General features: G+C 49.5%; 3 protein-coding genes across 4 annotated transcripts; 2 read left to right on the top strand and 1 right to left on the bottom strand.

Moving 5' to 3' along the window:
* The first annotated feature begins 11,297 nt into the window (after positions 1–11,297).
* Acsf2 (acyl-CoA synthetase family member 2) lies at positions 11,298–53,663 on the top strand. 2 transcript variants are annotated; one of them, XM_076543187.1, is made up of 17 exons: positions 11,298–11,485; positions 38,004–38,199; positions 38,557–38,685; positions 38,923–38,976; positions 39,389–39,507; positions 39,634–39,799; positions 40,358–40,453; positions 40,568–40,725; positions 40,961–41,052; positions 41,540–41,616; positions 47,709–47,816; positions 48,945–49,096; positions 50,763–50,904; positions 51,347–51,457; positions 51,641–51,709; positions 51,987–52,051; positions 52,090–53,663. In XM_076543187.1, the coding sequence occupies exons 1-16, from the start codon at positions 11,358–11,360 to the stop codon at positions 52,035–52,037; spliced, it is 1,848 nt and encodes a 615-aa protein (XP_076399302.1). In that variant the 5' UTR covers positions 11,298–11,357; the 3' UTR covers positions 52,038–52,051; positions 52,090–53,663. The 2 variants fall into 2 exon arrangements, with proteins under 2 accessions (XP_076399302.1, XP_006972011.1); XM_006971949.4 differs by having other exon boundaries at positions 51,987–52,068; positions 52,620–53,663.
* On the bottom strand, positions 41,810–45,706 carry Chad (chondroadherin). The gene is made up of 4 exons (XM_006971948.4): positions 44,842–45,706; positions 42,950–43,113; positions 42,559–42,704; positions 41,810–42,328 (listed from the first exon to the last, which is right to left on the bottom strand). Exons 1-3 carry the CDS (start codon positions 45,610–45,612, stop codon positions 42,563–42,565), a joined length of 1,077 nt encoding a protein of 358 aa, XP_006972010.1. The 5' UTR covers positions 45,613–45,706; the 3' UTR covers positions 41,810–42,328; positions 42,559–42,562.
* Positions 53,664–58,047: 4,384 nt separating the features above from the next.
* On the top strand, positions 58,048–65,037 carry Rsad1 (radical S-adenosyl methionine domain containing 1). The gene is given in 10 exon segments (XM_006971950.4): positions 58,048–58,825; positions 59,200–59,333; positions 59,434–59,638; positions 61,764–61,883; positions 61,885–62,130; positions 62,331–62,394; positions 62,802–62,949; positions 63,226–63,280; positions 63,956–64,059; positions 64,265–65,037. Coding segments are annotated over 10 exon segments (1,329 nt in total). The 5' UTR covers positions 58,048–58,690; the 3' UTR covers positions 64,383–65,037.
* Positions 65,038–69,582: the final 4,545 nt, after the last annotated feature.

Here is a 69,582-nt window from a genome sequence, read left to right as displayed (position 1 = left end):
CAACATCATGGAGAGTCAAAATATTGCTGGTTTAGAGCTGAGCTATCTTATGCTATCTTTTGTTCTTCTAATAAGCATTTGTGGCTGGGCATGATGGCAACCACCTTTAATCTCAGCACTTGGGACCCAGAGGCAGGTGAATCTCTGTGAGTTCTGGGTCAGCCAACGCTACATAGTGAGACCCTGTCTAAGAAACAACCAAACCAAAAACAAACAAACAAACAAAAACAAGCACCAAAAATAAACAAACAAAAACACAAATCATGTTGTTGTCTACCTCTGTGTCTGACCTAACATCCTTTCAACTATTCAGAAAAATCTTTGGAATGTATTACAGACCACTACCTTTCATCTATCCAGAAGTTAGGAATGTTGCCAGAGTATTTCTGAACCCATAGCAGAGTTTCCTCCACTGTGCTGTAACCTGCTCACCTGCTGTTCCCACATGTATGTGGCAATGCCTTAATTTATGGTTTTCTTTTCTTCAGGGTCCTCACTGTGCTGGAACCACCATTCTGCTGTCCCCGCCAATGTCCATGTCAAACACCTTGACTTAGGACCTTTTTCTGTTCTGTAACATGTTATTCTGGTTTGTCTTGGAGATCATATTATGTAGCTTGATAGGTAGCCCAGGCTGGCCTTGAACTCACAGAGATCCATCCACCTGCCTCTGCCTCAAAAGGCATGCACCACTACCGTCAGAAAAATGCTGTTCCAAGCAACCTGAATCCATGTTTCCAGAACACACTTATTCATATTTGGCCCAGAAGAAACTCCCTTTTACTCCCCTTGAGGTGAAAGTGAAGCTTTTACATAAACGGGTTCTAAGGCTTTACAGTTCCAGGTTCTTTTTAAAAACAGGGCTTAATTCACTCTATTTTTTTTTCTCATATAAAAATCTTGTGTGGGCCAGGTGGTGGTGGAGCATGCCTTTAATTGAAGCACCCATGAGGCAGAGGCAGGTGGATCTCTGTGAATTTGAGGCCAGTCTAGTCGAAAGGATCCAGTTCCAGGACAGCCAGGGCCACATAGAGAAACTCTGTCTCAAAAAAAAAAAATTTTTTTTTTTTAAATCTTATATCGTAACCACAGCTGGAGCTTGGGTTCTCTGCAAAAAGACTCTGGTGTGGGTTTAAATGGATAGTAGCTGTTAAATAAAGGATAAATCATGCTTCAATCCACAGACCCAAAGAGGAGAAGTAACAAGGATGGATCTCCCTGGGAAGGGGAAATAGGGATGGGAGGGATCAGGTGGAGGAGGAAGGACAGAGGGAGAGAGTACAGGGAGAGGCGACTGGAATTGGGAGGCATTTAAGGGATGATGTGGAAACCTTGTAGAGTAGAAACTTCCTGGAACCTCTGAGAGTGACCCTAGTGAGGACTCCTAGTAATGAAGGATACACGGAGCCTGAACTGGCCCTCTTCTGTAACCAGGCGAAGCTTCCAGCGGTAGAACTGGGACAACATCTCAGCCACATAACCTTTGCTCTATAACCTGTCCTGCCTGTGTGCTGGGACAATGGTGGTTCAGAGTTTATGGGAGTGGCCGGAAGCTGGATGGCCGGAAAACCAAAAAAAACAAAACAAAACCAAAAAAAACAAGCAATGAAATGATTCCTAACAATATTCAGCTATACTCATAGATCGGTGCCTACCCCAATTATCATCAGAGGCTTCCTCCAGCAGCTGATGGGAGCAAATGCAGAGACCCACAGCCCAACATTAGGAAGAACTTGGGAAACCTCACAGAAGAGGGGGAGAAAAGGATTGTAGGAGCCAGAGAGGTCGGGAACACTAGGAGAACACAGCCCATAGAATCAACTAAGCAGGGCCCTGCTGTGGATATCATTCTATATAAATAAAACACTGATGGCCAGTGGCCAGGCAGGAGGTAGGTGGGACAAGGAGAGAGGAGAATTCTGGGAAGCGGAAGGCTGAGGGAGAGACACTGCAGCCACTGCCAGGACAAGCAACATGTGAAGACTCTGGTAAGCCACCAGCCATGTGGCAAGGTATAGATTTATAAAAATGGGTTAATTTAAGATAAAAGAACAGTTAGCAAGAAGCCTGCCACGGCCATACAGTTTATAAGTGATATAAGCGTCTGAGTGATTATTTTATAAGTGGATTGTGGGACTGCGGGGCTTGGGGAACCTGGAGAGAAGCACTCCAGCTACAAATGGCGCCCAATGGCTCGAGTTTCCACCTTAAACCTGAGAATATTTAATAACCAATTCTAAACAGAGCCAAAACCAGGTTCCTGCTTCTTGTCTCATACAGGCAGCTAGACGCCGCAAAACGCGGGTTTGAACACTGGCGGGTTCCCGGCGTGTGCGTTTGACCGGCAGTATGGCGGAAATGAGGCGTCTGCCAGCAGCACATTAAGCCGTGTGGTAGATTTAGTCTTTACTATTATTTTTTTAAAAAAGGTTTCTGGGCTACATGCTGCTTTGATAAAAGCTTAGACCCACTATTTCTGAGACTTGATGACTCCCAGAGCTGGCGGAAAATGTACCACTGCCGTGTTGGGAAGCTGAAGTGGGCGGAGCCAGCAGCCACAGCACCTTTTCAGTCTTAGAATGGTACAGTTTAAATCAATAGGCTCAAGGTAATATAAAAGATAAGCCACGTAAAGATGGCTACCACACAGAGAATCTGGATTATGTTCTCTTTGATATTCGTAACTCATGAAAAACATTTGATTACAAAAGCTGTTCAGTTATGCCAAAATGTATATTTTAAAGGTACCTTGACTTCAAAATTTGGATTTAAGGATATGTTACTTTGGAAAAGAGGTTCTGCTTTTGTTTTCACAGAAAGCCAGAGGCTGTGGATTTGTTCCAGATTAAGATACATCAGGTTTGACCAGCCAAGAGCCCCTGAAAGGTCTCCGATGACACCATGGCCCAGATGATCTAACATCCAGAGCGGTTTCAAGGCAACTGGTTCACACAATACAGCCTCACGGACTACCCCATAGGCCTAAAATTTTCTTTGCGTCCCCATAAGATACAGCGCCCCCCTCCAGCAGGAAGTAGTAAGAGATGCTACACCCATATTCCCAAATATACCAAGCTGGCTTTGGAGGTGGAATTGGCTCACTCCCCCTCTAAACCCAGACATACTGCTTTAAAAAAAAATGGTTAAGAGATTCTTGTGTCCCAAATCAGAAGAGCCCTCTGGTGTGGGACAGAGAAAAACCAATATTTTTATTTAAAATAGGTTGATTATAAATGTGATCTCTTTCTAAAAAAAAGAAAAGGGGATTTGATATAGATATATAGGAGGATATAGAGATGATAAGATAAAAGGATAGATTAATCAACCTACTTTTAAAGAACAACTTGTTTAAAATGTTTTACATTGGTATAGATTTTAGTTTATTGATACAAACTTAAAGTTAATTTTGTTATACTGTATATATATATATACATATATATATATATATATATATTTCTATTCTTGTTTGAGGTAGTATGTTTATGTAACTCATTTAAAATTGTAATGGATAATTAAAAATAGATTAATAATTAGTCATCTATGATAATCATATTTGTAGCCATGTTAGTTAAGTCTTCTAGGTATACATAGATATATTTCAGATAGATAGGTAATCTTCAAACACTTCATAGACCTAGAGAATATGGCATTTAAATAACTTAGAATTCTGTTGACATGAGACAGAATTGCTCCTGGCTGCACTAATTTGATCCCGAGAGAATGTTGGGCTTCTAAGACATTTCCATTGGGAAGTTTGTCTTCTTGGCACAAAATGGCCTACTGGGCAAAGAACTGCCCTTGCCTTGATGGCTGACAGTACAAATGTAATGCTGTCCTTTCTGGACAAGCGGGACACAAGGAAAGCGACCACTGTACTCTGCCAAGACAGGGTAAGATGGTCTTTCAGAAATCCTGCTTCTGAAAATGGTCTGTAGCCAATTTGAATGCACCAACAATGCTGAGAAACATTAGGTGACTGTCCAGGCTGCCAGCTGTCTTGGTCTACTTTTGCAAGATTCCCGAAAGTTGCTTGCATCCATCTACCATTTCTCAGGTACCATTATGTTCCTTCTCAGGTCTTTGATGTGGTTGAAAACTAGATAGTTGTAATTTCCTCAGTTATGACAAAAGATAAGTTAGATATAAAACCTTAAACTCACAAATATAAGATAGATAGGACATCTTCTTTAATAATGTAACTGTAATTCTTGCTCATAATTGTTTTGTTATATGTAATTTTACCATGTTAAAGTTAAAACCTTACTTTTTAAAAAAAAAGAAAAAAGGGGAAATGCTGTGGATATCATTCTATATAAATAAAACACTGATGGCCAGTGGCCAGGCAGGAAGTAGGTGGGACAAGGAGAGAGGAGAATTCTGGGAAGCGGAAGGCTGAGGGAGAGACACTGCAGCCACTGCCAGGACAAGCAACATGTGAAGACTCTGGTAAGCCACCAGCCATGTGGCAAGGTATAGATTTATAAAAATGGGTTAATTTAAGATAAAAGAACAGTTAGCAAGAAGCCTGCCACGGCCATACAGTTTATAAGTGATATAAGCGTCTGAGTGATTATTTTATAAGTGGATTGTGGGACTGCGGGGCTTGGTGGAGCCTGGAGAGAAGCACTCCAGCTACAGGGCCCGGCTCAAAGAGACTGAAGCAGCAATCATGGAGCTTGCATGTGTCTGCACTGGGTCCTCTGCATATATGTTGTGGTTGTTTAGCTGGGGTTTTCTGAACTCCTAACAGTGGGAGCAGGGGTGTCTCTGACTCTTTTGCCTGCTCTTGGGAGCCTTTTCCTCCTACTGGGTGACTTATTCAGCCTTGATAAAAGGGTTTGTGCCTAAGTCTTATTGCAACTTGTTAAGCTGTGTTTAAATGATATTCCTGGGAGGCCTGAGCTTTTCTGAAAGGAGATAGAAGAGAGGTGGATCTGGGAGGAGGGGAAGGAGGGGAGGCTGGAGTTGGGATGTATTGAGAGAAAAAAAAATCCCATGTGGGCCAGGTGGTGGTGGTGAATACCTTTAATTCCAGCACTCGGGAGGCAGAGAAAGGGAGATCTCTGTGAGTTCGAGGACAGCCTGGTCTACATAGCAAGTTCCACGACAGCCAGAGCGACACAGAGAAACCTTGTCTTGAAAAAAAACCAATAAACAAACAAATAATTAATATCCTATATGGTGGCCACAGCTGGAGCCTGAGTCCTCTACACTCTGGTGTGGGTTTCCATACCATGATTGGTGAGTTCTGGATATGGAGACTTGGTGAACAGGGTCTCTTTCTAGAGGTCAGGGGGTCAGATAGCTGTCAATCTTGGAGATGGCATCAAAGGTTGTCTTGGTGAAGGTGCCCAAGGTGATGTGTAGCAGTTTATCAATACCAGCCAGCAGCAGCTTCCTGGTTGGGCACAGGGGCAAAGACAATACCAGTGCTTCAATTCGGGGAGCAGGAATGAGGCACACCAACACAGAGCCACAGTGGCCTGTAGTTCTGTTTTTTTTTTTTTGTTTTGTTTTGTTTTTTGTTTTGTTTTGTTTTTTTTTTTAACTCTTTGAGAGTTAAAAAGACTTATTCTTACTTATGAATGCCCAGTCTTAGCTTGGCTTGTTTCTAGACAGCTTTTCTAATTTAAATTATCCTATTTCTCTTTAACTGTGTTTTGTCTCTGGGCTTTTTACCTTTCTTTATTCTATATATCTTCCTTTCTTTTTTATTCCATGGCTGACTGGATGGCTTCTGGCATCCTCCTCTCCTCCTTTTCTTGCTCCTCTATCTTCTCTTGAGCCTAGATTTCTCTTCCTATTCATTCTCTCTGCCTGGCAGCCCCACCTATCCTCTCTCCTGCCTTGCTATTGGTTGCTCAGCTCTTTATTAGACCAATCAGGTGTTTTAGGCAGGCAATATAACACAGCTTTACAGAGTTAAACAAATGCAAAAATAAAAGAATGCAACACATCTTTGCATCATTAAACAAATATTCCACTGCATAAATGAATGTAACACATCTTAAACTAATATTCCACAGTCTGTCACCTTTGCAGGGGACATCATTGGAGCTTGCCAATCTCCTTGTCCCAGTTACCTCTCTACAATGGAAAGCTTGGCAAGATAATGGGCCTTTGATGGCAGTGGCTAACTCTTTGGAGCATTTAATATTCAGGACAACGTGACTGTTGTAGTCCACAATGATGTCAAAAGCCTCGAGCCTGGTCTGGGGACAATCCAAGTCTGTTTCTGCAGGTCTTTAGAGGCTCATTCTTAAGGGACAAAACCAGGAAAAATTTCATAACCTCAGACTCCTTGATGGGCAGGAAGAACAGGTGGATTTCCTCCTGGGATTTGATCTTCATGTCTTTAAGCAGGCAACCCGGGGTGGAGATGGGGTCCACTCCTCGTCTTTGGCTTTTCATGCAGTATTCTCCCTTTATGTCCGCCTTGTTTCTGGTAGCAGTTCTCTAGCCCTTTAGAATGTGTCAGAATGTCCTTTCTTTTCTTTTTCTTTTGTTTTCTTCTTTTTTTGAGACAGCATCTCTCTACAGAGATGTCCTGGCTGTCCTGGAACTCACTCTGTAGACCACACTGGCTTCAAACTTACAGAGATTCACCTGCTTCTGCTTCCCAAGTGCCAGGATTAAATGCATGAGCCATTATGCCCAGCCTGTCCTTTCGTTTTAAGACTGAACAATATTGCATATGACTAAGTAGCATATAAATAATAAAATAGCATATGACTATTTCACATTTTGGAAGCTCCTGCCTTTGCTATTGTGAATAATTCTGTGAGGAACCTTAGTGTTAGGATTATATGTATCAGCCACTATTCTTAGCTTCATTTGAACTACTTATTTTTTAAAAATTTATTTTTAGTGTGTGTGTGTGTGTGTGTGTGTGTGTGTGTGTGTGTGTGTGTGTGTTTTCTGTGTGTGAGTAGGGGCATTTGCACTCATGTGGCAGTCAGAGGATAACTTTCAGGAATTGGTCCTCACTTCCCACTTTGTTGAGGTAGGGTCTTGCTCTGGCATTACCATCCGTACTCCAGGCTGGCTGGCTGAGCTTCAGGGAGAGTCCCCTGCCTCCACCTCCTGTCTTGACATAGCAGTGCTGTGGTCACTGGTGTGTGTCACTACATCTTACTCTGTCTAACTCAAGCGGTCAGGCTTGTACTGGACGTCCTTTTCATCTACAGAACTATCTTTTTGACCTCATTAGTAATTTTATTTGAGGCAGGGTCTTACTATGTAGCCCTAGGTGGCCTGAACCTTGCTATGTAGACAATTATGTGGCCTCAAACTCACAGAGGTCCGCCTGCCTCTGCCTTTCCAGAGCTGGGATTAAAGGGGTGCGCCACCAAGCCCAACCCATTTGAACTATTTTAACCAACTCAGTTTTACCTTCTCTGTTTACTTCTAAGCATTTAAATTTTTTTATTCTATTTCTTAGTGGTTTTGTTGTTGTTGTTGTTGTTGTTGTTACATATGGGTTTGTTCCTAGGGAAGTATAAATGCCTACCCTCTCCTTTTAAGGTTCCAATGACAAATTCATGAAGAAGTCCTCCAAAGCTTGCTTGCCCTGGAGTGTTGATAAGTTTATTGAGCTGTCTTACAGGCATGGGTGAAGGGTTGCTTTTGGAAGCATGAGTGACCTCCAGAGCCTAGAAAGTCTCCACTCAGCTTGGACAGAGTTCCCACCAGTTAGCCTCCCTCCTCCCCCATCTATACTGTCTAGCACCTCAGGCGCATGCCTGCATTTGGGACAAAATTCCATACAAATGGTAGGGAGGAGTGGCTGGAATCTAAGGGAGGATCTTATGACCCTCTCTCCTCATTCCTTCTCTTAGGGAAAGTCCAACAACCGTCCTGCTGGGAATGGTCTTCTGCAAGCAGATCCTGCCTATCTGATGAAGATGGAGGCTATTTACTCAGAGGGCTGTGCCCTCCTGTAACACCTGCTAATAATAGCTTCACTTAAAACAAAACCAACACAAACAAAAAACAGAACATAACCAAGTCCTGTGCTCATTGCATGAGTTGGCTGTTTGAAACCTGGAGCTTATGCAGGGACACTTGACTCAGTCTGGGAGGAAGGGACTGGACCTGCCTGTACTGAGTCTACCAGGTTGATCGCAGTCCTGGGGGGGGGGGGGAGGATTTGCCCTGGAGGAGGTGGGAATGGGGGGTGCTGGGGTTAAGGGGAGGGAGTGGGAGGGGGGAGAATAGGGGAACCCATGGCTGATATGTAGAACTGAATGGTATTGTAAAATAAAATAAAAGAAAAAAAGAAAAACAAACAAACAAACAAAAAAAAAAACAACATATTCCTTCCCTTTATGCGCCATCACCCACAGATAGGATTTCTCAACACATTTATTTATTCATTATTTATTTAGAGACAGGGTTTCATTGTGTAGCCCTGGCTAGCTTGAGACTCACTATGTAGACCAGGTTGGCCTGGAACTCACAGAGATCTGTCTTCTTCTGCTTCTTGATGGTGAGATTAAGGATATGTGCCACCACACCCAGCTTTATGTACTCCAGGTTCGCCTGGAACTGGAAGCAGATTCTGCCTGTATGTGTAGCTGACCTTAGCTTATTATATTTTATTTTTTATTATTGTTATTACTGTTGTTGTTTTTTTAATGATCATTATTGTTGCTGTATGTGTGTATGTATGATGCTGAGGAACTAACATGGGGCTTTCAACAAGACAAATACTTCATTATATTTACTTTTTGTCTTTTTCAAGACAGGATTTTTCTGTGTAGACCATGCTGGTCTTGAACTCATAGATCCGCCGGTCCATGGAGTGCTGGAACTAAAGGTGTGTATCACAATGCCCACATTACTTTTCATTTGAGACAGGATCTTTCTAAATTGCCTAGACAGGACTTGACCTTTCATCTTCCTGTCTCAGTCTCCCTAGAGTAGCCCGTATGACATATCTATACCACCAGGCCTGCAAAACGCAATCCATAATGTAAGAATATTGGCCTCCCCCTCCCTCCTTCTCTCCTTTACCATTTCAACTAGGATAATTTCCAAGGCTAGTAGCATTGTATTCTGTTCTTTGTGCTTAAAATCTCTGGACACAGGAAAGCACGTGGGCAGACCTCTAATCCCAATACTTTGGACTAGGAGGCTGGAGGGGCAGGAGTTCAAGACCAGTTACCAGTTACCTAGTAAGTCTGAAACCAGCCTAGGTTGCATGATAACTTGTCTAAAAAAAAAAAAAAAAAAAAAAAAAAAAAGCAACAGTAGCAGCCCAGGACAGGGCTCAGTGGGTAAAGCGCTTCCAGTCAAGCATGGTGACCTGAGTTTGATCCTCTGGACCCACAGAGTGGAAGGAGAGGCCCAATTTCAACAAGTTGTCATCCGATCCCTGTTGTGTACATGCACATGCACAAATCACATCAAGTTGGCTGTGGTGGTGCATGTCTGTAATCCGGAGACAAATAGGGGTATGTTCAAAGTTCAAGTTCATCCTAGGATATAAACCGAATAAGGTCAGCCTGAGCTATAGGAGACCCTGACTCAAAAAAAAAAAAAAAAATGCTACTTGATGTTGACTGGCACCCTTCCTTTTTTTTTTTTTTTTTTTTTTTTTTTGCCTCAAGCTGGCCTCAGAACCCTTTCTGTGTAGTTGAACATGACCTTGAGTTCCTGATCCTCTGCCTCTATCTCCCTGGCTGGGATCACAGGCGGTTGTAAGTCCATTTTTGAAGCAGAGAAGGAAGGGATATTAGCCAGGGGAAGGGAATAAAAGCTTCCCAAGGCTAGCTCACAGTACAAGCAGAATAAGAGAACTCATCTCCTTACCACCACCCCCACCATCACCACCCTCGCCCCCCCCCATCCCTTCAGTTACCCCCCCCCCCAAGCTTCATTCAGAGACTAGTCAGGAAGTGAAAGGGCCCTGGGGACCAGAATGTACCTTCACTATGCTGGGGCAATTATTTATCCAGGAGGAGTCAATGATTGGCCCCGGGTTATCCACCAAGCCTCCAGGTAGGGCTTGGATCCTGCACTTAGGATACCTGTCAGCCCCTCATTCTCTGAGCCTGGCCTCCCGAAGCCGCTGAATAAACTTAATTTGGAGGGTGTGCCCTAGCAAGCTCAGCTCTTCAAAGTCTCCCGTCCTGACTGGTTCTCCACTGGAACACAGATTCCCTCAAAAAGATGCTGGAGAGATCTGTGGTCACTCTGGAGATCAAAGAGGGAGCAGCTGGATTACTCATGACCACAGTTGAACCAGGATTCCCAGAAAAAGGCAAAGGTTCACTAGGACAACCTCCGCCCTCGGCCAACTGTTCCTCCCTGCCCGACTTTCTTCATTTCCAAGTCAGGAGAGGGGAAGCCACCCTGCCAGGACCTGATTCTCTTCTTCCTCTGGAGGAAAGATCCTTCAGGACAACGTAGGACCAGACGCTGTAGGAGTTCCAGTGCTCAGACCCAGAAACAAGCAGTCACCTCTGCTAGGTCTTGTCGCCCATCCTTCTTGGGTTACATGTTAGAATATATCCCAGAGGGCACAGCTAGAGTATTGAGCCTCTCACAAAGTCTCGGTCCTTTGGAGCCTAGGGGAGCAGTTGAGGAAATTATGTTTCAGGACCCCAGTTAGGGCAGAAAGGAGGATAGGATACACCAGACTCCAGTCCCTGATGCCACCAGATCTTGTCTACCGGATACTCTTCTCGGAATGACATGGTATAGAGAAGGAAGGATGCCACGAGAGATGCGGAGTCGAACTAAAGCTGACTCCTGGCCTTGGACCGCGCAAGACCCCCGGTCCTAGAGTACAGGGGGGCTCACCCACCAGACTGGTTGGTCTTGAAGGGCTTTCCTCTTCCCAGAGGCCCTCTGTTCCAGCTGGCAGCACTCAGGGGCGCTCGGGGCGGGGTTCCTTTGGCCTGTAGCTCACTACTCGGGAAGTTCCCACGTGACCCACAATCTACCGGGCACCCTGGACGGACCAGCCTTGAAGTTGCTATCTGGCCCATTATAGACGCCTGATTGGTTTCCCGTTTATGAAACCCCTCGGCTCTCCAATCTTAGCCGGGTGATGATTGCAGGAAGGCCCTGTATTGTGCTGCAGAGCCGGTCTTGGGATCCCCGAAAACAAAAACAAAGAAAAACAAAGGTGGTCCTTCGAGGGCGGGCTTGAGGGCTGCAGTTCCCACGCGAAGGTGGCCACTTCCCGGCCTCTCCTCGCCCCGCCCCGCCCCGCCCCGCGGGGACCCAGTCCTCCTCACCCCATAGGCAGAGCGACCCTCCCGCCTCCCCGCCGGCTTCTTCTTCTTTAGCCCCCGCCTTGTTCACTTTCAAAGTTTACTCGGGGCCGGGACCTGCAGCGGAAGCGAGACATGGCTGTCTACCTCGGGATGCTGCGCCTCGGGAGGCTGTGTACCGCGAGCCTGGGGGCGCAGGGACCCCGGACGCTGCTCTCTCGGCCTTTGCAGAACTTGAAGTTACACTGTGTCCGTGCTCTCAGGTACCCGGAGCAGCTCCCCGAAAAGAGAGGGGGCTGGGCAGTCCCGAGGAGGAGGAGGAGGGAACTTGGGAGTTGTGCAGAGTTTGGCAGGGACTGACCCCACTCTGGGTGGTCCTCACTCACACCACACTACCACTTAGGCAAAGGGAATAGCGGGCCTTCTGGGGCTGCCTCCTGGTAGCCGCAGTAGTCCTAGACAGAGTCCAAATTCTAGATCAGGATTCTGTATGCGTCCCGTGTGGCACACAGAGCCAGGGTGTAGGCTTTTAACAGCATACCCGAGGAACACGGTTGAGTGTGACCGGGACACTCTCAGCTGTATCTGCTTCGGTGAAAAACTTGGGACGGTTTACGGGTCCTCAGGGAACTGGGTATAGCAGTTCCTTCTCTCTGTTTTCTTTTTTTCTTTTTCAACACAGGGTTTCTCTGTGTGGCCCTGACTATCCTGGAACTCTCTCTGTAGACCAGGTTGGCCTCGAACTCACTGAGATCCACCTGCCTCTGCCTCCCGAGTGCTGGGATTAAAGGCTTGCACCACCACCACCACCACCACCACCACCACCACCACCACCACCCGGTTTCTTCCCTCTGTTTTCAACATTGCCACTTACTTTGGGGTCTGATTTAGTCAGTCCTCGGTGCAAGGGCTGGGAAGGGGTTTGGCAGGAGAGGGTTGGTGGAATAAAGCTAATGTGGTCAGGCACTGAAGGGACCGGTGGGAAAAGCCAAGGTTGGGAGAGCTGTCTGTGCAGTAAGGTTGAGTGGTGGTATCTTCTGCCTCCAGCAGGGGGAAGGCCTGCACATGGCTGCTCATGCTCTGCCACACGGTCTGGCAAGCTATTAAGCCTACTGTCCGTATTATGCCGGCTGCCGGCTCGCACAGGAGAAGTGGAAACGCAGTCGAGAGAGGGATATACCTCTGCAAACTGGCTTTAAAGACACCACGAAGGCGGCGAGGGGTGGGGCGTGCCCTTAAGGCTGAGGCAGGCAGATAGATCTCAGTTCCAGGCCAGCCTGGTCTACAGAGTGAGTTCCAGGACAGCCAGGGCTACTACACAAAGAAGCCTTGTCTTGAATTCCCTGCCTCCAATAAAAAGATTTTTCTGAGAAGAAGTTGGACAGATAAGTTGGAAGATGCCTTTTTGACCGGAACTCTCAGATTACCACCTTCTGAAAACTAGGAAGCAAGCAGTAGTGTGTGTATGTGTGTGTGTGTGTGTGTGTGTGTGTGTGTGTGTGTGTGTGTGTGTGAACTCTCAGATTACCACCTTCTGAAAACTAGGAAGCAAGCAGTAATGTGTGTGTGTGTGTGTGTGTGTGTGTGTGTGTGTGTGTGTGTGTGTGTTGCGTGCTGAATAGGCACTCTACCACTGAGGTCCATGCCCAGCCCCTATAAAGCACTTTAGTATCTCTCTGCCTCATTGCCTGAGGAGACCTACGGATCATGGCTGGGTAGTGAAATGGACCCATTAGGGGGTGGAGGGCACTTTTTAAGGGAGGTTCTCCCACGTCTCTCTCCTCTCCATTGTTTCTCTAGGCTAACTTGACCCTACCCCATCCCTAGTTGACCCGTCTCACCTTTGATCTCCTGAGTATCCCTGCAAGCTGTGAGGACTCTGAAGAGAGAAGTTTCTCCCCAAAGTACATATAGTTTTTGATACTGAAGCAGATCCAGCGTTACATAATAGTGCTTTGATTTGCGTGTGTGGTTCATATGGATGTGTGTGTGTGTGTGTGTGTGTGTGTGTGTGTGTAGGTGCACATGTGTGTCTGTGCACCTGTGTTTTAAGTGCATGGGAAGGCAACTGCTCCATGTCGGATGTTCTCCTTGATCTGTCTCCACCTTACTGTTTTGAGCGAGGGTCTTTAACTGAGCCTGGAGCTCACTGATTTGGCTAGGCTGGCTAGCCAATGACTTCTAGGGGTCTTTCCTTTTCGGTCTCCCTCTCCCTAGCACTGAGAGGTTACCGACAGCTGAGCAACTGTGCCCAGCTTTTGTGTGAGTGCTGGGAATCCAAACTCTGTTCCTTATGCCTGCACAGCACTTTACTGACTGAACCATTTCCCTAGCTAGCCCCAACATTCCTGACCTTTGACCTTTTCCTGTGTAAACAAAGCAGGTCACTTACTTGCCTCGGGCCTGTGACCTCTGAGGATTTCAGTGTCAGGCTTCAGAGAAACCGTGTCTAGAAGAGACCTGTTTATCCAGAGAAAAAAGACGGTTCTGAGCATCTGGCTAATCTTCTTCCCATTCCTCTCCTGTGTGCATCCTTCCTTGCTGTCTCTGGGTGCTTTTGTGTGCTTTGTCTCCCCCTGGGCATCTCAAATAGTCAGCACTCTCTGAAGGCATTCCTCCCCTGTGTCTAGCACCTAGGCCATGGCTCTCAAACCCGACCCGGTGGGAGGGTGGAGGAAATGAGGGGAGCAGTAATTGGATGGTGTGCTCCAGGCATGATGGTGTGGGAAGGCTGTTGTCCTCCGTTCTCTCTGATGAGGTTAAAGGCAGGCTTTGCTGCCACCCAGCACAGCAGGTCAGTCACTCCGGGTCCATATTTGGGTTTTGTTTGTGTTTTGGAGGCAGGGTCTTGGTGTGGAACCCTGGCTGACCTGCAACCTGAAGCCATCAATCTTCCTGCCTCGGCTTCTGGAACTGTGAAATTACAGGCGTGTATCATCATGCCCAGCTCGGGTGGCTGGTTTTGCCCGACAGGAAAGAACAAGAATTTGAAGCCAGCCTGTCTTGAGATACAAACCTGGCTCCTAATCTCCGAGCGTGGTTACTTTGTTGCTAATGAATTCTTACCTGCGGGCTTGCTGGAGGAGGAGAGGCAGAAGCTTGCCACTGCGTTTAGCCTTTCCTCTGAGGTGGGGCTGACCCTGCATAGCTAAGATTTAGACTTGATCTGGACCCTTTGCAGTTCCACCAAGGGTCAAGAGTATTGAATCTGTCCCCATCCCTGACTCCACCCCCCACCCCCAACGACGGGGGCTCTGTACAGTGGTCTCAAGGGGGAAGCCTGCAGCATAGGGGCCTGAACCCTAAGTGTTTCAGACTTTAGAAATCTCTCCCATCATTTTTTCTTCCTTCTCCTTTTCTTTCTTTATTAGCAGAACCAGGAATCAAACCCAGAATCTTGTACAGGTTATACAACTGGTATCCTCTGCTCACTTGTTTCGTAGGAAGACTTCGTTAATACTCAACCGACAACTTCGCATGTACTTTCTCTTTGTATCCATAAATGCACATCTACCAGCCGTTCTGTTCAGGATGCTGAAAGTGAGTGTTCTTGCCAATTGAGTATTGCGTTCAAATTCTTTATTGCGGTTCTGACTCCTAAGGAGTTCTTTGTAGTCTGCTTCCTTCATAGGTTGTGGGTTCCTTCAGGGAGGTTATATTGAGTCACCATAGGACTTTATGGTATAATTACATATGGTAAATTGCATAGATCTTAAATGTATTGCTCAGTGAATAAATGGTTTGTTTTCTATTTGCTATAACTGAACGCCAGAGAACAGAGCAATTTGTGAGCCTCCCCTCAGAGATTCACTTAGCTCAGAGTTCTGAAGGATGATGGGAGTCAGTCCAAGAGCACAGTGCCAGCATCTACTTGGCACCGGTGAGAGCCATCCTGCGGGGTCATGACATGGCCCAAGGCATCACGTGGTGAGACCCAGAAAAGATGCCAAGGAGAGTCCTTTCAAAGAAGAGCTACTCCCTCTATAACCATTAATCCACAGAAACATGGATGGATTACCCCATTCCCAAGTGCAGAGGCCTCATGATCCAAAGGTTACATTTTCTCTTTCTCTCTCTCTTTTCGGAGACAGGGTCTCTCTGTGCCTCGGCTGTCCTGGAACTCACTTCGTAGGCCAGGCTGACCTTGAACTCACAGAGATCCCCTGTCTCTGCCTCCAGAGTGCGGGGATTAAAGGCATGCGCTACCATGCGTGGCCAGAAGTTACATTCTAAGAATCATTACCATATGAATTTGAAGATCATTCAAACCATGGCATGTTTACTCATTACCCGGCTTCCCAAGGGACAGAACTTTCTTCTTCTTCTCTCCTTTTCTTCTTTTCCTTCCTTCCTTTCTTGTTTTATTTATTTTATTTAATAATCTTAAAACATTACCTTTCTGCACATGGATGTCTTGCCTGTATTATGTCTGTGCACCACAGGCTTGCCTGGTGTCCCCAGAAGCCAGAAAAGGAAGGGTATCAGGTCCTTTGGAACTGGAATTCAAGATGGCTGTGAGCCACTGTGTGGGTGTTGGGAACTGAACCTGAGTCCTCTGGAAGAGCAGCCAGTGCTTTTTAATTGTTGAGACACCTCTTCAACTCCTTCTTGCTTTATTTTTTGAGATGGGATCTCATGATGTAGAGGTCCAGAGGGGCCTCAGAGTCACAGCAATCGCCCGGTCTCAACCTCCCAATGCTGGAATTACAGCTCTGAGCCTCCACACCCAGCTGTACTTTTTATTTCTTCCTTCTCATTTATATGGGTTCCTTTTCTTTACTTAAATGCTTGAGGAGAACAATTTAAGGAAGATTTATGCTGGCTCTCGGATTGAGGGCAAAGTCCATCGTGGCCGGGAGTACATGATGGCAGGAGTGTCATTTTGTGTCCACAGTCAGGAAAGGAAGAGAAAATGGATGCTGGCACTCAGCTCTCCTCCTTTTGGCACAGTCTGGGATCCCGGCCTGTGGGAGGGTGCTGCTCACATCCGGGTTAGCTCTTCCTCCCTCAGTAAACCTCTTTGGAAACACCCTGGAAGACACTCTCCAGCCCTGTGATTCCAAGTCCAGTCAATTGTACCATGATTAACCACCCACAGTGTGTGTGCACGTGTGAGTGAGTGTGTGCATGAGCTCTGGATTTCAGACCTAGGACCTTGCACACACTCTGTGTTCAAGTGCTCAGCCACTGGGTTGGTTTCAACACCACCCTCAGGTCTTTTAAGTTTTTCTTTTTCTCATGTTTTTATTTACACAGCGTTTTCAACTTGGTCAGAGTTAATTCTTCCCCCTGCTGAGGACCTTGAAACATTTCCAGAAGTATTTATTTACTTGTGTCTATTGGTCCATGCTTGAGAATCTCCTTCCACCACGTGGGGCCTAGGGATTGAACTGGGTCTTCTTCAGGCTTGGCCAAAATGGCCAAAATGACCTTAAACTGCTGAGGACTATCATGGTCGCTGAGGACTCTTTTTAGGGAGAAGTGTTTGTATTTGCTTGTTTGTTTTTTCTATAGCCAAGGTTAGCCTCAAACTCATAATACCTCTCGTGCCTCAGCCTTGGAAATTCTGAATTATAACCATGAGTTACCACACCTGTGGTTTTTTTTTTGGGGGGGGGTAGGGAGTGGCGTACAGGTCAAGGTCTCACTCTGTAGGCAGGCTGGTCTGGAACTCTGTAGACCCAGGTGTCCCAACACTCATGACAGTCATCCTTCCTCACCCTCCTGTGTGGTAGGACTAGACAGTCATCCTTCCTCACCCTCCTGTGTGGTAGGACTATACGTGTACACCACCACACTTGTTCTCTGAGGACCTTTTAAGAATATCAGGTTATTTTGTGCTCTTAGTGGCCACTGTCTAATTGGCCTTGGGTTAAGAAAATGGCCACTTATTAATGCTCTCATTTGGATTTTGTCACAAGTACATGTTGGTTTTCTGGAATAAGAGTTGCAGGTTGTAGCTGGTGTAAGTATATTGTCCTACGTGTAGTAGATAAACATCGGAACTTTCTGGCTGGAGATGTAGCTCAGTGATACAGTGCTCACCAGGCATGCCTGAGGCCCTGCGATCTATCCCCAACACACAATAACAAAACAAAGATTGTGATTTTATTTCAGGATGAGGCGGCCTCTGACATACACTCTGAAATTAGTATGATAAAAAACTATGCACAGGGATACACACCTGCACTTTCAACATGGGGTGTGGAGGCAGGAGGATTATGTAACTCTGGGTTTGCAGGTCCAGTATCCAAGGCTATCCTTCCTGCCAACCAAGGCAACTAGGTGGTCAATCACTATGTCTGTGTCTAAAAATAGAGCAACCCCCCCCCCCGCCCCCGCCCCCCGCCCCGGGTGTTGATGACTGACAGCAGATAGGCTGAGGGAGTGGTGTCTTGGGACAATAAATCTCAGGGTGGTTTGCAAGGGAGATGGGGGGAAAGAGCCTGATTTTGAGTTCCCTTTTTGAGTCAACAAGTCACCTCATCATGTGATATTTTAGATGCCCTAGTGAAGAAAGCATTAACCTCTAGATTTTTTTTTTCTTTTTTTGAGGCAAGATCTGACTAACCCAGGCTGAGCTGGAACTTACTATGCAGCCCAGGTTAGCCTCAAACTCACAGTGGTCCTCCTCCCTTAGCCTGCCGAGTACAGGGATCACAGGCGGGAGCTACTATACGTTCGTTGCTTTATTATTAATATTATTTTAGATTTTATTTATTTGATTTGACTTATATGTACCTGTATGTATTTATGTGAGTGTATGGCACATGTGTGTAGGTGCCCACAGAAGCCAAAAAGAAAGTATTGGATCCCCTGGAGCTGGGGTGGCAGTTGATTGTGAGCCGATTGATGTGGCTGCTGCTGCCAACTGAATTGGGTCCTCTCGAAGAGCAGAAATTGCTCTCAACCACTGAGCCGTCTCTCTAGCCCCTAACATTCCCCCCTCTCTAAGGAGATAGAGTTTTGCTATATTGCGCGGTTTATTCCATAGTCCTGGGTTTTAGTGATCCTCCTACCTCAGCTTCCCAAATAATTAGAACATGAGTATCATCATGTCTGGCAAACTTCTTTCATTTTTTCCCTCTGAATCATATTCAAATAATAAAAGCCACACATGGTGGTATATACCTGTAATTTCAGCACGTGGGATGTGGAGGGAAGATTATCTAATACTAATCTAAGCTACATATTGGGTTTGAGGCTAGCCTGGACTACATAATACAGGGCACTCTGTCTAATACATATAAATTAGGGAAGATTGCTCAGTGGGAGAAGAGCATAAGGCAGCAAGCCTGATGATGGTGACCTTAGTTTAATCCCCAGGACCTACCGTGTAGGTAGAACATGAAGAGAATAAACTTCCAATATTGTCCTCTGACCTCCACACATATGCCATTACATGTTCTGCCCCCACCAAATACACACAAACAAATACATGTAACTAATGTTTTTAATTATTAGGAAAAAGTGAAGTAAAGTTTCAAACTTATGCAAGACATAACATAATACGTGATAGAATAATAAACACCTGTGTCTCTGTCACTCAGAAATACAACTTAGCCATACTTAATTTCAGAAGGGTTATCAGTGGAAGAAATACACCATTACAGATAAAACTGAAGTCACTTCCCCATTTTTAAAGTTTTTTTTTCTAATTTACTTGTTTGTATTTTATGTTCATTGGTGTTTTGCCTGCATGTATGTCTGTGTGAGGGTGTTGAGTACCCTGGAACAGGAGTTACAGACAATTGTGAGTTGCCACGTGGGTACTGGGAATTGAACCCAGATCTTCTGGAAGAGCAGCCAGTGCTCTTAAGTGCTGAGCATCTCTCCAGCCCCATTTTTAAAGTTTTTATTTTATGTGTGTGGCTGTTTTGCCTGCATGTACGTCTGTACAGCATGTACATGCCGTGTGCATGGAGATCAGAAGAGGTCTTTAGATCTCCTGGAACTGGAATTATAGAGGATTTGAGCCAAGGATTGTTGGGTGCTGGGAGTCCAACCCTGGTCCTCTGGAAAAGCAGCAGGGCTCTGAACTGCTGCTGAGCCACACCCCCAGCCCTGATGTCTCCTTTATATCTTTCCTGTCATAAATCTAATTATGTTGTAGCAAAGCATGTCTTATACTTTGTTTCTTTATACCAGGATTGAATTCAGAGCCTTTATATAGCCTAAATGTTCTCTGACACGGAGCTACACCATAACCTGGTTTATACTTTTGATATATCCCTGAGCCAACAGGTGATATATTGTATCATTTAGTGTATACAGTTTACATTTATTTGTTAGACCTGTAAAGCACATGTAGTCATTCCATGTGAATGCTTTTCTTGTTTTTGTGTTTGTATACAGGCTACATATTATACTGTTGTGAACAAAACTAGCCCGTTAGTTCTCTCAAGAGCAGGCATCTGCTCATGCTGATGCCGCGCAATTCAGATTCCCGGCTTTCCCTGCTGCACAGCAGTCCATGGCATGAGTGTCATGTGCAGCAGCAGGGTTGCTGAGCCGGGGAGCTGACACTGCAGCTCTTCAGGGTACTGCCCCGGAAGATCTGTGCTGTTGTGACTCCCAGCAACATCCAAATCTTGCTGTTTCCCTAGATTGCTGTCAGTACTTAGAAGCACTTCCGGGGCCACTCTGCTGTGGTTTTAAGTTTACATGCCCATGGCTATCAGTGCGTTTATTTGTCTCTTGAAATATTTGCTGGCCATCTCTCCTGTGACTCTTCCATTCTTATTATTTGCTTATTTATTGTGGGTAGATTATGTGTCCTTGTTAAAAAGCAGGCTAGGGATTCAGAAGATGGCTCAATGGTTAAGAGCTCTAATATTGCTCTTGTAGAGGATCCTAGTCGGTTTCCAGCGCTCACTTCAGGTGGTTCATGATCGCCTGTAATGCCAACTTCGGAGGGATCGATGCCTTTTGTCTCTGATGGCACCTGCACTCATGTGCACATACCCACATGCACACACACACACACATAACTAAAATTAAAATAAATGGGGTTTTTTGTTCTGTTTTGTTTTTGTTTTGTTTGTTTGTTTTAAAGCAGGCTAGGACTGGGCAGTGGTGGTATATGCCTTTAATCCCAGCACTCAGGAGGCAGAGGCAGGCTGATTTCTGTGAGTTCGAGGCCAACCTGGATTACAAAGCAAGTTCCAGGACAGCCAGAGCTGTTACACAGAGAAACCGTTATCTCAAAAAGCCAAAGCAAAAAAAGGCAGGCTAGGGGCTGGAGAGATGCTCAGAGGTTAAGAACACTTGCTGTTTTTACAGAGGACCCAGGTTTAGTTCCCACACCCACAGGGCAGCTCACAGCTGTAACTCCATTTGTAGGGGATCTAATGCCTTCTTTTGGCCTCCATGGGCACCAAGCATTCACATGGTGCACAGACATATATTCAGGCAAAACACTCATGAGTGTAATAAAATAATAATAAATCAATCTTCTACGAAACAAGCTAGAATGCAATCTTTTGTCTCTTCCATATTAAATAAAATTTGTAAACCCAGGAGGTGTTTGCCTTCTATTGCCAGTGCTATGGGTCGAACCCGGAGCCTCGAAAGTGCTGGGAAAGTGCTCTGTTGTTGAGCCCCATCCCCAGCTCCACTTCTTTATGTATTTCTTTCACTTTGCATCTTTTTTGTTTTCTTCTATAATATTTTTATTATGTTAAAATGTAGAACATCAAGTTGTCATTTTTAGCACATATTAATTATATATAATATGGGTTTCTTTGTGGCATTTTCATACATATGCATAATGTATGAAATCATATACATCCCATACTTTCTCTTATCCTCTTCCTGCTCCCAGGGAGTCGCCTTTCTAGTTTCATGGCACACGTGCGTGCGTGCGTGCGTGCGTGCGTGCGTGCGTGCGTGTGCGTGCGCACGTAAGTGTGTGAGTTACATTAGGGTTGTTTACAGGAGCAGAGGTGTGACTTTTATAGGAGCTTGGACACCTTACCGGTGGCTACACCGCTGAAGAAAATGTCCCCTCCCCCCATTATTTTTGTGTAAATCTCCTGAGGCGGGGTGCTCATGAGCCCCATTTCCTCCCATGACAGGATGCTGATGGACCCAATCTGGCCTCGGTTGTGTTCTGGTAATCACAGCTTCTCAGGAGACATCTCCTCCACCTTCCCTCAGCTCTTAATTCTTTACACCTCTTCATCTGAGATGTTCTCTGAACCTTGGAATGGATGATGTAGATGGCCCAGCTGTGGACAGGCATTCAGCAGTCACCTATTTACTGTACTTTGACCAGTTATAAATCTGACACTCACTACTGACCAAAGCTCCCACCTAAACTGACTACACAGCATCGCTAGTCTGTGGTTATTGAGAAGCCAGTTTTATGTGCACAAGATGTCCTGGATTTTTTTTTTTTCCATTGAGACGGGCTCTCACGTAGCTCAGACTAGCCTCAAAGTCACTGTGTAGTCAAGGATGACCTTGAACTCCAGATCCTTCTGCCTTTACCTCCCAGGTGCTGAGTTTCCAGGTGTGAGCTGTCATGTCTGGCCCACTTGGTGGCCTTAGTCTTATTGATCATTTACATTTTTCTTTTTGATATTTTATTTTTAATTATGCATGATGGGAAGGTTTGCGCATGTGAGTACAGGTTCCCTTTGCAGCCTGAAGAGGATGTTGGATTCCTGGGAGCTGGAATTACAGGCAGTTATGAGCTGTAGGTGGGAACCAAATTCTGTTAAAGCAGTACTCACTCTTAACCAGTGAGCCATTTTCCTAACCATATTTTTTTCTTATTAAAAAAAATCACCTGGCGGTGGTGGCACACGCCTATAATCCCAGCACTCGGGAGGCAGAGGCAGGCGGATCTCTGAGTATGAGGCCAGCCTGGTCTACAGACACTGAGTTTCAGGACAGTCAGGGCTAAACAGAGAAACCCTGTTAAAAACCAACCCCTGTCCCCAAAAATCATATGTATGCTGGTGTGGTGGCACACAGCTTTAATCTTAGCATCTGGAAAGCAGAGGCAGGTGGATCTCCATGAGTTCAAGGTCAGCCTTATCTACATAGAGAGTTCCAGGATAGCCAGGGCTACATAGTATGACCCTGTCTCAAAAAGCCAAAGTAAACAGATTAATTAATTAAATTAATAACTAAAAATAAATAAATTACGTTTATGATGTATGTGCCATGTCATGAATGTGGAGGTCAGAGGACAAGTTGTGGGAGTTGGTTTTATCTGTGTTCAGGGATTGATCTCAAGTCTGGCAGCCAACACCTCTGCCTGCTGGGCTAGCTGGTTCACTGACCCTGCATCAGATACCAGTGAGGGAAGGGGACAAAGGTCAGTGTTAGTTCATGACTTGGGTCTAATTGGCAATTGCTTTCAATTTCATTTCAAAAGCTTTGCTGGTGGCTGGCGTGGTACTTTCATTAGCCGACCCTAGCTTGGGAGATGCTTCTGTGGTTCTGGGCACCTGGCATCCACTCTACCTATCTTTCCTCTCTAGTGGTGTCTGAAAAGATCAAGAGGCCTTGCCCAGGGCCCGGGGCATTTCAAACTCCCAGCAGGGTACACCTGTTGACCTCCGGGTCAACTTCCAAGAATCATAACGATAGGTATGGTTTCAGGAGGCAAAACAAACAGTTCCTCCTCATGGGCCTGTTTGCTCGGCCATTATCAATAGCCCTGCCTCAGTGGCTCCTTGGAGCCTAGCTCTGCTGTGGCTGTGGCTGACGCAGACAAACTAGAGTAATCCTTTGTGTTGGGGGTGATGATTGCTAGCCCTGTCGTTAGCTGCCCACCCTGAAATTGGACAGAATGCCTCAGACGCCACCTGGGATTCCTGGAGCCAGCCACCTGCGTTTTCTGTCCAGGTCTTGTGAGGCTGGTCCTGGCAGGGAGCATGAGACCCTCTGGGTTTGCCTTTCCTGGCAGCTATGGAGACAGAATCCAGTGGTTGGTGCTGGGAGGAGAAAGGTGAGCTGGAACCCTGAGGACTAGAGAGTGAGCTGAGGTAATGAATTAAGTGCCACAAATAGATTATAGAAAGAGTCACGTGTGTGCTTGAGGGCAGACGGGATCCCTATAGGGGAGTACCATGGGAGACTCCTGCTGAGAACTCTTCCCGGAGAGGTTTCCGGAGACCTACCCCTTCAATGGGTTCTGTGGCAAGGCCACTAGGGGAGGCTGTGACCGGGCTGCAGCGGAAAGAACAGTGTGTTCAGAAAGGATCTAGGCTTGCTACCTGCCAGCGCTGGACCTTCGGGAAGCAAAGCTCTTGCTGTTTTTTTTAAAATAGAGTTATTTTAAAAATATGTATATAATTTTGTTATTACATTTCTCCATCTACAAATTTACACATGGATTCCACCGCACCTGTCTGAAGGTCAGAGAACACTGTGAAAGTCACTTCTCTCCTTCTCCATGTGGGTCCCGGGGATCAAACTCAGATCATCAGGCTTAGCAGCAAGCTCCTGCTGAGCCCTCTCACTGACCCCGTGTGTGTGTGTGTGTGTGTGTGTGTGTGTGTGTGTGTGTGTGTGTGTAATATTACACGTATTATATATATTTAAAAGTTTCATGTGCATATGTGTTTTTCCTGCATGTGTATCTGTGTATGATGTGCTTGCCTGGTGTCCAGGAGGCCAGAAGACAGCGTCAGATCTCCAAGGACTGGAGTTACCTACCATATCGTATAGTTGTGAGACACCCTGTTGGTCATCTGGAAGAGCAGCTGGCGCTCTTTATTTAGAGGAGCTCAGAAGGAGAAAGCAACACACGGCAGAGTCCCGGGGTGGGCTTCTCAAAGAAGAGTTACTTTGTTGTAGTTTGAGACTGTGTCTTAGATAGCGTAGGCTGACCTCAGACTCGCTGTGGAGTTGAGGATAGTCTTGAACTCTTAATCTTGGTGTCTCCACTTCTTTTATTTCCAAACAATGTTGCTTTGTGTAGCCCAGGCATGGCCTCAAAAACTTCCTCTTGCCTTCTGGTTGCTGGAGTTACTGGTCTGCAACACCCGATGCAGCTCAGTGCTTCTTGATTGGCAGCTCACCCCCATTCTCGAATTCCCAGGAGCTCTCAGCGCTGGGGCTGAGGACAGCACCTTGGTGAGGGGTGCCAAAGTTCATTTCACAGTCATCACGGCTCCTGCACCCATTGCCATAATAAAAGATAAAGTCATTCTTTTATTAATCTTCTAGTCGGGGAGCTTTGTTTAGGCTTTTTGGGGTTTGTTTCTTTTCTTTTTTTTTTCTTTTCTTTTTTCTTTTTTTTTTTTTTTTGGTTTGTTTGTTTTGTTTTGTTTGAGACAAGGTTTCTCTGTGTTGCCTCAGCTGTCCTGGAACTCGCTCTGTAGACCAGGCCAGACTAGAATTCAGAGATCTGCCTGCCTCTGCCTTCCAAGCACTGGGATTTAAAGGTGTTCATGGAGGCCACTACCACTACCTGGCAGTGCTGTAGAATAATCTTTTTGCACACTGTGAAGATGTGTCTTTGTCAAGGAGCCTTCTGATTGCTTTAATAAAGAGCTGAATGGCCAGTAGCTAGGTAGAAAGAGGTTAGGTGGAATTTCTGGACAGAGGGAGAAGAGGAGGAGATAAATCTAGGTGCAGGAGAGATGCCAGAGGACACAGAGAGGAAACAGGAGGTGCAAGATGGAAGAGAGATAAAAAGCCTCAAGGCAAAACATAGATTAATATAAGTGGATTAATTTAAGTTGTAAGCTCTAGTGGGACAAACCTAAGCTATAGGCCAAGCTTTTGTAATTAAGTCTCTGTTTTTTTTGTGTGTGTGTGTGAGCTGATAACCCAAAGAAAATGCTGTTTACAAACGGCACCCAACATGGGTCACATATATCCACATAAGGCCTGAGAAAGCATAAAAAAAGAGTTCAGAACACAGAGTCAAGGGTGGCTTCCTGGTGACCGTGGTCTCTCCAGCGTACGGAGACACTGCTACTGACCACAGCCTGTGGGAAGGATCGAGCTGCTAACACCATGTGCTGAGCTGAGCTGAGCTGCTGCTGACATGGCAATTTAAGATTTGTCTCACGAGGTCAGAAAAGGCTGCAGATGCTTAGTAAAGCCAAGTCCAGACACACACACACACACACACACACACACACACACACACACACACACACACACACACAAATGTGCTTAGATGCTAAAGAAAGAAAAGAAATGGGAGTAGACAGTCATAGAAAAAAATAGTTTAAAAATAATAAAATAAAGTCTCTAAAGAGAAAATAAAGTAATATAAAAAAAAACCACTTAAGGATGAAGAATATTATAACACAGGGAGTTTGGACCTTTTATGGTGCTTTGTTAATTTTGAATTTTTTTTTAATGCTAGTGAACAGAGAACAGCAGCTGCTGAGAAACATTGGATTATGGAAGGACTGCTAAATTAAATCAGCCTTTATACTTTAGAGATGTCTTGACTTCAGAATGGAAGTCTAGAAATGTGTTATGTTGCAGAAGAAGTTATGCTTTTGTTTCCACAGGAAACAAAAAGCTATGGATTTCTTCAAAAGTAATAAAGATCAGACTTGATTGGGGAAGACCCCCTGAAAATCCTGACTATGGACAAAGAAATAAACCTAGAAAAACTACAAGACAGGTGATGTATATTTTACCTGCTCAGATACCAGTGAAAATGGGTGACCCAGGTGATCCAACCTCTCAGAAGCCTCTGTTGCAGTTTCCTTAGAGTTCTAAATCCAGAACGGCTTCAATGGCTGAGATGGTCCAACCTCACAGACTGTTCTAGCCAGAACTGCAGATAAGCCTTGCACTTTCCCAATGCACAGAGACTGGACAACAAATGATACAGCTAGCTTTCCCAGGACTTGACCATTATACCAATTTTTTCAGGGTCCCCTAAAGATATCATTTTCCCCCAGACAACAGGAAGCAGTCTAGAAAACATATGCCAACATCCCCAAGAGTCAGGGTGGGTGGTTATTGGTCGTTTGGTGGGTTATGGATGTTTATCATCATTTAGATAATACCTGATAGTTGTTCTTATTATATATAGTTTTACTGTGTTAGAGTTAAAACCTTTTTTTATGTTGTGGAATAATCTTTCTGTATACTATGAAGATGTGTCTTTGCTAAGGCACCTTCTGATTGCTTTAATAAAGAGCGGAATGGCCAATAGCTAGGCAGGAAGAGGCTAAGTGGAATTTCTGGACAGAGGGAAAAGATGAATCTAGGTGCAGCAGAGATGCCAGAGGTCATGGAGGGGAAACAGGAGATGCAAGATGGAAGAGAGGTAAAAAGCCAGGAGGCAAAATGTAGATGAATACAAATGTGTTAATTTAAGTTATAAGAGCTAGTGGGACAAGTCTAAGCTACAGGCCGAGCTTTCATAATTAATAATAAGTCTCCATGTCTTTTTTATATTTTTGGTTGTGAGCCCAGCCTTAACGTCTGAGCCATCTCTCCAGCCCCTCCATGTCTTTTTTCATGAGCTGGTGGTGGCTTTTTTTTTTTTTTAACACCCCCCCCCCACCTCTAGTACAGTACTGGAGTTGAATCCCAGGCCTCAGAAGTGCTAAGCAGAAGCTCCACACTGGTCTCTACCCTCCATTCCAAGGCCTATGCTTTTACTGTTGCTTTTGTTTTGTTCTCTTTTATTTTGTGAGCATTTTGCTTACATGTATGTATGTGCACCACATGCCTGCGGAGGCCAGAAAAGGGCTTCAGATCACCCGGAACTGGAGTCACAAGTGGTTGTCAGCTGCCATACGGGTGCTGAGAACTGAACCTGGGTCCTCTGTGCAAGAGGGCAGGTGAATACCCTTAACCGCTTAACCATCCCTCTGCCCCCACCCCCTTTTTTTCTCCCTTGAGACAGGGTTTCTCTGTGTAGCCCTGGCTGCCCTGGAACTTGCTCTGTAGACCAGGCTGGCCTCAAACTCAGAGATCACCCTGCTTCCCGAATGCTGTAACTGAAGGTGTGTATCACCACGCTCAGATGCTCAGATTTCTCTCTCTCTCTCTCTCTCTCTCTCTCTCTTTTTTTTTTTTTTTTTTTTTTTTTTTTTTTTTGGAGACAGGGTATCCCCAGTTGGTTTGAGCCAATAGGTAGTCAAGGATGACCTTGAACTTGAACTTTTGATCTTCCTGTCTCTACCTTCCAAGTGCTGGGATTAGAGATGTGCACCACCACAATCACTTTATGCAGCACTAGGAAATCAGACTCAGGGTTTTGTGCATGCTGGGCAAACATTCCACCAGCTGAGCTGTCCATCCCCAGCCTCTCGGAGGCAATTTTGAATTCTGCGCTGCAGTCCCGTCTCTAGACTTTTTTAGTCTACTAAATTGCACACAGTCATACTAATTGCACACAGTCAGCAAGAACACCTGATTTAGGGTCCAGGCTGAGCTGCCATCCACTTGAGCTGCTGTTAGGACCACTGCAGAACACTCTTTCACAAGAATGCTCCCCTGCTCCCCCAGACAGGGTTTCTGGCTGTCCTGGAACTAGTTCTATAGACCAGGCTGGCCTCAAACTCACAGAGATCGGCCCGCCAAAGGCTGGGATTAAAGGCGAATGCCACCACCACCAGGCCCACAAGAATGCTTTTTAAAAAGATTTTACTGCATTTTATTTTTGACTTATGTGTATGTGTGTGAGTATATGCATGTGTATGATTGCCTGGAGTGGCCAGAAGAGGGTGTCAGATCCTCTGGAGCCGGGTCCTGAGCTGCCTGATGTGAGTGCTGGGAACCAAACTCCCATCATTTGCAAGAGCAGCAAGCCCTCTGCCAGCAGAGCCACACCCCCAGTCTCCTGTGTATCGTTTTTCATAAAGCAGAATCATTAATTCCTTGAGTTGCCATTAAAGTTTCCCTATTGACTTTCTTAGAAATTGCATCGTAAAACTAGTCATCTGGGTGGATTTACCACTTCTCTCTGGAATGTTCTTCCAGTCTCACCTTCTGGACCAAAGCTTAGTATCCAGGAAACCTTATCCTATCAATAAGCAGTGTATAATAAGCTCTCAGCCCTGTCCCTGCAGAATGCATATCCATGTCTGAGACAGGTTGCAGGGTGCAGTCCCCAGCGCATAATGAACTCTACACAGAGCACATACACTTTTGTCTTCTTTTTAGAACCCCTATAAGCAAAGGCCTACAATGTTTAGAAAAGGACTTCTTTTCCAGAGGAACTTCTAAGCTAGAAACCACCAAGAGATGCATTTTCTTGGCTTGCCTGGCATTAATTACTGATGCGTGCACATGTTTTGCACAGACATTAATTCATGCTCCTTAAAACAAAAAGGAATGGCAAGTAGATCCAGCAATCTGCTCTTTAGTTTATTGGTTATGACTGTATCGACGGTAGCTCAGTTCCTACAGGATCTTAAAACAACTTTATATTGAAGTATACTAAAGACCCAGAAAAGCATGCTTTTAAAATTTTATTGATTTACTATTATTGCTGTGGGGCACATTCACCTGAGTGTCAGGTCACACATGTGTCGGTCAGGGGACCACTTTGTGGAGCTGGTTCTCCCTTCTCCCTTCAAGTGGGTTTGGAGGATTGAACTCAAGACTGTCGGGCTCCTGGGCAAGCACTCTTGCCCATCCTGCTGCCTCTACAGCCCTACAGTATGCTTATTTTAAGTGAGTATTGGTGAGCGAGCTGGGCCACCCAAGGCCTTACACATCTAAGCCAGTGCTTCGCTGCCGCTCCCTCCTCAGCCCTTTGGCTTTGTGTTCCCTTTTGTTTCCTTGTTGTCGTTTTGAGACAGGATGTCATATAGTCAAGGCTGGCCTCTCTCACTGTGTAGCCAAGGATGGCCTTTAACCCTCGATCCATCTCCCTCAACCTCTGGAGTTACTGGGATCACAGATGAGCACAACCACGCTTAGTATGTGTCGTATCCAGGGCTTTGTGCATGTTTTGGAAGCATTCTACCAATTGAGTTATACCCCAGCCCTGTTTATTTATTTTTAATTGGTGGATGGTGGAGTTGAGACAGAGTCTGTAGCCCAAGCTGTCTTGGAACTTACCGGGTTAACCAGGCTGTCCTTGAAGTTGGGATAATCCCCTGACTCTGCCTCCCGAGTACTGATTGGAGAGCACCATCATGCCCAGTTCCCCCAACCCTGTTGAATTTTGTCTGGAGATGGGGTCTCACTAAATTACACAGGCTATGTGTAGTGTGGTGGTACACCTGCGGCTTGGGAGGAGGTAGGAGGATCATGAGCTTGTGACCAGCCTGGACCACTCAGGAGCTTCAAGTCATCCTCAGTTTCGTAGAGAGACCAAGGAAGGGAGAGAGGGAGAGAGGGAAGGAAGGAGGGAGGGAGGAAGGGATGGATGGACAAGTGTAGTTGCTGGTCTTGAACTTCCAGCTCTCCTGCCTCGAGCTTCCAAATAATTGGGATGGTTAGGACAAAAGCTATGTTCACCCATCCACCCCAATACTCTAAATTGAAACGAGATTTAGTCAATGTGGCCGTCTTTGGGACACAGGTCACATGCCCACCGGGGCACAAGCATTCACTCAGACATATGAAAAAAGCACACACACACACACACACACACACACACACACACACACACACACACACAACACACACACCCTGCTCCGTTAGCGTAGCCTCTCTTCCTTGGAAACTCTTGTCTTGTCTGTAGTTTTTCCTGCTTCAGGCCATGTTATTTTTGGAATTGTAGGTGACTGCAAATTTAGAAGGATGAATGCCTTTATGCCTTCAACCTTAAAGAGAAGTAAGATAGTTATCTCTGCTTTCTAGGTAGACACTTCTGTAGGCTGCGAAGTCAAGGGGACAATTGCAAATGGAGGCAGAGGTGCCAGGCTTTCTTGTGGGCTGGAGTCAATAGTCCTTAGCAAAGGCAACTTCTAAATACCTCTTACAAGATTGTAGGTGTGAGGCACCACTCCCCACACTGTGCCTTACCCTCCCTCCCTCCCTCCCTTCCTCCCTCCCTCCCTCCTTCCTTCCCCTCCCTTTTCAAACCCCATCCTCTCTGCAAGAACACGAAACACTCTTAACCTCTGAGACATCTCTCCAACACCCCTTTTTATTTTATTTTAATTTGCCTTTAATTTTGTGTGTTTTGAGATGGGGGTCTTGCTGTGTAGCGCAGGATGGCCTCAAACTCTTGCTCTTGCCTCACTCAGCCTTCCAAGAACTGGAATTACAGCCTCACCATGCCTGGGTGAACATTTATTTATTTGTTTATTTTTGTGGTCCTGGGGATCAACCTAGGGCTTTGTCCACATGCTAGGCCAGCGCTTTACCACAGAGTCAAACCCAGTCTTTTCTTGTTTGTTTGTTTCTTGAGTCCAGGTTGGACTATGAACCCCAGGCTGTCCCTGAACTCACTTTGTATCCCAGGCTGGCCTGGAGCTCTATCTAGGCAGTGAGTGATGTTGATTAAAGGGTTTTTGTGGCAGAGTCTCTTGTATCCCAGGCTGGCCTCAAATTTGCTATGTGGCTGAGGATGATCTTGACCTCCTGGCTTCTACCTCCTTAGTACTGGCGTTGCAGGCAGGCACCACCACACCTGGCTAGGTTTTGGTGACTTCTGAATTATGTTGTTTGAAGGGTTTTCTGAGGAACTTTGTTTCCTTAAGCCTTTTGGACAAATGAGGACCACAGAGGGTGGCCCCATAGGCTACAAAAGTCTACGACATCCTTACTCTACTAGATCGCCAGAGAGTTAGACACATTTTTACTGCTAATACGTTTATAATAACTTTGTTCGTGAGAATCTTTGAGAGCAATCTACAGCAGTTTCATGCATGGATTCTGCTGCTTTACCATTCTTATTCCAAATATCTCTAAGAAAAATGGATATTTTTCTCTATGTGGGCAATCTACACTATACATTTTGTTAATTGTGCTGAAAAAATCTCAACTTCCAGCAGGGGAGAGATTTCAGCCACACTCCTGGTTGTCAGGGTTCTCTTTCCTTCCCATGATCCTTTGTTTTCCCAGTCTTCCTAGCTCGCTTCACTCCCTTCTACCTCCTGTGTGCTGGGATTAAGGGATGCCACCACACCTGATTCTGATGTCTTTTATATGGTATTATTTTTATGACTCATTCAACTTATCTGGTTCCAGCATTAGGTCCTTTCCTGTCCTTCCTTTATGAAGTTACCGGCGGTAATTCACTCTTGACCTTTTTTACTAGTGGTGAGCATTTGGACAGTTTCCATATTGGAGATGGCACAAATATGCCAACCTGGCTCATGGATGTGTGTGGTCCTGTCTCAGCTTGAGCTGTCAATCTTCAGAGACGGGGTTGACAAGCCTAGTAGCTCTGCATCATTTAAAGTCTCAAGGTGCCTGTCAGACTCAGACTTAGGTGTATTTTGAAGCCAGTGGGTAAGTCCAGTGAGTCACTAAAGAGGACTTTAAGGAAACGTAGCATCCAGAGAAGGAAGTACAGGCTGTGTTCTTAACCACAGCCAAAGCCTGTCATCCACATGGCAAATCATAGCAAATTAATTACTTGGCAAGCACTCTCCCCTCCCTCCGGTTCTGGGGAGCTAACTGCGGACTTTATGAAGGTCAGGCAGGTGCTCTATAGTAAGCCACAGCCCAGCCCTTATGTAATTGTTGGAATACTTTCTGTATCAGTATTTTTTCCCCTTTCCCCTTTTTTTTTTTTTGGAGATTTTTATTTAATTTTATTTTATGTGTTTGGATATTTTGCCTGCATGTATGTCTGCATCGTCAGAGGCCAGAAGAATGTATTTGATGCCTTGGACTGGAGTTACAGACAGACAGTTGTTAGCCACTGTGTCAAGGCTGGGAATTGAACCCGGGGACTCTGGAAGAGCAGTCAGTGCTCTTCGTCACCGAGAAGTATCTCCAGCCCCTTGTTTTTTTGTTTTTGTTTTTTTAAGACGTTTCCGGAATTTTTTTTCAAGTGCTTTTTTGAGGAATTGATTGTTTGTTTCTTTGTGAAAGGGTTTCATCATGGAGGCCAGGCTGGCACTAAATTCACAGCAATCTTCCTGCCTCAGCTTCCTCCCAAGTGCTAGGATTCCAGGCATGCATCATCATGTCTAGCCTTTTCAAGAGTTTTCTGTCTGTAGCTGGTTGGTTCTTCAGTGAAGAAGCCAAGGACACAGAGGGCTAGCTGTAGCTTCCCTGAAGGCATGCATCACATCATGGAGTCTGGGCCCACAGGTCCCATGTTCAGACCCCAGTCAGGTTGACCTACATCTTGCCCAGACATGGCAGTTCTGTTTGGGCCAGGCTCCAAGACCATTTCTACAAGATCTCAGAGCAGGGAAACTCCTTCAAGCTCTTGGCATCTTCCTCCCTCCCTCCCTCCCTCCCTCCCTCCCTCCCTCCCTCCCTCCCTCCCTCCCTCCCTCCTTCCCTCCCTTCCCCCTCCCTCCCTGTACCAGGGCCTGGCACATGCTAGGTGAGTGCTCTACTGACAAACTACATTCCCATGCCTCTTGCCACACTTTCTTCTCCTCCTCTTCCTCCTCCTCTCCTCCTCCTCTCCTCCTCCTTCTCCTTCTTCCTCTCTTCCTCCTCTCCTCCTCCTTCTCCTTCTTCCTCTTCTCCTCCTCCTCCTCTTCCTCCTCTTCTCCCCTCCTCCTCCTTCTCCCCCTCCTCCTCCTTCTCCTCCTCCTTCTCCCCCCCCCTCCTTCTTTTTCTTTTTTACTAAATGAGACAGGACCTCATGAAGTCCAGGCTGGCCTCAGACTCCCAGACTAGCCTAGGATGACCCTGACTAGGATGGTCCTCTACAGCCACCAGGTCTTGTTTCTGTGACTCCTGGTGAGCAAACCCAGGGCTTCGTGCCTGTTAGGCAAGTACTCTACCCACAGAGCCACAGCCTTAGCCCCGTCCCTTAACCATCTCAACAACTTGTTTTTGTGTCTAGAACAGCACATTCCACAAACCTGAGGAGAGGGGCAGGCTGTGAAAAGGAGACAGGCTGTGTAAACAGAGGGGCACTAACCAAAGTAAAAACAAAGGACAAGAGCACAGTGTGCGGCGTTTCAAATCCGCTTTCCTTGTAAAGTTGGACAGAGACAGAGCTATGGAAAAGAACTGATTAGTTAACAGCGGGGTTACTTGACGTTACCCCACCCCCACCCTCAAAGCCTTATCCATGAAAGCTCTCTACTACGGAGTTCCACGCCTGTCCCAAAGGTCACCGAGTGTGTGTGTGTGTGTGTGTGTGTGTGTGTGTGTGTGTGTGTGTGTGTGTGCATTAAGACAGAGGGGGCATGCAGACTCAAACAGACCTGTGTAGGAAATAAAGCTATTATCTCATTATCTCATTTTTCTGGCTTTTTAAATTTTCAGGTAAATGGCTGATGTTTTATTTGATGGCTGGGAGCTTTAGACAGAGTGACTTTGTTTTTGGTTTTTAGTTTTATTTGCCAGAGCCCAGGGCAAGCAACTAACTCTAAATCAGGATCTCCTGTAATTTGTTGTCGGGGTGGGGTGGGGTGGTGGTGGTGGTGGTGTACATGCATGTTGAGGGAGGGCAGAGGTCAATTTGAGTGCCTTAAATTGTTTTCCATCTTGTTTATTCATGGTGTGTGTGTGTGTGTGTGTGTGTGTGTGTGTGTGTGTGTGTGTGTGTATCAGAACACAGCTTGTGGGAGTCAGTTCTCTCCTTCCGCCATGCAGATTCCAGGGATCCAACTGATCATTGGTTGAGGCAGCAAGAGACTTCCTGCTGAGCCTTCTCTCTCTCACCCGATGTGAAGCTCATAGCTTTGGGGGGGCCTGGCTGACTCCTCTCCCCCAGTGCTGAGTTGACAGGCATCAGCTACAGTGCCAGCTTTTTACATGGGTGCTGAGGACCCACATCCAGGTCCTCATTCCTGCATGATAAGAGCTTTGTCGGTCGGCAGAACTGTCTCCCCAATTCCAGTCTCCTGCCATTTTTTACTGAGCAGTTTGACCACTTGTTTTGAGTCTTTGGGGTGCTATATTCCTACAATTGTTAGGTCACGTGGTGGTTCTATGTTTCACTCGTGGGAGAACTGCCCTCTGTTTCCCACAGTGGAACCTGTTCACACTCTCACCAGAAATGGACGAGGATTCCAATTTCTGCACATCGTCATGACACTTCGGATCACTTACTCAGGTTTTTTTTTTTTTTAAATCTACTTTCTCAGTAAAAAATGAATCATACCTCATAATAATTGACACACACACGTTCATGGGTGCAAGGGTGCACATGTTTGTGCTGGAGGTGTGTGCACGAGCATGTTATGTGGAGGCCGGATAACTCCAGTATCATTCCTCCTCAGCTCTGTCTGCTTTGGTTTTGAAGACAGGCTTTCATGGGCCTGCTGCTCTCTGGCTGCCCAGTGAACCTAAGAATCGGTTTGTCGCCATGCAGTGGTGGTGAACGCCTTTAATCCCAGCACTCTGGAGGCAGAGCCAGGAGGATTTCTGTGAGTTCGAGGCCAGCCTGGGCTACAGAGCGAGATCCAGGACAGGCACCAGAACTACACAGAAAAACCCTGTCTCAAAAAAAAAAAAAAAAAACAAAAACCCAAAAAATAAAAAAGAATCGTCTTGTCTCCTCCTCCTCCGGGTTAGGATTACAAGTATATACCATGGAGCTCTGCTCTATGTTTGTTTCTTTGTTTGGTTGTTTTTTTTTCTTTTTTGTTTTTTCAAAACAGTTTCTCTGTGTAACAGTTCTGGCTGTCCTTGAACTCACTCTGTAGACCAGGCTGTCAGTTTTTGTTTTATTTTGTTTTGAGACAGAATTTCTCTGTGTAGCCTTGGCTGTCCTCAAACTCGCTCTGTAGACCAGGCTGGCCTTGAACTCATAGAGTTCCTCTTTCCTCTGCTTCTCCAGTGCTGGGATTCAAGTCGTGGGTCACCACCAGAGCACCCAGCTTTTTACATAGGTTCTAAGGATCGAACTGGGATCTTCACGCTTGTGTAGTAAACAGTTTCCTGACTGAATTATCTCCAAAGCCCCTCAGAGAGTGTTGCATGTTGTATATTTATTGGAAAGATGTGTGTGCAGCTGCTTTTTTCCCCTTTTATTCAGTGTTGAGAATTGAGCCCAGGGCCTCATGTACATCAGGAAAACTGTCTTCCACTAAGCTGGGTCCCTAGGCCCTCTGTCCATGTCAGCTGGTTGTTTGCTGGGGTATTTCGTAGGTTCCAGATTCTTGGGCTGCACATGCAGTCTGAACACATGTGTTACTAACACGGAGACATGAAGAGAATGTTGTTTTTCCTTTAACTTCCTTGTTCTCAGCTTCTCTTAGGAAAACAGATCTGGACTTGAATTCCCACACACGAACTCTCTAAGGGCATTTGGCTTCAGGCCTGGCCACAGAGGGCCTTGGGTTTTGCAATCCCTATTGAAGCTGCATAGTTACTTTACGTTAGTTTTGGAGAGAGACTGACCGGCTTTGCTGGCCCTTCTCCAGCTCTTTCAGCTTATCCCATATGCATTAAGAAACTCGAATGTAGCAGCTCCCCTTTGGGCCAGGTGTTGAGGGTGTGTGTGTGCAGAGAAGGAAAATGCTCAGGCCTTTGAAGTGACTAAATGGCCGGGGTGGTTCCTGTGTTTATGAGCAAATTACACTGCTATGGGTTTCTAGAACTCTTTTTTTTTTAACATTTTATTTATTTATTATTTTATGTTTTTGATTTTTATGTTTTGTGTGTTTTTGCTTGTGTGTGTTATCTATGGACCACATGTATGCAATGCCTGTGGTGGCCAGAAGAGGGCGTCTGAGCCTCACCCCCCCCACCCCCCACCCCGTGTCTAAGGGTTTCTACTGCTGTGAAGAGACACCATGACCACAGCAACTCTTAGGAAAACATTTTATTGGGGTGACTCACTTATAGTTCAGAGGTTCGGTCCACCGTTATCACGGCGGGACATGGTAGCATGTAGGCAAGATAGCACAAGGGCAGACATGGTGCTGGGGAAGGAGTTGAGAGTTCTACGTCTTGATCCACATGTAACAGGAAGTGAACACTGGGCATAGTTTAGGTATAGGAGATAGGAGTCCTCAAAACCCACCCCCACAGTGGCACCCTTCCTCCAACAAGGCCACACCCCCTAATAGTGCCATTCCCTTTGAGGGCCATTTTCTTTCAGACCACTCACTGCACCCTGGAACTAGAGATACAGAGAGTTGAGAACTGCCTTGTGGGCGATGGGAATTGAACCGGGACTTCTGAAGGGGCAGCCGGGTGCTTTTAACTGCTGAGCCTTCTCTCCAGCCCTGAGTTCCTAGAACTTTTTTTTTTTTTTTTTTTTTTCTAGACAGGGTTTCTCTGTGTAGCTTTGCACCTTTCCTGGAACTTGCTTTGGAGACCAGGCTGGCCTCGAACTCACAGAGATCCGCCTGCCTCTGCCTCCCGAGTGCTGGGATTAAAGGCGTGCGCCTCCACCGCCCGGCTTGAGTTCCTAGAACTCTTAACTCTTTGGAGAAACTGCTAGCACCCCCTTAATACTGCGCTACCCTCTTGTGTCGCTTGATAGAAGCATGGAAAAAAGGAACAGGGAGGTTAGATACTCCCTGACGATCGGACTCGGGATGAAGGCGAAGGGCGGGCAGAGCAGGCCTAACGGTAACTCTCGCAGCTGCACCGGCTTCCATCCCCAGCTTAGCGGTTCCCATCCTTTTTGACCCTTGACATCTTTGCACATCAGCCTCCTTACCTTGAGAACGGGTGATTATAATTCTCACCCGTACTTCTTCATGGTTGGGGCTAGCCTGGCACTCACATGTAGCTCAGACTGGCCTCCTCTCAGCAGCCTTCCAGGTGCTGGGATTACAGGTGTGTGCCAGAGAAACCTGTTTTCTGAGGGTGACGGAAGGAGATGGAGTCTCTTTTCCGGGGACAGTCTGTCTTGGCTGACGTAGGACATCCTTACTGGAGTACCAGCTCCTCTTTGCCTGTTGCCCTGTGGTGCTTGAGGTCACCGTGTGGTCCAAGCGCTGCCATCCTTTGCTGGATGCGACAGCCTCTGCTTTGCCACAGCATCTGAAAGTGGGAACCTGGGGGCCCTGCCTGGGGAGTGTGGGACTCTTCTTTTCTGGGCACACAGCCGCTAACTCAGACCTGGTACCACCGTCCGGTTCTTAAACCCCTGGCCTGTTCTGTCTTTGAATTTCTGACCCAGAAGAGATAAACTGGCCCATTGAGGAGCCAAGGCATTGGTTCCCAGTTCTGGGTCCCACCATGAGCTTCACTGGTTCCCCGGGAAGAACCACAGTGACTGTCACCCTCCAGGAGGCAGGAGCTGGGGGCACAGGTGTGATAGCTTTTTGTGGTATCTGCCTGTCTCTGCATCAGGTTCCCCAGCCACCCCCGGTCACCTCATCATTTCCAGGGAGGTGCAGGAGGCTCTTGCCCCAGCTTATGATGGCCTTGACCCCATCCTGCTGCTTGCAAGTTAGGCTCGAGGTTAGGAAAAGAGAGCAAGGGAGGACAGGAAGTTTACAACACCTGGAGAGGGCCTGGGGATGTCGTTCAGTCTTCAGCAGAGAATGAAGCTGGGTGTGCTAGTGCATGCCTGTAACCCAGCACTCAGGAGGTGGAGGCAGAAGTTCAAGGTTATCCTCTGCTAAATCATAGTGAATTTGAGGCCAGCCTGGGATACATTAGACCTTATTAAAAAAAAAAAAAAAAAAAAAAAAAGGTCTAGAGAAAATCTATTGGTCCTCAATATACCAACATATTGTCAACAACTGGATTGCTAATTAGCTAGGTGTGCCAGAGTGTTGGTGCCAGCGGGGCCCAGCCTGGCACCACTCCAGTCCATGGTTCCTCTCTCCACAGCTCTGGAGCGGTGAATTGCACCAATCCCTTGCCCATCGGAGGCCTCAGTTACATTCAGGGCCACACCGACTCCCACCTTGTCAACAAAACTGTGGGTGGGTGCCTGGATGCCACAGCACAGAAGTTCCCCAACAGAGAGGCCTTGGTTATCCTCCATGAAAACATCAGGCTGAACTTCGCACAGCTCAAGGAGGAGGTAAGTACTGACCCTGAACCTTCCAAGAGCAGCCGCTGGTCCCTAGCTGTTATAGTTGAATGGAGCACCCAAGAGAGTGGGTGGGTGCATGCCCGTGGGGCAGTGTGCTGGGAACCCCTGAGGATCCTACTGTTGGCGTTAGGAGACAGAGGCAGAAGTGATCTAGATGTCTCTTGACCCAGGGGTTCCTGGAATATTTGTTTACTGTGTTGACTCCTTACCTTCACTGTGTTGAGTCCACCGAGGCCTGGCAATACTTTTGTTCCTAGTGACTCCTGGGCTAAGAGAGAGATTAGGATTCAGAGATCCCTCCTGCTTGTCTCCACCTCACCTGTCTTCCCCATCTGTTTATACCAGGTGGACAAAGCTGCTTCTGGTCTCCTGAGCATTGGCCTCCGCAGGGGTGACCGGCTGGGCATGTGGGGGCCCAATTGCTATGCATGGGTGCTTATTCAGTTGGCCACTGCCCAGGCAGGCATCATCCTGGTGAGAAGGGGTTTACCTGGCACCACTGGGTATGTGGAGGGATGTCGTTCAAGGGGAGCCTCTTAGATACAGAACCAAACCCGTGTCTGTCTGGCTTCCGGCTTGGTAGTGCTTTTACCCAAGCTTCGCCAAGGAGCCCTGGCAGAGTGTCGGATGCCGCTTTGCCCTTCCTGAGGGGTGCAGTGAGAGAGTGGGACATCTACCCAGGACACCGACATACACTCTCTGTTCCCCCAGGTGTCTGTGAACCCAGCCTACCAGGCCTCAGAACTGGAATATGTCCTAAGAAAGGTACCACTTGCCCCTGGTGGGCAGGGGAGTTTCTCATGATGTTTTATAGAGGCCGATGGGATGAGAAAGGACATGCTCAGTGGATAACATTACAGAGTGTCTCTCCTCAGGCTACATATGGTTGGGAGGAGGTCTTGGCTCCACAGAGTGTGTATGGATCAGCCATAAAGCTGGTGTGGATGTTAGGGGTGGAGTGTGTGTGTCGGGGTAGTGTGTGTGTGTGTGTGTGTGTGTGTGTGTGTGTGTGTTAGAGTAGAGTGCACCTTAGTGCATTGGAGGCTGTGTGTGTGTTGCTACATGGGTATGTCTGGATAGCTATTCAGGTGTAGGAGAAAGAGATCAAGACATTACTGATAGCCCCTAAGTCTGGGCTTCCTGCTGATCACAGGTAGGGGGACTTCTCCTCCCACAGGTAGGCTGCAAAGCCATCGTGTTCCCTAAGCAATTCAAAACCCAGCAATATTACAACATCCTGAAGCAGATCTGTCCTGAGCTGGAAAAGGCCCAACCAGGGGCCTTGAAGAGTGAGAGGTGGGTATGTCCTGGGTTTGTGGACTATCAAGTGACATCTCAGACTCCTACCTCCTACCCAAGGTGGAGCTGATGTCTTCCTGGGCTGTCTTCTAGCCGCATGTCACCATCCCCTCTGTCTCCCAGGCTCCCAGATCTGACCACAGTCATCTCAGTGGATAGCCCTTTGCCAGGGACCCTGCTGCTGGATGACGTGGTGGCAGTCGGTAGCAAGGAGCAGAATCTGGCCCAGCTGCGGTACCACCAGCAATTCTTGTCCTGTTACGACCCCATCAACATCCAGTTTACTTCGGTAGGACAGCGGTCTCCAGTCCCAAGCCTAGATGAACCCTGTGCCCTGGCCATGTGGCCCCGGGGATGGAGAGATGGTAGAGAAAGTCAGGAGAGCGACACTCTCCTGATTCCGGCCTCCAGCCCTCCTCTCTGCCTCCTCTCTGTTTTTGTTACTTGACCCTCCTGGGTCCTGTTGCTTCCAGCCCAGAGCAGATTTACGGGAGTCACCAGGGCTGGGAGAGGTGGACCTCATGGAGCCTATCAAGGGGAATGAGGCCCAGAGAGGGAATTTCTCCAAACCCATGGAGCTAGTTAGTGGCAGATCCTCTGAGCCACCTTATATGACATGTAAACTGGACAAAGGCAGCCGTGTGGCGTGCTCTTTTGCACTTCTGCACCCTAGCATCGGGGCCTGCACAGCTCACTGTGCGTAAGCAGAGGGAGGGGATGGAGTCAGGACAACCACATCCTCCTACTCTTATGACTCTTAGCCCCCAGCTCCTCTGAGCAGTGGTCAAAGATGGGAAGGGAACATTGACCGAAAGGCCAAGCTGTCGTCACTTGCTTATCTTCTTAGGGGACCACTGGCAGCCCCAAGGGGGCCACTCTTTCCCACCACAACATTGTAAACAACTCCAACATGATAGGCCAGCGGCTAAAGTTGCACACGAAGGTGAGATTGGGATGGGCCCTGGTGCGGGGCAGGGTGGGCCTGCTTGTCGGGCTCCCCCTGCTGGCCGGAAGAACTGACTCCACGATAGACCCAGCCTCCTGTCTCCATCTCCAGACTGCAGAAGAGTTACGATTGGTCCTGCCCAGCCCCCTGTACCACTGCCTGGGCTCCGTGGGGGGCACCATGGTGTCTATGATGTATGGTGTCACTCTCCTCCTGTCTTCTCCAAGCTTCAATGGCAAGAAGGCGCTGGAAGCCATCAGCAAAGAGAAGTGGGCATTGGTGGACAAGCCGCCTGTGGGCTGATGAGACCCTCCAAATCCTCACTCCTGGACCCTTTTCTGAGATGCTTCCTTCCTCCAGCCAGGAGACCTGGGATGGGGGGGCGGGGCTAGAGGGCCGGGTCCCACCTTGAGCTTCTTCCTGTTCACTGAGAGTTCTTGGTGGAGAGGGAAGGGGGGGGCCCTCTCACTTCTAAGCCTAATCTTGAGACCTTCCTTTGTGCAGAGGCACCCTCCTGTATGGCACCCCCACGATGTTTGTGGATGTTCTGAATCAGCCAGACTTCTCCACTTATGACTTCTCATCTATACGTGGAGGTGAGGAACCAAGGCTTGAGGCAGGTCAGCTTCCCTGACTCTGGTGAAGCCAGTTTCTTATGTAGACGGCAGAAAGGGACACCATAGAAAGGTAGCCGAGAGGAAGGTGTCCCTGGATCTGGGCCAACCTCAGCTTTTATGTGGTGTGCCAAGGCTCAGGGTCTCTCTCCTTACATGAGCAGGTGAAAGGGGTCTAGCGGACTAAAGAATGAGGACATGTGTTAGCTCCTCTTGTTTTTCTGTGATACTGAGGATTGAACCAGGGGCCTCCTGCATGGCGGGCAAGTGTTCTGTGACAGAACTGTGTCCCCAGCCCTTTACTGAGTGTTTTTGAGGCAAGATCTCACTAAGCTGCCGGAGCTGCCCTTGAACTCACTCTGTATCCCAGTCAGACTTGGAACTTGCAATGCTCCTGCCTCAGCCTCCCAAGTAGCTGGTATTCCAGGCCTACACCACCAATCCCATCATTCCTCTCTTCCTGATTCAGGTGTGATTGCTGGGTCCCCAGCACCCCCGGAGTTGATCCGAGCCATCATCAACAAGATGAACATGAAGGAGCTGGTGGTGAGTGGTGGTCAGAGCCAGGGGACGTCCGGGAAAGGCCAGGCCTGTAGTGAGTAGGGACTGACGAGCCAGACCAGAAGCCCCAAGGTGAACCTCCAGGTTGTTCTCCGCTTCCTGGAGCAGAGGTGAGGCCAAGCTGTGAGCTTATTAACCAACGCCTGGTGAGGTGTAGGGGAAATTGATAGGGAGTGAATATTATACACACATAAAATTATGTTTATAGGAATCCGGGGCAGAGATGCAGCATGGGAGCAGGTGCAGCCAAGCACTGTATCCTGTTAGCACGTCCTGGCAGGCAGGGACTGGGGACATGGGCTTGAAACCCTTTCTGGCAGTGAGGGTGGGACAAGGGCCTGGTGTTTGTTTCCAAATGGCAGGGGAGGCGGGAACTGGGGGAGGTGGTTAGAGGGGTGTGGCCACCCCAGTGACCACTGCATTTTGGCTCTGAGAGACTCAGGGTAGGGAGTTCTGCACTGGCTTCCCTGAGAGGAGCCACGCATGGTGCCTGGGGGAGGCGCTGTGTCCTCCCTTGGACCCCATTAGGTGGAGCTGGGGTGGTAACAAAGAGTCCAGGGCTCCCTGCCAGGATGTGTCTAGGTGTGGGCAGCTCTGTGCATCTTCGGCAGAGGCTGTGGGCGAAGGTGTGGATGGTAGGGGAGAAGTCAGTAGTCACTCCAGTCACTCCAGTCACCAGGACTGGCTCAAACAGGACCTGCAGTAAAGGAAGGACGGTTGTTAGGTCTTCAGTCACCCAGATGGCATCAGCGAGAATGGTGGAAATCCTAGGCCAAGCCCTTGGAGGGGGAGACCCAGTCTTCCCCTCCTTTTCCTGTAAGACAGGGGGTCTGATCACCCCTCCAGAGATGGCGTCATGGGAGGCAGCAATACCCTGGCTGGAATCTCCAGAGGCAGACAGTGGTGGCCTCCCCGCCCGGCCCCCACCTGTTTAATGGCGGCCAGCTTTCTTGGACCTCTTGGTGGGGGATTTGCAGCTGCGGAGGGCGTCTGTGTCACGAATGCGCTGACCCTTGAACTTGGCTGGTGAGGAGCAGGTGGCATCTGGCCGAGAAGTCTTGGCTTCCAACCACCTGCGGAGACAAAGAGTTGCTGGACTTGGGGAAGCTGGGTGGGGATGCTTGGGGAAGGGGCAGTGACCAGGATGGACTCGGCCCTGGAAAAATCTGGAGCTGTCATCTTCATTGGACAAGTGAGAAAACTGAGCCACTCGGTCCCAGACCCACTAGGTAGCCAACTAGGATGTATGTCCAGGCTGTCCTAACACAGGACCTTCATGCGAAGGAGAAACTGGGGACATGTGGAGGAATATGCTCACCGCCGAAGGCCACGGAGCTGGCAGGTGCATTTCCATGGGTTGCTGGCAAGAGTGAGGGTCTCCAGGTTGTCGAAGGGGAAGGTGGAGGGCAATTGGTTCAGGCGATTGTTCTCCAGATGGACGTGTTTCAGTGTGGTCACACCCAGGAAGGCACCATCTGAGATCTGGGAGGGATGGAAGGCAGAAGTGAGAGAGCCTCACCTCCAGTCCAGGCTCTCCTAGCTCTCTCCTCAGAGGCCGGAGGCCTGGACACAAGCAGCCTGTTGAGGAGCTGCGATTTTCCAAGAAGAATGACCGAGTTGTCTAGATGATGTAATCCACAACACCCTTTGGAGATGGAAGGTGTCCTTTCCAATACGTAGATGGAAAATGTTCAGGCCTTTGGCCAGGATCACCTAGCCGGTAAACAGTAGCTGCAGGGCCACACCTTGCCCCCCACCTCCAAGACAGTACCCTCCCTGCACAAACACTGGTCTGGGGAGCAGCCAGAGCTTGGCTCGGAGAACCCAGGCTGGCACACAGTGAACCTGGTTAGTGTTTGGTGGGATGGGCAGTGAGCCCAGGCTCCCCACATCCCCAGGGTCCCAGGATTTCCCCCAGTACTGTCCTCATTGCTCCTCTGCCCTCTGCCAGATGCTATTTGTGGAGCCACCTTGGTGGGGACTTTGGCCAGGATGGACGGCTCCAGAGGAAATGTATTGGTGCCCTCATCTGAGCCCTGGTGCCACAGTTCCGGTCTGGGCTCCCCATTCCAAATTGTTCCACTGCCCACCACTCTGACACTAGGGTGGTCTGCCTTCAGCTGGAGTGAGGCCAGGCTGAAGAAGGCCCACAGAAAGCTCTGTCTACCCAGACAAGGTTACCCCAGCCCAGATTGGCTTCTGCCCTGAGCTCCCTGTCTGTGTCCTCTCTCACAGCCTAGGTTGGGATGTGACATTCTCTAGTAACAAAACTGTCCTCTATTTTGTTCTGGTCCTGGCCCAAACCTCCTGGCTGAAACTGTGTGCCAGGGGGGTGATTTTCTAGTTCCAAGAAAAGGATTTTGCTCCTACATAGCCCCACCTGGCTAGACTGGTCAACCCAGTGGGGGATGAGAAGGGGTAGAAGTCTAATGACCGTGGAAGACAAAAGTCAACACTATCTGGGGGACAATGAGACAGTCAGTCTGTTCTGTGAGGAGACACTTTGGGGGGTGTGCCCAGGATCACATGTGTTCCTTCACGAGCCCCATGAGCACCAAGCCTGCACCTTGGTGGAGCCTTTTGTCTGTTTCCCTACTCAGTTGAAATGGACCTCAGGTTGCAGTAAAATTGGGTGTGTTCGGGCCCACAGAGGGGATGGGGCATCCATCAGGGTCTCTGAGGGTACGGAAGAAGTCCCCTAAAGGCATCCCCTCCGCCACTCATCCTCCAGCCCCTCATTTTACCTTAGCACACTGGCCAGCCCCGCCAGGAACAGGGACTCTTTGTGAGTCGGAGTCACTCAGCCTCTCTGTAAGGTACCTCAGTGGACAAACCTTCCTTTATGGGATGGCAGGCTTATTGGAGACCGGGAAAACGGCAGAGGAAGGGCGGAAGGCTCGACAGGAAGAGATGCCTGCTGCTCAGTGTGGGGTTTGGGGGCAGACGCCTCCCCAGAGGCCATTTGTGAGACCAGAACAGCCCATCTCTTATAAGGAGGAGTCCCGAGAGAGCGTTACTGAGAAGCATAGTGACCAGGTGAGGGAGAGAGCGATAGGGGTTGGGTGATGTGTCAGAGTCTGAGAGAGGTGGCAGGGCTCCTTGCTTTGATGATAACTGGGGGGGTGGGGGGGGAATAAGGAGTCCAGGAGGAGGGACTAGGCTGGCCTCCCAGCAGAGAAGGAGCGAGGACTCTGCAGCCAGGGCACTCACCTTCTCCAGGTTGGTGTCGTCTAGCCAGAGGGTCTCCAGGTATCGGCCGAAGGACTGGAAGGCGTTGTCTGGGATGCTCTTCAGAGGGTTGTGGGACAGCTTCAGCTCCTCCACCACCCGAAGTTTGCTCAGGGCAGCCGAGGGGTAGCTAGAGAGCTGGTTCTTGTCCAGGTGGAACTTGGCGAGGTTCTCCACATCCTCCAGGGCGCCGGGCTGCAGGGAACTGAGGGCGTTTTCTGACAGGTAGAGCCAGCGCAGGTCCTTGGCGCCCTGGAAGGCTCCAGCTCGCAGCTCTCGGATTTTGTTATTGTTGAGCTGCAAGATGAAGAGGTTGACCAGAGGGGAGAGCAGCCCCCGGGGCAGCTCCGAAACCTTGTTGTGGTCTAGATAGAGGTAAGTGAGTTCAGTCAGGTCGTCGAAGGCTCCAGCTCGCAGCACCCGGATGTCATTGTGGGACAGGTACAGGTAGATGAGCTGCTTCAGGCCTCGGAAGGCCCCGGCGGCCACCTCGCGGATGTTGCAGTGTTGCAGGTGCAGCGAGACCAGGTTCGGCATGGTCCGAAACGAGTTGGCAGCCAGCACTGGGAAATTGTTGCGCTGGAGGTTGAGCAGTTTGGTTGTCTCTGACACCTTGGGGATCTTCTGCAGCCCCACCTTGTCACAGATGACATGCTGCAGGTCGCCATGGCAGTGGCAGTTCTGGGGGCAGGCGGCCAGCGCCGGCAAGAGGATGGCAAAGAAGCTCAGACTGAGGAAGAGCACGCGGGCCATGGCCGGGATGCCTGGAGTCAGGGCTGGGGGCTGCGGCGGCGGCCCGGCGCTGGCAGCGGCAAGTCCTAGATTCTTGGGTCTCTCGGCCCATTTATAGGGCAGCCCTGACCGCAGCTGGCAGCGGAGCCAGCTACTACGTGGAGCATCGAAGCCACTGACTTAACCCCCTCCCGCCCAGAAATGCGCCCCCTGTTCTCGATGGCAGGGGGCTCTTTCCACAGCAGGAGATCATGCGTAGTGTTGGGGACCCTTTTCCCGAGCCCCCGCCCCTTGCTTCCGGCTCGCAAACTCCATGCATCACTTCTCCCTATCCTCCTCCACCTGGACCCCCCACCCTTCTGGTGGGGCAATAGATGTGTTGAGGACCTCTGAATTTCCACTGGGCAGAGGGAGGCGTTCCCAGAACTTATTTATTTGCTCAAGTTTGAGACTCCACGTCCCCCTCCCCCATACACCCTTGGCAGACAGGTCACCCTGGGCTCAGGGAGGGAGGAAGTGGGGCCCGACAGCCGGATGCGTCTCGCCGCTGTCTGGCAGCGGTGCTTTAATGGATGGGGCTGTTTGTGCCCTGCAGGCGAAGCGTGCGAGCACCTCTGTGGGTTGGGCTCCGCTTCTGGGTAGACCCTCCTCAGTTCACCCCAAGGAGATGGGAGAGCTGGTTAATGATGCTGGTTGACAATGGTCCTCTCGCCTCTGCCCCTCCTCCGAGTCCTGTCGCCAGGCCTGTAGGAGCCCAGGTTGTGGGCTTTCCCATGACCCCTCTCTCTTAGTTCTGGGCTTCCTAGTCTGTCCTTTGCACCCGCGTTCCCCTTTTCTAGGGCTGAAGGCTAAACAGAGAAGTGGGAATTGGTGTGTGTGGGGAGTGAACCACAGGCCACTGGACAAGCACGGTTGCACATTCCCCCCCTTAATCTCCCCAAATATCCCCATTTCTGGATCCTCCCCTCCCCCGTGGTTAGGGACCCACCCCTAAGGGGGTCGCACAGTGGCGGCCCGGTGGCGCCAATGTGTACTTGGCAGAGGCCAGACCTGGGCAATGACCCCAGGACTGTGTGAGCTGGTGGGAGGTGGGGTGCTGGCTACAGGCGACAAACCTGGGCCAGATGCGAGGCTGTGGGCAGCCCCGCCCTAGTGGACCCGGCTTCTGTTCACTCGCCAGCCACACTGTCTGGAGTCCTGTGGAGAAGGCTGGGTGAGCAGGCAGGTTACAGTTTTGGCCCAGGGCGAGCTCTGGATTGCCTGGCAAGAGGTGCTGTCTGTTTTGGGAGGTGGTAGAGGAACCATACCCCAACTATGCCAGAACCACACCACCTGACACACAGGAATGGAGGCCACCAACAGAGACCTGATAGAGTACAAAGTGTCTGGACCTCATGACACCCAATACATAGTTATGGGGTTTGGTCTCCAGGCCTGTTCTTCCCTAAGCTCCCCTGACCCCTTTGCCTCTAGAATGCAGGGTGTGTGGGTCTTTCTTGGCCTAGAATGTTCTCTGACGGTATTTAGGCTGGTTGCTAGTTTTTCTGTTGCACAGGATGTTCTAACCACTGGAGGTGCCACAGACCTTTTAAATTCTGCTGGGGCTATATTTTTGTTTTGATGAAAATAAATGCATAGGAAAGTCTCCAGAACTTCCAGGGGCGCCCATCCTAAGACCAGGCGCTTGTCCCAGGTTGGAGGGGAGTTGTGTCTGTGTGTCTGTACGGCTCCCAGCTAGATCAAGCAAAGCAGGCTGGCTTTCTCATCAAGTTTATGGGGCCTTTGGCTAGGAAGAGAGGGACAGAGGATGTGGTGGCCTGAAATCGAGAAGGTAGGACTGAATCAACCTGGAGATGGGAGAAAAGAAGTATGGGTACTGCTGATGCCAGAGGCCACAGGCGCCACAGGGGAGTGACAGAACCCTGGCCATTAGAGACTGGCTTCTATTCTCAAGTTTGTTTTAGACCCGGGGCCCTGCAGAGATCTGCACTCCTGGCTCCTGACCTCTGGCTCCTGTCCCCTCACCCCGGATCTCACCATTCAGCTCCCCAGGGTAGGTCATCTCAGCCCTCTGCTCTCACTCAGTTCCCTCCAAGCCGTCTTTCTGGCCCCTCTAGGTTGCTTATGGAACCACAGAGAACAGTCCCGTGACCTTCATGAACAACCCCGAGGACACCCTGGAGCAGAAGGCTGAAAGCGTGGGCAGAATTATGCCTCATACGGAGGTGAGCCCCCGACGGATGCCCCCAGAGCTCACCTCACACCACTTGAGGACAGTTGGGGCTTTCCGCCAGGCATCCAGACACCTCGCTCAGCTATAGAGGGCCCCAGCAACGGGGGCTTGCTGGACCTGGCCCGGCTTTGTGGGTTGAAGCGAGGAAGGGGAAGAGCTGGAGCAGCCGCCCCGAGCAGCCGCCAGCTGCGCCTCTCCTCAGCCACCCTTCCTGTCTGAGGTGTGTTTTTGCCAAGCCCACTGTCTGTCTTGGGGCAGCGAGACCAGTCTCAAAAATGAGCCAGAACAGAGATTTTTTTTTTTTCCTTACGCAGCTCTTACTTCCCTTGGGCCCTGCCTCTTCCTCTTTTGTCTGAGCATAAACTCTTCTTTTCCCAAGCTCTCTGTCCCTGGAAGGCCCCTTACACTTCAAAGGCCCGGGACACTCCCCAGTCTCAGACTCCTGGCTGTGACTCCTCTGTGGCTCCAATCATGTAGCTTTATTCGGCTATTACTGAGTGTCTGTGCCTCTGGGATGCACCCTGGGCACTGTCAGAGAGACCTCTTTCTCCCGTCCCCGAAGTGCAGACATGGTAACGGGCAGACCCAGTTTTCCTTGGCACATTGGCTGGGGCTCTTTGTCTACTAGGATTTCGGGTTCTCCCTCTCCTGATCACATGGCACAGCCATTCTGTCATAGTCGCTTTCTTTGCTGCCTTGTGGGAAGTGAGGGAGACAACGATCTCCCCTTCTACATGGCTCATAATTCAGCATCTGGCCTGGCACTCTCCGGCCTCCTTCAAGGCTGCTCACTACCCATCCCTGTCCCCTCCGGTGTGAAAATACAGCAGGAATTTAAAAGGCGGGTGGCACCCCCTACACACACACACACACACACACACACACACACACACATACACACACTCACTCACCCTCCCCATGGTTCAGGCCCAGTGTGGGTCTCTCTGCACGCCGATGGGTCTATTCTAGCTTCATGTTCTTTTCCCTGGTCTGGGATGAGTACACCCAGCAGCTTCTCATTTCTGGGGGGGGGGGGGAGAAAGGAAAGCTCCCCCCACCCCAGTCCCCAGGGAAGCCAGAGAGTTGGAAGCTCAGGCTGGAAACTGACCTGCTGTCTCAGGCCCAGATCGTCAACATGGCGACAGGGGAGCTGACCAAGCTGAACACGCCGGGGGAGCTGTACATCCGAGGCTACTGCGTCATGCAGGGCTACTGGGACGAGCCGCAGAAGACCTTTGAGACGGTCGGACAGGACAAGTGGTATCGGACAGGGTGAGATGGCGAGATGATGTGGACGCTGGCTCCCAAGCAGGGCTGGGCTCCTGAGGCTGAGCTAGGAAACTAAACTACACAGAAGACCTTTGAGACGGTCGGACAGGACAAGTGGTATCGGACAGGGTGAGATGGCGAGGTGATGTGGACGCTGGCTCCCAAGCAGGGCTGGGCTCCTGAGGCTGAGCTAGGAAACTAAACCAGCACACGGAGGCCATGGGTCCCTCTTGTCCTAGAGACTTGGTTTCCAAAATTCGTCTGGGCACAAATAGTGGTAGCGCTCTTGGATGCTACGTGTGAGGCTACAGATTCAATCCCCAGTAGCGTGGGAATGTGGGGGATGGGGAGAAGAAAAAAAAAAAAAAACCAAACCCTTGCTGGAGATGTATCTTAGTTTCCAGTGTCCTTTCTAGTACAGTGAGGTGCTGGGCTCAGTCTTCAGCACCACAGGAACTAGCACGGGGCACACAACTGTAACCCCAGCACTTGGTAGAGGGCAGGGTCATCCTCAGCTACAGAGTGAGTTGAGAGCCAACCTGAGCTGCATGAGACCTTGTGCCCAATAATGGAAAAAAGAATGGGTTGTGGATGCAGTTCAGTGGGTAGGGTGCTTGTCTTGCATGCAGAGTCCCGGGCTCCACCCATAGTGCCACATAATCCCGGGCATGGTATGCGCATGTTTGTAACCCTAGCGCCTGGGTGGTGGAAGCAAGAGTATTAGAAGTTCAAGGTCACTCTCGCGTGACCCTGTCTCAAAACAAGCAACAAAGAAATTCCCCTAAGTCAAAATGTGTGTCATGGGGGTGAACCCACTTCTCACAGTGGTGAGACCCCGGGGCATCACACGACATTTGCGCCCCCAGAGTCTGAGCCCAGAGTCTTCAGGGAGTTGTTTGCTATTCAAACACAAGGAAGGACCTCTCCAAGAGCAGCCAGAGCTCTTAACTGTTGAACCATCTCTCCAGTTCCTAGATTTCTCTTCCTTCTTGCCTGCCTTTCTTTCCTCCTGTCGTTCTTTCTTCCTGAAGCTGAGGCCTGAACCCAGGGCCTTGCAAGGCAAGTGCTCTCCCGCTGAGCTAACCCCCCACCCGTGCGTGCGTGCGTGCGTGCGTGCGTGCGTGCGTGCGTGCGTGCGTCATGTATTAGATCCGCACATTCGCCGTCCACGCCTGCTGTGCGTCAGTGCTGTTCCCAACCTGATGGATGTGGGAAGCAAGCTGAGGAGGGGCCTCCTTCTTCCCACGTGTCTGGTGGAAGAAGACAGATCATGTCAGACATCAAATAAATCAAATGGGGTCACAGGAGAGGAAGTGGCTGTGGTGGAGAAAGAGGATTTTCTTAGACCAGGGTCAGAGAAGGCCTCTGGAAACATTTGAGCTGAGACCTAAATGACTCAAAAAGAAGGCATCCATAAAGACAAGCTAATCTATAAATAAGAAGACGGAGAGAATGGGGTAGGTGCTGTGCTGATTTTCCCCCCTTCTTCCAGCCTAGCCTATAGGTTCCAAAGACGTTTTTTGTTCCTGCGGGGACTTCTAGAATCTAGAGCAATGGGGGACACATAGTAGATGCTCAATAAATGTTTTGTGACTGGGTGAACAAGTGAGCTAGCGGACTAGCACCCTAATGCCGAGGTGAGATGCCACTCCCAGGTTTCTTCTTCCAGAGACATCGCCACGATGGATGAACAGGGCTTCTGTAAGATCGTAGGCCGCTCCAAGGACATGATCATCCGGGGCGGTGAGAACATCTACCCTGCAGAGCTGGAGGACTTCTTCCACAAACACCCACAGGTGCAGGAAGTGCAGGTGAGGCACCGTGAACCCGGTGGTACCCCAGGATTAGCTGGTGAACAGGAAGGGGTTTGCGTTAGGCTCCTGTTGCTGTGACGAAACACCATGATCCAAAGCAACTTACCGTAGTCCATCACCCAAGAGAAGTTGGGCTTGGGATTCAAGGCAGGAACCTGGAAGCAGGAACTGAAGGAGTGCTGCTTGCTCCCTGTGGCTTACTCAGCCTGCTTTCTTATAACACCTAGGACCACTAGCCTAGGGATGGCCCACCCACAGTGGGCTGTCTCCTCCCACATCAGTCATCAATCAACATAGGCTTCCCCCGAGGCCAGCCTGGTGGGGGCGTTTTCCTACGTGAGGTTCTCTCTTTCCAAATGACTCTAGCCTGTGTCAAGTTGACTTTAAAAATGCGCCAGCCCAGGGTTGCGGTGTGGTATTTGTCTTTGACCTTCGATAGGTGGTCGGAGTAAAGGACGCGCGGATGGGAGAGGAAATCTGTGCTTGCATCCGGCTGAAGAGTGGCGAGACCACCACAGAGGAGGAGATCAAAGCTTTCTGCAAAGGGAAGGTGGGACCCCCAACTGCCCTCACTCACTCACCTGCCTCTCCCTGTCTGTCATCCCTGGTGTGTGTGGGAGGGGGGTGGGGGGGTGGGGGGGGTGGGGGGGTATGTTGCCTGATGAACCCAACCTCCCAGCCAAGGGAGCGCTCTGACCTTGGCCAGCCTCACACTTCCCTCTCCGGTCTGCAGATCTCTCACTTTAAGATTCCCAGATACGTTGTGTTTGTGGACAGCTACCCTCTCACTATCTCAGGGAAGGTGTGTAAGGTGGAGGGAACTGGAGAGGGGGTACTGGAGAGGGGCAGGGCAGGGTGGGGTCTGGCGGGCCCAGTTGCGGAAGGCCCAGTGGTCCCACCTCTTCCTCCCTCCATAAGGAGCTGGTGAGGCTGGCAGAGGAGGGTCCAAAAGTCACTTCGGGGCTTTCTTGGGTTTTGCTCTTGTCCCCCCTCCCCCACTGTCATTTCCTAGGCAAACCAAGGATGGTTGGTTACCATGGTACCAGAGCAGCAGACGCTCACTCTTGTCTTTCTTCTAGATCCAGAAATTCAGACTCCGAGAGCAGATGGAACAACATCTAAAACTGTGAAGCAAAAGAGGGACCTCCCAGAGCCCCTCAGTCCTCCACACAAAGGAGGGACCTCCCAGAGCCCCTCAGTCCTCCCACACAAAGGAGGGTCCTCCCAGAGCCCCTCAGTCCTCCCACACAAAGGAGGGTCCTCCCAGAGCCCCTCAGCCCTCCACACAAAGGAGGGTCCTCCCAGAGCCCCGCAGTCCTCCCACACAAAGGAGGGTCCTCCCAGAGCCCCTCAGCCCTCCACACAAAGGAGGGTCCTCCTCAGCCCTCCACACAAAGGAGGGTCCTCCCAGAGACCCTCAGCCCTCCCACACAAAGGAGGGACCTCCCAGAGCCCCTCAGCCCTCCACACAAAGGAGGGTCCTCCTCAGCCCTCCACACAAAGGAGGGTCCTCCTCAGCCCTCCACACAAAGGAGGGTCCTCCCAGAGACCCTCAGCCCTACCACACAAAGGAGGGTCCTCCCAGAGCCCCTCAGTCCTCCCACACAAAGGAGGGTCCTCCCAGAGCCCTTCAGTCCCCCCACACAAAGGAGGGTCCTCCCAGAGCCCCTCAGCCCTACCACACAAAGGAGGGTCCTCCCAGAGCCCCTCAGCCCTCCCACACAAAGGAGGGTCCTCCCAGAGCCCCTCAGTCCTCCCACACAAAGGAGGGTCCTTCCAGAGCCCCTCAGTCCTCCACACAACGGAGGGACCTCCCAGAGACCCTCAGCCCTCGTACACAAAGGAGGGTCCTCCCAGAGACCCTCAGTCCTCCCACACAAAGGAGGGTCCTCCCAGAGACCCTCAGTCCTCCCACACAAAGGAGGGTCCTCCCAGCCCTCTCAGGCTCTCCTGAGCCCTCCCCACGCCCCTTGTCATCTTGAGGACTTGGCATAAAGAGTCCCCTGTTTGGCCAGTGTCTGGTTGGTGTGCTCTCTGCAGCTCCTGTGGGGTGGAGAAGGGAAGAGAGGAAGGGAGCCAGCTCCTTCAGATCAGCCCTTCAGGCCCTCTGCTGGACATTACCTACTTAATCCAAGCCGCACCCTGTCCCCTGGAAATCCCAAGGCCTTCCTTTTTCTTGTCTGTCTTTGTGTGTGTTGGTTTGAGACTGGATCTCCCTGTGTAGATTGTACTGGGATTCACTATGTAGACCAGGCTGGTTTTGAACTCACAGAGATCTCATTGCTTCTGCTACTGGAGTGTTGGGATCAAAGTCGTGTACCACCATGCCTGCCTTAATTTTTGTTTTTTGTAAGCTTTACTCATTAATCGTTGTTCAAATTGTTGCTACAGATTAGTCCAGAAATAAATATTGCTGTGTTTTCCCCCCAGCACTGAGAATCATAAAGCCCCTCACAGGATAGATAAGGACTTTTCCGCTGACCTATACTCCCAGCCCAATAATTATGCAATTTTTTTTGAAATAACAGATTTGAGGGCTGGAGAGATGGCTCAGTGGTTAAGAGGACTGGCTTCTCTTGCAGAGGATTTGAGTTTGATTCTCAGCATCCGCATTGGGCAGCTCACAACCACCTTAACTCCGGCTCCATAGAACTGCATGCCCTCTTCTGACCTCTGAGGGCACACCCCCACACACACCACGTGATATATACTTACACAGACACACGTAAATAAATAAAAATAAATCTGTAAAATAACAGCTTTGTTGAGCAATAACTCACATCCTATCCAGCTCACCCACTTTAAAGCATATTTTCCTCCAGCATTTTTTTTTGTTGTTGTTGTTTTCGAGACAGGGTTTCTCTGTGTAGCTTTGCGCCTTTCCTGGGACTCACTTGGTAGCCCAGGCTGGCCTCGAACTCACAGAGATCCGCCTGGCTCTGCCTCCCGAGTTCTGGGATTAAAGGCGTGCGCCACCACTGCCCGGCTCCTCCAGCATTTTTTATATCTGAATGTAAGTATAACTATCACCAAAGCCAACTTTAAACATTGCCATTACCTCCTAAGGATACTCTCTAGGGGTTGGAGAGATGGATCAGTGCTAAGAGTACTGGCTGCTCTTAGAGAAGACGTGGGTTTGTTTCCCAGTACCCTATGGCAGCTCATGACCATCCATAGATCCAGTTCCAGGAGATCCAGAGCCCTCTTCTTACCTCTGTGGGCTACCTGGTGTGCATACAATGTACAGGCACATACAAGCAAAAACACTTGTATACATTAAATTGATTTGTTTATTTTTATTTTATGTGTATGAATGTTTTGCCTGCACATATGTTAATATACCTTGTGCATGCCTGCTGCCCTGGGGGTCAGAAGAAGGTGTTGACTCTTCTGGAACAGGAGTTACAAATGATTATGACCCTCCATGTGGGTGCTGGAAACTGAATCCAGGTCCTCTGCAAGAGCAACAGGTGCTCTTAACCACTGAACTACCTCTCCTCTGTTTCAAATATAGAAAAGAAAGCCAGGCGGCGGTGGCTCACGTCTTTAATCCCAGCACACGGGAGGCAGAGGCAGGCAGATCCCTGTGAGTTCGAGGCCAGCCTGGGCTACCAAGTGAGTCCCAGGAAAGGCGCAAAGCTACACAGAGAAACCCTGTCTCGAAAAACCAAAAAAAGAAAAAAGAAAAGAAAAGAAAGTCTGTGGTCTTACTGGGTATGGAGGTATATGTTTGTAATTCCACTACTTTGAAGGCAGAAGCAAGGTGATTGCTGTAAGTTCAAGGATAACCTGGGCTACATAATAGCAAGTCCAAAACCAGAAAGGAAGGAAGGAAGAAAGGAAGGAAAACTTTATACTTATCATTCTTTATCTTTCTCAACCAACCCATTTTTTATTTTATTGTACAATTTTTGATTGACGAACCCGAGATTTCTCTAATGAACAGATTCTGCCTCAAAAACCCAAAAGAGGAAAAAAAAAAAAGTCAGAATGGTTTAGAACATGGAACAAGACAGGGGGGGGGGGAGGTCAGTGGCCTGCCAGTAAGTAGCTAATCTTCATGGCCCTTGGCAGGTCCCTTGTCCAGAAAGAATGGTGGCATTAGCCTGATCTTGTAGACTGTCTATCCTCTGATGCCCAAAAGTCAGCCACTGGACACTTGAATAGGTCAAAATAGCCAAGGGTTTCAGCGAAGGCAAACTTCAGGCCCCAGAAAAGTAATGTAGACAACAGTGACCGCAATTCAGTGACCTCACAGAGTGTCATCACCACAAAGTTAGTGGGAAACAAATGACTAATATTACTTGGTTGTGTGACCCCCAAAAGCTAGTGGGACTTTGTTTCTCTGTCGTGGGGATGGGACCCCGGGCCTCAAGCATGCTTTGGCAACGTCACTTAGCTACATCTTCAGTCTCATTGACGTTTTGTGTGTTCGAGGTCAGGTCTCATGTAGTAAGCTAATCTCAATCTCCTTGTGGAGCTCAGGATGGCTGCTTAAACTCTGGATCCTCCTGCCTCCACTTCCCAAGTGCTACAGTGCCAAGTGTGTGCCACCATACAGGGCTCACAATGATCTACTATTATTTTTATTGATGTTTAAATACTGTTTAATGACTGTAGGGTGTGGGTGTAGATGGCACAGCATACATGTAGAGACCAGAGGCCCACCTTCCAGAGCCCATTCTGTCCACCACACTCAAGGTGTTAGGCTTGCATCCTTGGGCCGATTTTGCCCTCCGAGCTGGCTTGCTGGCCCGTGGTTATTGATTTTAATGTTGAGTAAATTCAGGCAACTAAAATCCAAGTGAAGCCCGATTGGAATTTATGTGGTTGTTTCCCTCAACTCCACTGTTTCCCCACTTGAAAGAGACAGAAATAACCTTGTCGACAGCCCCGAGCTCCTGTGCATGGGGCTGCCACTTCTGCAGCCCTGAGCTCCTGTGCATGGGGCTGCCACTTCTGCAGCCCCGAGCTCCCTGCACGGCCGCCCCAGCATCAGCACCTCCTTACTTTTGAAGAGCTGAGTGTTCCGTTTAAGTTCCTCTTAAGGACTAGGCACCCTTCCAGATGCCCTCACATGCATCTTCTCTTGAAAGCTTCCCGGCAGCCCCATTAAGTTAGCATCAGTCCATGTCACAGAGGTGACCCCGAAACACAGGGAGATCCACTTTCTTGCCCAAAGACATGAAGTCACCTGGTGGATTAAGAAAATCTCCCCAGCACAACTTCGGTTCTCTTGACTTGTATTTGTTTCTTTCCATCCCTTCTCGCTCTCCCTTTTTGTGAGACAGAAGCACAGGCCAACCTTTAACTCTTGGCAATCCTCCTGTCTCAACCTCCCAAGTGCTGAGATTACAGTTGTGTGTCCCTATTCCTGGCATATGTTGTGTTCTTCTGTTGTTGAGCCAGACACCAAGGTTATCCAGAGATCTCTGTGAGTTTAAGGCCAGCCTGGTTTAAGTAGTAAGTTCTAGGCCAGCCAGGGCTACATAGTGAGACCCTGTCTTAGAAAAACAACAACTAAACCCCCAAAACAACAACATAAATGAAACCTGGATATGGAAAAGCAGAATTTATGAACATGTATGTTTTGTCTTAGAGTCACACAGTTGATGAGATCACTGACTCTGGCTAAAGGAAGACTAATAATTAATCTTAATGTCTACCCGTCTGTGGTTTGCATCCCTTTCCGCTTTCAAAAACGCATAAAAGAGGACCAATGAGAGAGGGATCAGTGGGTAAAAGACACTTGTCACCAAACCTGATGCATTGAGTTTGGTGTCTGGGACCCACGGAGTAGAGGCAGGGGACTGACTCCTTTAGTTTGTCCTGGGATCCTCACATAAGCCCTGTGGTGTGGGTGTCCATACACACGCACACCCAGGTAAGTGAAAAAGGTGCATAAAAGGCCCACCAGTAGGGTTAATCGCAAGATGACAGCTGAGAGGTTCTGAACCACCATTGCTTAAGGCAGCTTCCTTCTCCCAGCGCTGTCTCCGGAGCCGTTAGTTTCATCGAGAGAAGATGCGAATCTTCTAGGCCCAGCTGTCTGAAGCAGGTTCATTTCGCACTGGTTATCACCTTGCCTGGATCCTCTCGCCAGAACACTCAGTCATGTTACACGAAGCATATGCATTCCTTAGAGACAGCAAGAGAGAAAAGGCTAGACTCACTGAAGCTGGTACCCTAGGCTCAGGAGAGCTATGCCGTGGATGGTGTCTCATCTGTGTGTGCCCCGCTCTCCTGCAGCTGAAGGATAGGAAAATGACCCTCCCTGAGTCGTGTGCTCGGGGGCCACATACCACTGAGCTACAAAGCACTGAAAGACGTTCTATTTCTCGAGAGGATACGGACAGAGAGCTTGGCCTGTTGTGTCCTGGTCCTCCTGGGTGGTATACGTCCAGAACCTTACCTTCCCGAGAATCTAGAAAAGGGGATGAGAACTGCTTTGCAATGAGTGACTTCAAAGCCCATGATCCTTCCATCCTGGGGACAGTCCCTCCCAGTCTCCCCCGTGTGTCCTGCCTCTCTTGCACACACCATCTCTGCCACCTCTTCCATCAGATGCCAGGGATTGGCCTGACTCCGGCCACAGCCCATTCTCCTGGTCAAGCCAATACCCTGTGGAATTCTTTTCTTTTTCTCTTTTTCTGCCTTTCCCTCCCTCTCTTTCTTTTTTTTTTTTTTTTTTTTTTTTTTTTTTTTTTTTTTTTTTTTTTTTTGGTTTTTCAAGACAGGGTTTCTCTGTGTAACTTTGCGCCTTTCCTGGAACTCACTTGGTAGCCCAGGCTGGCCTTGAACTCACAGAGATCCGCCTGGCTCTGCCTCCCGAGTGCTGGGATTAAAGGCGTGCGCCACCACTGCCCGGCCCCCCTCCCTCTCTTTCTTTAAAAATACTTTTATTTCATGTGTATGGGCATTTTGCCTGCATATGTCTGTGCATCACATGCATGAAGTGCTGGGGGAAGTCTGGAACTGGAGTTACAGATGGTTAGCCACAGTCTGGGTGCTGGGTCCTCTGGAAGTGATCTTGAACTCCTGATTCTCCTCCTTCCTCCACCCAAATTTTAGGATTATAGGGCTGTGCTGCCACACGTGGCTTTCTTTCCTTTCTTTTTTTTAAACCAAGTTTTTTTTTTTTACTTAATTAAAAAGAATGTGATTGAGTATTTTGCCTACATGCATGTCTGTGTACTGCATGCACGCTATAATTATTTATTTGATTATTATTGTGTGTGTTGTGTGCACACATGAGTTTGGTAGGAGGCACCTGTGGAGGTCATAGGACCACTCTGTGGAGCAAGGCTCTCCCCTGTCACATATTTGTGTGTTCCAGGGACCACTCAGGTTAGTGGGGCAGCTGTCAGTCAGTTCTGGGCTGAGCCGTAATGTCTGCCCCCTCTCTTTTTTTGTTTCTTTGAAACAGGCTCTGAGCACGGGGTCGGGGCACATAGGTGCCTGAAATCAGGTCATAGTCTAACTGACGGAAGAGACATAACCAAGTCAAGAGTCAGTTCAGTGACAACATTGTAAGCAACCGACTGAAAGAACTAAGAGTTCTTGCATGGGTCATGACTAGGCTGTGAGTACGGCAGTGTCCAGCAGGTGGCGCCGCAGACTCGAGGCCCAGGGCTCTCTAGCCGCGCCGGGAGAGGCAATACGAGGTCACGCACAGCCCGTCTGACTTCCGCCGGGGCGACCCACGCGGCTCGGCTCGGGGCACACCCTTGCTGGGCGCGCTGTCGAGGTCTCGGATCCCTGCCTTCTGCCGCCCTTGCACGCCATGGTTCCCTCCCAGGTCCGGCCCGGGAGATGGGCGGCCGCAGCCAGGGCGGCCCAGAGGCGCCCTCGTGTGGACAGCCCGGGACAGCCTCGGAGTCCCGAGCCCGCGAGCACGCGCGCGGCGCTTTACGTGCACGTGAGTGGGCGGGGTGGGGTGGGGTGGGCAGGAGGGAGGCGCTGGCCCTGGCTGGCGCTGGTCCCGCTGTTGTTAGTCCACCTGCACCCTTTCTGTGCTCCCACATCACCCCTGGCCCTAGTGTCTGTCCCCCACGTCCTGCCCCACCGGAAAAAAAAAAGTCTTGTGCCAAAAGCCCTCAAGAGTGGTGCTCACCAGCTGGGTGACCCTTTGGAATCTGTTTGGTCATTCTGGGGCGCAGCGTGGCTTAGTTGTCGCAGCTACCGCTGACCAGCCACAGAAAGGGAATGGGGATGTGTGAGACAAACCCTGAAAGTGGCCTGGGCAGCCCAGAGTCCCACCGCAGCTTGCACACGCACCCCCTTGTCACCCAGTGGCCCTATTGCGAGAAGCGCTGCAGCTACTGCAACTTCAATAAGTACATCCCCCGCGGCGTGGAGGAGGGAGCCTTGCGGAACTGCCTGGTGACTGAGGCGCGCACGCTGCTGCGGCTCAGCGGGGTGCAAAGGTCGGTAACACCGAGGACCAGGGCTCGGGAGAGAGGACGGCGATAGGTGGACGTCCCTTGGGGCTTGCCCAGCTTTTATGGCTCCATCCTCTTCCTCCAGGGTGGAGTCCGTGTTCTTTGGTGGAGGAACCCCGAGTCTGGCCAGCCCTCACACTGTGGCTGCTGTCCTGGAGGCCGTGGCACAGGAAGCCCATTTGCCTGCAGATTCGGAAGTCACATTGGAGGCCAACCCCACTTCAGCCCCGGGTTCCAGGCTGGCAGCCTTTGGAAGAGCAGGCGTCAACAGGCTGTCCATTGGTCTGCAGGTGACCCACCTCACCCACCCTGTGCCAGTTCCCGCAGACCCCAAGGTGGCATTCAGTCATTGGGAAAACATCTGGGTACCAGGTCCAGTACACAGCAGACTGTGTAGTTACACTTTGTTTTGTCTGTTGCTGTACTGGCCTATACACTTCCTGAGGCAGGCTTTGGGATCATCATCATCATCATTAGTGGTGGTGGTGTTGTTTTGAGACATGTACCCCGTAGCTCAGGCTAGCCGCAACTTTGATCTGTAGCCAAAGATGACCTTGAGCTCCTGATTGGTCTGCCTCTTAGTTTTGGGATGACAGACACGTGCAGCCATGCCCACTTCCTGTGGAGCTGGGGACTGAAGCCAGGGTATGCGAGGCAAGCGTTCCATAAACCGAGCTCTATCTCCAGCCCTCATTACTATTGTTATTACTTTGAGACCAGAACTCACACTATAGCTCAGGTTGGCCTCGTACGGCAGTCTCCCTGCCTCAGCCCTCCACCCGTTGGGATTACAGGCACAAGGCCTGGCTAGTTTACCCTTTTGGAATCCAGGTACTTAACACAGTACCTGCCACAGAGTAGGTGCTGCGTGAGTGTGGATGGGGAGGTGGCTCAGTGGTTGAAATGCTTACTGGGCAAGTGTGGACCAAAGTTTGGGTCCCCAACGCCCACACAAATGGTCAGTGGGTATGGCTGCCTGCCTGTAATCCCGGCACTTGGAGACACGGACATCGGAGTCCTGTCCTCCCCTCCCCTCGCTTAATGCTGGCTAGCCAGACCTAACCATGTTGTTACCATGTCAGCTAAACTGTGGTTTTGACTCAGTGAGTAAGGGAGCGAAAATTTAAGGAAGACTTCCAATATCAACCTTAGGCTTACACACACACACACACACACACACACACACACACACACACACACGCACACGCACTTGCCCTCACCCTCACACATGTGATTGGAGATGGAGTGTGGTAAATACTGCCTCTAGAGGGAATCTGTAAAGAATGCTGGAGTACAGCCTGAGGGACACCCAGCCTGATGAAATCCCGGAAGCCTTCCTGGAGGAAGTGACGTGTGAGTGAGACAGAGCAGGTGTTTACGTGTCAAGGGGGTGTGGGAGGAAAGGGCACAGGATGTGGAAGAACTTTGCATGTTTTGGGGGAAGCTGTGGCATTCCCTGTGACTGGAGAGGCTGGTAACAAGGCTGCCAGACAGGACCGAAAGCCTTCAGGCCTTGTGAGAGTTTGGGGTTTCTCCTATCAAGGAGCCTCTGAAGGTGTGAATCAGGGGAAATCTCTACTAGGTTGACCTCTGATGTTTCTGTATCCAGTATCTCCATTTACCACAGGGTAGACCACCTAGGGGTTGGGGTCATAACCTGATGGAGGATACATTGTATCTGGATGTTCTTGGTCAAAATGCTTCTCTCTCTCCCCCCTCCCCTCCCTTTCCCTCCCTCCCTTTCCCTCCCTCCCTTTCCCTCCCTCCCTCCCTCCCTCCCTCTCTCTCTCCTTCTCTCTCCTTCTCCTCCTCCTCCTCCTCGTCCTCCTCCTCCTCCTCCTCCTCCTCCTCCTCCTCCTTCTTCTCTCTCTCTCTCTCTCTCTTTCTCTCTCTCTCTCTCTCTCTCTCTCTCTCTCTCTCTCTCTCTCTCTCAGGTTTTCTAGCCTTCTCTGGCCTTAAACTTGTTATGTAGCCGAGGCCAGCTTTGAACTCTTGATCCTCCTGCCTTTACCGCTCCAGGTATTGGGATTACAGATGTGCACCACCACACCTGGCTTCTAATTACAGGGAAACATCAGTTAAATCTAAATTAAGAGACCCTTGGGTGTGGGTGTGGTGGTATACAATTGTCATCATTCATACGCAGGAGGCTGAGGCAGGAGGATTAACCTGAGTTCAAAACCAGCCTGAGCCCTTTAGGGAGACCCTGGTCTCAAAAGGAAGCAAAAACACACAACAGGCGAGAGTTCTAGGGATTAAATTTAGCACCCTCCATCGAGGAGTGCCTCTGGGTACTGCCTGGACCACCTCTACGTTCTCTCTCCCTTCTGTGAGTTGTGTGTCCCTCGCGTCTGCGCCCCAAATAAGGCCGAGCCTCGCTGCCTCCCTCGGTCACACCCGACCCTCTCTCCCCAGTCCCTGGATGACACGGAGCTGCAGCTGCTGGGCCGGACTCACTCAGCCGCCGACGCTCTGCAGACGCTGGCCGAAGCCCGGCGCCTCTTCCCGGGCCGGGTGTCGGTGGATTTGATGCTGGGGGCTGCCGGCACAGAGGGTGGAGCCGTGGCTCCAACGGCTTCAGAAACTGCTGCACCACTGTGACGACCACCTCTCCCTCTACCAGCTGACCCTGGAGCGGGGCACCGCGCTCTTTGCTCAGGTGCAGCAGGGCACCCTCCCAGCGCCCGACCCCGACCTGGCTGCTGAGATGTACCAGGAGGGCAGGACCGTCCTTCGAGACGCTGGCTTCCGCCAGTACGAGGTCTCCAACTTTGCCCGGAACGTGAGTGCTGGGCCTATCTATGGCTGGAGGATTAGTGGGGTGCGATGTGACCGGGGACTGAGGCCTTCTGAAGAGAGAGGCTCCCGTCGGGTGCTCTCAGACCTGAGAGATATTGTGGGATATTCTCATCAGATGCCGCTGACCCGAATAGAAGCCAGCATCACCGCCTTCTGTGCTGACAACTCCCTCCTTCCCCACAGGGGGCGCTCAGTACCCACAACCGGACTTACTGGCAGTGTGGTCAGTACCTTGGCATCGGGCCTGGTGAGTCGATTGTGAACAACCGAAAGCATGATTCAGGAGAGGAACATTCTGGTTGTGTGAACCTGGACTGCACCTTTAACCTCTCAGAGCCCGTATTTCCTCATGCAAAGTACACACACACAGCCTTTCTGTATAGAACCGTGGAATGGGGATCTTCAGGCCTGTGCAACCTCCGGCTGTGGTTCTGAGTGTGGTGTAGATCAGAAGCCCCTGGAGGCTTTTGTTGCAACCCAGAATGCTGGCGGGGCCCTCCCTCCAGGACCTCTCATGGGCAGGGCTGGAGCGATTTCCATCTATAGTGGTCTCCTCAGGGACCACCCTTTGGAAAGTCCCTGGTTTAAATCCAGTAATTCACCATGTTAACTTGTATCAATGTGGGGGTGGGGGTTGTTTATTGATATCATCAGGAGCCCACGGACGATTCGTGCCCCGGGGAGCTGGAGGCCACACCCGGGAAGCACGGATCCAGACACTGGAGCCAGACAACTGGATGAAAGAGGTGATGCTCTTTGGTCATGGCACCCGGAAGCGTGTCCCCCTGGGCAAGCTGGAGCTGTGAGTACCTGGGCTCCTCCTTCCCCCAGGGTCTCCTGTACCCCAGAAGCCCCTCCGTGTTTTTACATCTTTATTGCCCGCTTTGTGTCTCTCACACTGACCGACCATACCATGTGAGTTCTGAGCATCCCATCCCATCCCATCCCATCCCACCCCATCCCATCCCATCCCATCCCATCCCATCCCATCCCATCCCATCCCATCCCATCCCATCCCAGCACTGGGTTTAAAGACCGTGAGATCGCTTCTCTAAGAGCCCGTGTGGTTTTCTTTCAGGCTGGAGGAGGTTTTGGCTCTGGGGCTGCGCACTGATGTGGGGGTCACTCATCAGGTAAGGGACTGGGGGTTTTTAGATATATCAGCTCCTCCTAAGAGTCAGAGAATCAGTCACTTCCCAGACCCTACTCCCTCCATCCTCTGGGTTGACCGCTGGAGGTTGGACCTGGCCAGCTGAAGCCTGATGGCAGAAGCAGCCAGCAGTGTAGTATAATGGTTACGACTATAGACTAGGGCTACAGAGTCCTGGTTCTGTTTTGGTTTCCATTTTTCAAGACAGGGTCTCTGTTTGTGTAACTCTGGCTGTCCTAGAACTCGAGTTGTAGACCAGGCTGGCCTCGAACTCACAGAGATTCACTTGCCTCTGCCTCCCAAGGGCAGGGATTAAAAGCGCGTGCTACCAAGCCTGTCCCCCATATACTCTTCAGTACCCTGAAACTTCAGATGGGAAGCGTAGTAGATAATGGCTGGTCAGATTCAGAGTTACTGTGAATGAAGTCTGACAACAGGAGAGAGAAGAAGAGATCTGGCCTCACTAGAAGCTGGGTTTGGGTCTCCACACGCAGGAAGAATGAAAGTGCCCGCTTTCCCTCTGGCCGGTCGACCTGTCCTGCCTGGTGTTCATGAGCATCATTGCTCAGACCCCATACTGGACTTTCCCTGACCCCTTTCCGGATCCGGCCACGTGGCCCTCAGCCAGCGCATTGCCGTGACTCTTCTGGTCTTCTAGCACTGGCATCAGTTTGAGCCCCAGCTGACCCTGTGGGACGCGTTCGGAAGCAGCAGGGAGGTGGAGGAGCTGATAGCACAGGATCTGCTGCTGCTGGACCACAGGTGTGTGGGTGCCGGGGGCCCTGGGGGTCCCGGGGAGCCCTGACTACCGAGGTAGGCGTGCGTGGGAGGGCTGCCATAATGTGTGTGCCCCCTCCTCTTCCAAGTGGCAGAAACAAGGAAGACTGGTAGAGAAGGACGGGTCTGTGGAGTCCCCGGGGTGCATGGGCAGGAGTAAGAATCACACCCAGGCCTCTCGGTTTCCCAGGGGTCTCCGGTGTTCCTGGGACGGTCTGGCTGTGCTGGACTCGCTGTTGCTGACTCTCCTGCCTCAACTCCAAGAGGCCTGGCGGCACAGGACTCCCTCACCTGTGTCAGGAGGATGACCTCAGCGTAGGGCAGCACCAGCTGGACGTGGAAGGCTGAGCCAGCATGGTGGGCAGCTCTCTTGTGCCCGCAGGTGCTTGCCTCTCTGCTATAAGTGGCATTGCTGGGCTCTGATATCCCCATGCAGATGGCTCCAGTGAACTGGGAGAGAGGACATCTCCGGTCCAGGAACTGATATCCACACAGCATCCCAGGAGTTACAGATCAGCGTGTGTTCTCTGACTGGGATGTACTCATCACACACTGGCCTTTGTCGGCTCTTTTGTAAACCCAAAACAAGCAAGATTTGGAAGTCACTCTCCAGGGGACTGTGTCCATCAGAGAAGCCTCCCTCATTCTGGAATAAAGCCCTGAGTTAGCTTGTATGATTCAATAGAACTAAATCCCCTCCAGGTATCTTAAACAAGAAAAAACAAACAAACAAACAAACATAGGAATGGGATATTTATGAAACCATTTGAGAGGCTGGAGAGATGGCTCAGTGGTAAGAACACTGTGTCTAGAGGATCAGGGTTCAATTCCCAGCAGCCATGTGGCAGCTCACAACTGTCTATAACTCCCATTCCAGGGGATCTGGAGCCTTCTTCTGAAGGACATTGATGCAGGCAAAACACTCATATGCATACAATAAAAATAAATATCTTTTTTAAAAGAGATTTTTAGTCAAGGCCATTTGTTGTACAGAATGTATTCTATACTCTGGGTATGTCTGATTGTTTCCAAAGGGTTGGATTTGAGTTCAACTTTTTAAAAAAATATTTTAATTTTATCTGTCTGTCTATCTATCTGTCTGTCTGTCTGTCTGTCTATCTATCTACCTACCTATCTATTTATTTGGTTTTTGGTTTTTCAAGACAGGATTTCTCTGTATAGTCCTGGCTGTCCTGGAACGGACTAGGCTGGTCAGAAATCCCCCTGCCTCTGCCCTCTGAGTGCTGGGATTAGAGGCATGTACCACCACCACCTGGCTTTTGAGTTTTTAAAAGGTATTTGTGTGTGTGTATGTGTGTGTGCCACATGTTGTGCGAGTGCCCATGGGAGCAAGAAGGGAGCATTGGCTCCTGAGCTGGAGTTACAGACCAGTGAGAGCCGCCTTGCTTGGGCGCCGCACTCTGACCCAGCTGAGGAGCAGCGGAGGAGCAGCAAGCCCTGGCAACTGCGGGGCCATTTCTCCAGTCCGTATTTTTAACTTAAAAAAATGTGTTTTTGAGACGGTGTCTTATGCACCCCAGAATGCAAATTCACTGCGAGCTGAAGAGAACGCTTCACTCTGATCCTCTGCATCTGCCTCCCGAGGGCTGACTTTGCAGGCACCCGCTACCACACCCGTTTGTCGGAGATGCTGGACTTCACGCTGCCAGACAGACGCTACCAACTACCTTTTCAGCCCTTTCAGGTTCAGTATTTTTTTTTTATTAGATTTATCTATTTTACTTTATGTATATAAATATTTTGTGTTCGTGCTTGAATGTGCAGCATGTGCATGCCTGTTGGCGCCCCTGAACCTGGGGTTATGGGTGGTTGTAAAACCATGATGTGGGTACAGGAAATTGAACCTGGGTCCTTTGCCAGAGCAACAAATGCTCTTAACTGTTGACCCATCTCTCCAGCGCCCCAGGTTAAATATTACACAGCTTCATCTTTGCTTTGAAATGAAGGAGCTCATCATCTGTAGCGTGATCCCATGAGACCAAGGGGTGTGTGTGTGGAGGGGGGGTCATTTGACCAGTGATTTTGGCACTTACTGATTCTTTGCCAAGCCGTTTATTGATTGATTGATTGATTGATTGATTGATTCTTTTTTCCCTCCAAGACAGGGGTTCTCTGTGTAGCTCGGGCTGTGTTAGAACTCACTCTGTAGACCAGGCTGGCCTTGAACTCACAGAGATCCACCTGCCTCTACTTTCCAAGTACTGGGATCAAAGGTATGTGCCACCACTGCTGGGCACTTTTTTTTTTTCTTAAGACTTATTTATTTATGCATATGAGTGCTCTAATTGCATGTCTGCCTGCATGACAGAAGAGGGCATCAGATCCCATTACAGATGGTTGTGAGCCACCACGTGGGTGCTGGGAATTGAACTGGGAACCTCTGGAAGAGCAGCCAGTGCCCTTAACCGCTGAGCCATCTCTCCAGTCCAGCCAAATCATTTAAGTTGTAGATTGCAAAGTATTGTTTTCTCACTCTCTTATTCCTTCCAAATGCAGTAATTGCCATTTCCCCATAAAAAAGAACGTTCCTTTGTTTTTGTTGCAGTGCCAGAAATCTGGGCTATGGCCTTGCTCAAGCCGGACAACTGTTCACTGCTGAGTTTCTCCTTTTTTTTTTTTTTTTTTTAATGGGCTGATCCTCAGCGTTAGAATCCAGATTGCTGCTCAGGCCGCGCTCACCTGCAGCAGCCTTGTCCTGTGATAGAAATGACAAGCCTGTGAGTCCCTAACCCTTAGCAGGCTCCTGAGGTGTTCACCTCATGGACCTCAGGTAGTCATACTCCTTAGCCCTGGGAGGGCCTCCATGATGGGTATGCCTCAACCAGATGTGCCCTCCTCTTCAAAGTGGCATATTCCTTCCTGCCAACGCAGCACCCTTCTCCTCTGCTGCCCGCAGGGGACTCAGAGACAGCCTGGTGATGCGAAACCTCCCCCTTCCCCTGAAACCTGTAGGAAGGGACCCCCGCTTTGCCTCGGGGAACTTGAATTCTCTTCAGAGCTCCAGTCATGTTGTCTTTGTGCCCATAACACTGGGGCCGGAATGCTCCTCAGAGACTGTACTGTGCGGCTGTCTATTTGTGTGTCTGTGGCACTAATACTTCTTTCTTTCTTTTTTTGTGTTTCGAGACAGGGTTTCTCTGTGTAGCTTTGGTACCTGCCCTGGATCTCGCTCTGTAGACCAGGCTAGCCTTAAACTCACAGAGATCCGCCTGGCGCTGCCTCTGAGTGCTGGGATTAAAGGTGTGCGCCGCCACTACCTAGCACTAATACTTCTTTTAATAAATCTCTTACCCCAGAAGACAAACCTAGTGTCCCCTTGAGCCACTTCCAGCCTTTCCCTCTTCATCTGGAAATTGTGTGTGTGTGTGTGTGTGTGTGTGTGTGTGTGTGTGTGTGTGGTTTGTTTAGCTGTATGCTGTGGTTGTGTGTGTGTGTGTGTGTCTGTGTGTCTGTGTGTGTGTGTGTGGTTTGTTTCACTATGTTGGGGCTGGAACTCAGGCCCTCCTGACGTTAAGCAGTCCTCCATCACTGAGCTATGTCCTCAGCCTAAGGTTCTGTAACTGATTCCTTATCATGGCAAAGGGTACCAGGGTGCCAGAAGTGTTTTAGAAACCCTGCAGGTGGAAGCATGCGGGGCTCAGCCTCTGGTGGATGATGAAGGATGGTGCTCCCCCCACCTCCCAGGGGTGAGCACGTGTATTTCCCATGTGCTGGTGGGTGTGAATGCCAGTCCTTCTGTGACCCTGTGGTAGCTGTTACTCCCTCTCCTTTATTCATGAACTATTCATCTAGCACCAGTGGTGTGCCAGGCACTGTACTGGGCATGAACAGAGGAATAAGACCTGCCCGTGCTCTTAGGGAGCTTGATGCCATGTTGACAGATGTTCAGAGAGATACAGCCTGGGGTTGTTGGTGAAGGTGTTACAGACAGCTAAGGGAGCGTAAGGGCGTTTGCCCAAAAGAGGGTCTGAGAGTTAGGAAGGAAGGAAGTTTTGTTTTTCTTACCAATTCTTGTACCCCTAGAGCTCTGGACAGTCTAGGCTCAGAGCAGCTGCTGGGTGGCCTGCACTGCTCACGGTCCCTGCCCCAGCCTTCCCCTGATCTTGATATTCAAGAAGCTAGCATAACGCTGGAGGAGGTGTTCCATCAGATAAACCGGGCCGCTCGGGTTTCTCCTAACTGCCAGGGCTTGTGCCACCTGAGATGGCTGGGTCCTCCCTGCTGAGGCACCTCAGGGAGCCTGTGTAGGGGCTGGATGGGAGCCAGGGCCAGATCAGGGTGGCCCCAATCACCTCCCGTGACTCAGCCTCGTCCCACCCTTTCCAGATGAATCAGAACCTCCTGGAGGGGGGGCCCAGGAATCTAGCTGTTGAATCCGTCCTCGAGGCTCCAGACACAGGCCCAGTGGGGAAAGCCCTGAAGACTGTCTTCTGCTCCCTTCCATCCTGAGGTGGGGACAAGGGCATGGTTATGTCCCCATACGGCAGAGTAGGAGTGGAGCCCCCATGGCTGGTCCATGGAACGGGTAATCTTCTCTTTGGGGACTTCGGCTGTTGTCTTCTCAGAACTGTTGTGTTTTTAGACAGGGTCTCATGTAACCTGACCTCGAGCTCTGTGTAGCTGAAAGTAACCATTAACTGCTGATCTGCCGCCACCGCCACCTCCCAAATGCTAGGATTTACGGGCATGTCCCACCATGCCTGGCTCTTCTCCTACACTGACATCATTTCTAGGTTCCATGTAATACCTAATGCAGTATAAACCTATGTAAACAGGGCTGTCGAGATGGCTCAGTGGCTAAAGGCACTTGTCATCAGACCTCACAACCCTAGTTTGGTCCCCAGGACCTACATGGTCGGAAGGAGCTGCCTCCTGTAAATTGTCCTCTAACTTCCACAAGAGTGCCATGGTGTGCCCAGACACCCTAAATAAATAAACATAATTTTTAAAAATGTTGGTGGTGGGGGGGCGGCATTGCTGGGGTGATAGCTAATCTGTTAAGAGCAGTTGGTGCTTTTGCAGAGGACTTGGGTTCAGTTCCCAGCATGTACGTCATGACTTACTCACCAAGTTCCAGGGGGATCTGGCGCCCTCTTCTGGCCTCTGCAGGCACCGGGCATGCATGTGGTGCACATACCAGCAAGCAAACACTCATAAACTTTTTTTTCAAAGATAATTTTTAACTGAAAATAAATAAATAGTAGACTGCATTGTGTAGGGCAGAAATGACAAGGAAGAAAAGATGTCAATGTTCAGTACAGAAGCAGTCGTCCCCCACCCCCCGTCCCTGAAAACTCCCCATTGGGAATTTCTTGAATCTGCAAATCATGAACCCACAGATACACCAATCTTTGAGCAGCTAAGGTGATGGTGATCCATTTTACCCTGGCCCTACTCTGTGGCGCCATCCTTTTCCTGGGATAGAAGCATAATCTCCTTTGCTTGAGTCAGCAAAGAAAGCCATGGAGGGAGGTGACTGAGTTGTGT

This window comes from Peromyscus maniculatus, chromosome 8 (genome assembly GCF_049852395.1).
Source record: "Peromyscus maniculatus bairdii isolate BWxNUB_F1_BW_parent chromosome 8, HU_Pman_BW_mat_3.1, whole genome shotgun sequence".
Taxonomy (NCBI): Eukaryota; Metazoa; Chordata; class Mammalia; order Rodentia; family Cricetidae; genus Peromyscus; species Peromyscus maniculatus.
This window is presented reverse-complemented; position numbering and strand designations above follow the sequence as displayed.

Bases quoted from the DNA above. Each gene is read 5' to 3' on its own strand.
- Acsf2 (XM_076543187.1), top strand. From the start codon at position 11,358: ATGGCTGTCTACCTCGGGATGCTGCGCCTCGGGAGGCTGTGTACCGCG. The intron at 11,486-38,003 runs GTACCCGGAGCA...CTCTCTCCACAG, and splicing joins CACTGTGTCCGTGCTCTCAG to CTCTGGAGCGGTGAATTGCA. The intron at 50,905-51,346 runs GTGAGGCACCGT...GACCTTCGATAG, and splicing joins CACAGGTGCAGGAAGTGCAG to GTGGTCGGAGTAAAGGACGC.
- Chad (XM_006971948.4), bottom strand. From the start codon at position 45,612: ATGGCCCGCGTGCTCTTCCTCAGTCTGAGCTTCTTTGCCATCCTCTTG. The intron at 43,114-44,841 runs GTGAGTGCCCTG...CATCCCTCCCAG, and splicing joins ACGACACCAACCTGGAGAAG to ATCTCAGATGGTGCCTTCCT. The intron at 42,705-42,949 runs GTGAGCATATTC...TTGTCTCCGCAG, and splicing joins CAGCTCCGTGGCCTTCGGCG to GTGGTTGGAAGCCAAGACTT.